Source organism: Xyrauchen texanus, chromosome 8 (assembly GCF_025860055.1).
Source record: "Xyrauchen texanus isolate HMW12.3.18 chromosome 8, RBS_HiC_50CHRs, whole genome shotgun sequence".
NCBI classification, from domain to species: Eukaryota; Metazoa; Chordata; class Actinopteri; order Cypriniformes; family Catostomidae; genus Xyrauchen; species Xyrauchen texanus.
The window spans coordinates 37,878,240-37,936,374 of record NC_068283.1 but is presented as its reverse complement, the minus strand read 5'-3'; the positions used below and the strand labels follow the sequence as shown (position 1 = coordinate 37,936,374).

The 58,135-nt window shown below is 36.9% G+C and overlaps 3 protein-coding genes across 3 annotated transcripts in view; 1 reads left to right on the top strand and 2 right to left on the bottom strand.

Annotated features, from left to right (window-relative positions):
- Positions 1-20,822, top strand: part of LOC127647490 (beta-1,4-mannosyl-glycoprotein 4-beta-N-acetylglucosaminyltransferase-like) — a 25,091-nt gene extending 4,269 nt beyond the window's left edge. Inside the window, exons 2-3 of the mRNA XM_052131756.1 lie at positions 17,372-17,597; positions 19,055-20,822. Coding sequence (XP_051987716.1) covers positions 17,372-17,597; positions 19,055-20,287 — 1,459 coding nt within the window. The 3' untranslated portion in view covers positions 20,288-20,822. The remainder of the gene's footprint in view (positions 1-17,371; positions 17,598-19,054) is intronic.
- A 3,122-nt stretch (positions 20,823-23,944) lies between these two features.
- On the bottom strand, positions 23,945-37,077 carry LOC127647496 (complement C1q tumor necrosis factor-related protein 6-like). Its single transcript, XM_052131765.1, has 3 exons — positions 36,959-37,077; positions 32,328-32,513; positions 23,945-25,981 (listed from the first exon to the last, which is right to left on the bottom strand). Exons 2-3 carry the CDS (start codon positions 32,503-32,505, stop codon positions 25,434-25,436), a joined length of 726 nt encoding a protein of 241 aa, XP_051987725.1. The 5' UTR covers positions 32,506-32,513; positions 36,959-37,077; the 3' UTR covers positions 23,945-25,433.
- A 5,312-nt stretch (positions 37,078-42,389) lies between these two features.
- LOC127647488 (interleukin-2 receptor subunit beta-like) lies at positions 42,390-57,429 on the bottom strand. Its single transcript, XM_052131753.1, has 10 exons — positions 57,324-57,429; positions 55,608-55,699; positions 55,342-55,450; positions 53,582-53,660; positions 53,387-53,474; positions 52,808-52,941; positions 52,452-52,656; positions 49,796-49,898; positions 49,276-49,360; positions 42,390-44,967 (listed from the first exon to the last, which is right to left on the bottom strand). The coding sequence occupies exons 2-10, from the start codon at positions 55,684-55,686 to the stop codon at positions 44,254-44,256; spliced, it is 1,596 nt and encodes a 531-aa protein (XP_051987713.1). The 5' UTR covers positions 55,687-55,699; positions 57,324-57,429; the 3' UTR covers positions 42,390-44,253.
- Between the last annotated feature and the right edge of the window lie 706 nt (positions 57,430-58,135).

Here is a 58,135-nt window from a genome sequence, read left to right as displayed (position 1 = left end):
CTGAGTACCCCTGATGTACAGTGAAAAATAAGTCATATTCCTCTTCTCACCCAAAACCGATTAGCTCAATTGGATAGAAGACACTGATTAAACCACCGGGATCGTATGGATTACTTTAATGCTGCCTTTATGTGCTTTTTGGAGCATCAAAGTTTCGGTCACCTACTGAGCTCAGATTCTTCTTAAATTCTTAACTTGTTTTCTGCAGAAGAAAGAAAGTCATCCACATCTGGGATGGCATGATGAGAGAATTTTTTTATTTTGGGTGAACTATACCTATAAGAAGAAAAATATTATTTTCCATGTCAGGAAACATGGAACTGCTTTACCCAGTGCAGTTTATAAAACACTGAACACCTGCAGTAATCCGAGGTCAAGTGCCTTACTCAGACACACAATAGTGATACGGTTCTCCATGATTCACTACTAGCTGGAATTCTAATTTGCAATTCAAAATGTTATATCTGAAACATTCATTGACGGAACTGCTTCTATCCATGCATCCATGATCATTCTCCCTTCGAAGTGCCCTTTGGAGGTGGATTTATCCCATTTGGAAAGTGGGGAATATCTGACAAAACTGCATGTTGAGGTGCAGTTTTGTGCCCCTCAACACAAAACATGTGCAGTAAGTGTTACTGACTGTCGCCAACGGATGTAGGTACATTTGTACCTGTTTGCTAATAACTCTACATTCCAGTGTGTTCATGTTGACTGATTTGAACTGAACAAAAATGTGTTGTTGGCCTCAAAGAAGTTGAGCTCCAGATCACACCTAACGATAACATGGACCAATGGCATTAGGAAGGTGTTTAGCAGCTGGCACGAATGCTGCGTTCCATTTGTCTCGGAAGTCGGAGCTCGGTACTCAGATCACATTTCACATTTCTGCTCGGTTTATAACATTAGGCAGTGCTGTTGTAACAACATTGACCATTGTTCTTGTAGCAGCAGTGACCATTGCTGTTGTTAGCAGCAGCGACCTAGCCAATTTTAGCTGTACTTGTTTATAAACAACACATTACCTGTAATTCATGCATAACAGGATCGTAGTAACATGCCTATAGGCAACGGTAATACAGCATTGTATATACAACTTACTAAATTGGACACAAAAAAGACAAAAGTGCTAAAAAAAACTTTAACCCACAGCATACTTACAGTCGATGCTCTTCGCAGCCATCTTGCTTTCTGAACTCGGGGTCCTCTGAGTTCGTCCGAGTTTCCGAGTAGGAATTCCGACATTGGGGGGCGTTCCATTTGTCAGTTCTGGAAAAAGAACTCGGAGCTCCGACTTCCGAGACAAATGTAATGCACGAGAAGGTTTCTGATAGTTTGTGCTGGCGAGCTGTTACGAACCACTAAAACGAACACAACAACACCTTCATTTGGCTTGATTTTGTTCAATATGACATCACACTTCGTTCTTCGATTTCATATGAAGGATGCCGGGGCCTTAAGTAACCACCTAAGAGCCACAGAGAACATCTTAGCAATGATCTAGCAACCGTATAGACCAACCACATAGCAACATGTTCGGAACTTCCAGAACACCCTAATAACTACATAACAACGTGCCAGGGGTGTAAAGTAATGAACTACAAATACTCAAGTTACTGTAATTAAGTAGTCTTTCCCAGGAATTGTACTTTAAGTAGTTTAAAATTTTTATACTTTTCCTTGAGTACATTTGAATGGCTGTAGCTGTACTTTTAATGTGCCATTTCCACACCGTCTGTGTTTGCCACTTCCCTGTCCTGATTGAATTTGTATCCATCAACATGATTGGCTAGGGAGAGTCTTGTGACTCCCATCAAATCAAATCACACGTAAAAAACTTGAACGGCAGCTGTAGATTTGGCGCCATTTTTTATGGACTTGGAGGATGCCTCAGGCACAGTTCAACACCTGAACAGTGAAAAAGACCAATTGCATGATCGTGTCATGTGAGTTTAACTTGCTCAAGCCTGATATCAGCATTAATCCTGCCTCTAATTTGAAGAAACATATCAAGGTAAATTTCATATTTCTTCTTACTATATTCTGTGTCTATAACGTAGCCTGTAATTTAGTTTTCTATCACTGAGATTATTGGGTTGATGTGAGAGATTCATGCGATGTTATCAACAGGGCTGGGTGATAAAACAATCTTGATGTTTATCGGAATAAAGAGAAAGAGTTGTCCTCGATATCGATGACAAACTTACGAGTCATTTTCTATATTTAACCTATTTTCTACATCTAGAACAGGGGTGTTCATTACATCGATCATGATAGCAAGACAACCACTGGTTGGTTGATCTAGATAAAATATAAAAGATTGACTTTTTATTTCCTGACGTCTGTAGCTGCGTGCTGTTTGATTGACAGGCGGCTTATGTTTGTGCGCTTATGCTGATATGCACCTGAACGATTTTAAAGAGATTATAAGGGAAAGGAGGAGGCAAGAATAATCAAATACACTTTATAATTCAGCCAATGCCCGTCTTGGTGAGGCATTATTGTAAACGCAGTCAGTTTGGTCTATAGTGAATTTAAAGAGTGGGCAAATGCGTATTTGCATCAAAATGTTGGACTTGAGGTGTAAATGTAAACGAATTGGGCACTGTTTAGTAGACTATATGTCATATGTCAAGGCCATTAATCAAACAACAATAACAAGGAAACCACTCACTACTTTTGGCTGAATAACTCTCATCATTTACTCACCCTCATGCCAACCCAGATGTGTATGACTTTCTTTCTTCACCAGAACACAAATTAAGATCATACACATCCGGGATGCCAAACGGGTGACTAAATGATGAGAGAATTTTCATTTTTATGTGAATTATTCCTTTGAAGCCCTATGTGGCCCCCTCAACCCCCCCCCTATTGTGACGTGCCAAGTGACCGTGCTTTTTTAATAGGGTCTTTTTTTGGCATTCCTTGCATCGTTTGAACATGTTTATGTGCAACAGTAAGTCTCTCTGTCGACATTAAGGGAAATTTAGACATTACACATAAACTGGTTTTAATGTTAACATTTCATACATTATGATATAAAATGGGGATCATTGTATTGAAAATAACTTTTTAATCTTTTAATATCTGTAATCATGTCGCCCTTTTTTGTTTATTTTTTCCATCAGATTAATGTAGTGTTTACAGTATCATAGATAAGTGATGTATTTTCAAAGTTGTCAGTCACAAACACCTATAAAATACCTATATTTTTTATTCTTTCTGGAAAACAGCCATAAAAGGGAATGGAAATTACGGTTAATTAATTGTGTGCTACATTTTTAAATTGCAGCATCGAGTAGATTGTTTATAAAGGGGGACAGCTTTCACAACTCGGTACTCAATACTCAATACTCATGAGTACTTTTAAATGAGCTACTCTTTTACTCTTTTTCAAACTACTCAAACAACATTTTTTAAGAAGTAACAGTACTTTTACTAGAGTATTATTTTTCAGTACTCTTTCCACCCCTGCAACGTGCTCAGCCACACACAACACCCTAGAATATGGTGGCAAGTTTTTCAATAGCAAGAACCATTCACGTGTCTTGGTAATCTTGGGAATGCTGCCTCTGACAACCACCACCTTCTAATTATTTTGTTCATTTCAATTTAGTGATATGACTATTTTCTGGAAGAATTTGACATGTGTATGTGTGTGTGTGTGTGTGTGGGTGTGAGAGAGAGAGACTATAATCCTTTTTCTCTGTTGAGTGCTACAGTATGGTAAAAGAGTTTGCTGGGGCACCTGTTTGTGGTTGTGTGTGTGTGTGAACAGAGAGCTTTTGTACATGCTGAGAAAACAAGTAGACATTTGAGAATTGGAAAAGGGGAGAGCCTTGTAGACAAAAGGAACCATGGGTGCCCTCTGCGGAAACACATTTGTAAACACACACACACACACACACACACACACACACACACACACACACACACACACACACACACACACACACACACACACACACACACATGCCACCTGGTCTCATAGAATCACATTACTATAGGTCTACCTGCAAAATTATTTTCATGTGGCTCATTGTACATATCACATTAGTTTCCTTGGTGAAATGAACAATAGAGGCAATACAACAATGACTTTTATTTACCTTCAAAACAAATGACGTGTAAAACGGTAGATTATTCCGCACACAATGCTATCTTATGACATCTAAACAGTTTCACTATAGCGCATGACTTGTAAGGCTAGAATTGTTGAAATTAATTAAAAACATTTAATGTGTTTTTCCTAATCACGATTAATGCATTTAATATAAATGTTAATATTGTTAATATATTCTGAGAAGGAACTAAAGGCATTTTGAGAGGAAAAGAAGTATATTTAGTCCAATTGAATCACTTTTGAAAACTGCGATTAATCTTAAATGGCGATTAAATACTTTTTAATCAACTGACAGCACTAATTTTAACGTTTACATCACATAACCAACTACACTTCAAGGCTTAGTCAAGCATGAAAAAGTTGCGTGGTAGCTCAGCTCATCTACTGTAACGCGAAGGACCACGGTTTGAGTCCGGAAAAGCATGTGATTTTACATGAGCCAACACTGTCATAGAAGCACCACAAAATGACGTGGTTGCTTCAGCAATTGCATTTTTCATCTCACATTTGCTTGTACAATACTATTGGTTAGGTTTAAGGTTGAGGGTAGTGAGGAAGGTTTAGTTGAGTGAAAACTCGATAGAGAATTAACCTTAACCTCATCAGTTTGGGAGAATATTTAACTCTCTTTCAGCACCACACAGTGGACATTTCACCTCGGAACTGCCGAGATACGTGTAATGAACTTATGGAGGCTTCATGCTATTCTCTGTGGCACAACTCACCATGCGCCCGACCGAAAGCGAGTACCACATTAAAGCAACCAAGAGGAGGATACCCAATGTGACTCTACCCTCCCTAGCAACCAGCCCATTTTGGTTGCTTAGGAGACCTGGCTGGAGTCACTCAGCATGCCCTGGATTCAAACTCGTGACTCCAGGGGTGGTAGCCAGTGTCAATACTCGCTGAGCTACCCAGTTGCCACTTGAGACTAAAATAGTGCAACAGCCAAAGACATCTGTCTGAATGTGCATAACCGTAACAGTGGCACTTTCAGAAGGATGAACTTAATAGATGCATTGAAGCAATACAGCCGTGGCCAAAAGTATTGACAGTGACATCAATTTTGTGTTTTGCAAAGTTTGCTGCTTCAGTATTTGTAGATTATTTTTTCACATGTTTCTATGGTATACTGGAAAACAATGATAAGCATTTCATATGTTTTAAAGGCTTTTATTGGCAAAAACATTCAATATATGCAAAGAGTCAATATTTACAGTGTTGACCCTTGTTCTTCATAACCTCTGCAATTTGCTCTGGAATGCTGAATATCAGATTCTGGGCCAAATCCTGACTGGTCATGATCCATACTTGCCTTATTAGTGCTCGGAGTTGATCACAATTTGTGGGCTTATGCTTGTCCACTCACCTTTTGAGGATTGACCACAGGTTCTCAATGGAATTAAGATACAGGGATCAAAATTTCAATGTAATGATCTCCGAGCCGCTTCATTATCACTCTTGCCTTGTGTCATGGTGCTCCATCATGCTGGAAAATGCACGGATCATCACCAAATTGCTCCTGGATCGTTGGGAGAAGTTGCTCTTGCAGGACCTTTTGATACCAATATTTATTCATGGCAGTGTTTTTGGGCAGGATTGTGAGAGGGCCCACTCCCTTGGATGAAAAGCAGGATGCTTCACTGTTAGCACGACACCGGACTCATGGTAGCGTTCACCTTTTCTTCTCCGGACTATTGATTTTCCAGATGTCCCAAACAGTCAGAAGGGGGCTTCAACAGAGTAAAATAACTTTGCACCAGTCTTCTGCTGTCCAATCCTTATACTTCCTGCAGAATTTCAGTCTGTCCTTGATGTTTTTCTTGGAGAAAAATGGCTTCTTTGCTTCCCTTCTTGACCCCAGGTCATTGCCCAAAAGTATTCGTCTCACTGTGGAGATTGCTGTGGGATGTCCTAAAGCCTACTTCACTGCAGTTGAACCTCTCTCCTTGAAGTTCTAGATGATCCGGTAAATGGTTCTTACAGGTGCAATATTCTTTGCAGCAATTTCCTTGCATGTGAGGCAATTTGGTTGCAAAGAGATGATGGCTGCACGTCTTTCTTTAGAGGTAACCATTGCAAACAAGAACACAATGATTGGAAGCTCTTCTTTCCTCCTTTTATAGCAATCAGTCTGCTCTTATAATCCACTCAGAATAATAAAGTGATTTCACCTGACTAGTACTCGTTCACACTTTCCCAGGTGCTGATATGATTAGTGAAATGATGTTAGCTGGTCATTTTGTGCCAGGGCCAAAAAACTGTGAAATTTGGGTTTTCGTGATAAAGTTAATTTTTTTGGCCAATGAAGCTTTTTGCAATTATTTAAAATGCATCTAATCACTCTGCACAATAATCTAGTAACAATGTGAATCAACATCACAACATCTGAAGCAGAAAACGCAACATTTATTTCACTGCCAATACTTTTGGCCACGGCTGTACACATGCCTCCCTTGAAAATGCCTCTCTAACAAACTTGTGAACACGATGGAGACCTGGAATCTTTCCAAATAATGATGCTGCTGTTTCACGCAACAGTTTCAAAATACAATGGCTGAAACTTAAATAGAACTAGCCAGAACAGGAATATTCTTGTGTTCCACCCCAGTGCTAAGTCTGAATCATTAACAGGTGAGATCATTTTTGTAGCTCGTTATCACATCTTTTTTTCTTACCCTTTTAGCTTTTTACAGTATACTTAAATAGTGATGCAGTGTGACAAATTAATTTTTAGGGAAAAAAATATTCCATTTAGTCTCACAATTAATAAGGTCATAAAACTGCATGCATAAGAAATGTAAAAGATTCAGAACAAATGGCTTAAAATAGTTTAAGAGCAAGTATGCAATGTCATTCAATAGGACACAGCTGTCACTGCTGTAAAGTGTCATAATAAATCACCAAACATATTCACTCTTTAATAAAAAATAAGGTTTGAACAACACCTTTGGGATCATTTATCAAGCCTGCACACACCAGAATGCATTAAATAGTTCTTCCGTATACAAAAGGATCATTCAGAACAGCAGACATGACATGTATTGAGTCACACCTTAACCAGCATCATTGTGTTGACCTAGAGATTTTTCATAGGTGGTGGCCTCAGGTGGATTATAACAAGGCCTTTAATTTAAAAAATATTAAGGCACAGGGCTACTCTTTTGCAAGATTACCAGAGAATCAGGCCATATGGGGCATGACAGACCATGACAAGCATGGGCAAGCACAGGTGATGATGTTATTGTGAATGTAACGGAGTGATAGTTCAGATTCTGCATGTTGATTTAATTAAGTGGCATATAATAACACTTAAAATCGCCTTTTCATGGTAGCAAATCCCTGTGAACCTGAATACAGCTGTAATTACCAGTGGCTGAATCATAGTCATTTCGATATATTCAGTACAACAACGCTTTTGCTGGTGTGATACTGCTTAATTCTGCCTTTAGAACTTTATAGCAACTATTAAAACTTCTATATGGCACTACAAATAAACAAAAGAACATGAGACATGTGCCTGAATACATTTTATTTCATGCAACTGTTATTACTGGATCAAGTATAAATACTGCACTTTAATGATGGGATTTTTTAATAGTAATTATGTATTCTGGTTTGTCCGGTTCCCGCCTCCTCCTTTCCATTTGATCTTTTGTTGAAACATCATAGTTACTAATATCCAAGGTCATTTTTCATTGTTAATTTGAAAAATAGTGAGCATGGGAAACATCATATAATAGACCTTTTATTTATCTAAATTCTAAAGTCTTCAGTCAAACCCAGAATATACCCTCAAATTGTTAATGATTAAAGAAAAACATCCATCATATGGTCTAAAAATGCCCCTGCACCAGGGTCAGAATTGAACAGGTGCTGTCACTCATAAAAAGCGACAAAAATACCTCAGCAATCCTAAATGTGCCCCTGTAATGAAATCCTCTGTGTTTCATTTGTTAATATATAATACATTTCTTAGATTTCTAGTCTAGGCCGAGGCACACTCCAAACAAATTAAGCCTATTTTTAAGATTTGGACATTTTAATTTTGATAACAAATTTCCACCAAATTAAATTAAATTGAGTAATCTTTAAAAAAATGTAATTATTAAAACAAACAGTATCAAAGTTTTTTTTTTTTTTTATGTAATATTTGTAATGATTACTCAATTGAATTTAATGGAAATTTGTTATAAAATTAAAATGTGTTAATTTTGAAAGTGTGTATATACAGTCCCGGTTCTACGGGGGTGCTTGAGTGTGCTAAGCACCCTCAAATGAACCTTAGAGCACCCTTAATTGCAGACCAGGGCAAACTACTGACCGCAGGTCGATTTATCATGAACTTTTTTAATTAGATCTTTAATTTATCTGGCTTTTGGACCTTTCGCGCATCCACAAGCTTTTAATATGCACAGGGTTGCCAGATAATATATGCAATACCCCAATCAGTGATTTATACGTGCACAAATTGGAAATATTTCGTCTAAATAGTTCATTTATGCAATCGGGAAACCATACATGAGAGTGCACACGCTTTCTCTCCGGAAAAAAAACAAACAAACAACAACTTAGCGCTCAATAGTGCATGGAGGGGACACGCGAGCAAACCCAAGTGAGAGAGGAATATATTTATTCTTTGTGCTATTTGTAAAATGCTGAAGTCCCTCGTTGTAGACATCTTAAATGTGAATTACTACTAGTCAAAATGCACAACAGATATCTGAAATTGGAGTTTTGACTAGTCAAAATATTATGCTCAAAGTAAAGTGTGATGCAGCCACTCCGTGTCCATTCGTGAGGCTGCGTGTGCCGTTTAGTGCCAAGATAACAAGCAGACATTTTCAGTGATAAACTTTAGTAAAAATGTTTGTTTTTTGTGTTATTTGTAAAATGCTGAATGCGAATGTTACCGTTGGCCGTAATCATTTATCAGTGTCATGCAGCCTGTTTTATTCAGTGGTGTGGTGAATGAGGTGCCAAACAACCCAATTGACGAGACCCACATCATGACCCATGAGTGTACACAAGTTTATAATATTCTGAGAATAAAACAAGTAAACAGGTCCACTATATGGCCAACGTTAAAATAAGCTTTTAGAATCTCTTTCCCGAATATTTTATTTGACTTTTAAACCAGACTCCTGATATAGAGTGTTGAACTGAATACTAAATGACCATTGCCTTGAAGTATGGTAAAATAATATTTAATAATAAATCATACATTTATTCAGTTTTACTAACACATGATGCAAACGCAGAATGGTCCCATCAGTACACATCAGAAAATTGTGCATCATTCATTGAGTGCATGTCTGGGCTTAAAAGATAAAACTATGCAGAAATGTTATCTTCTCCGTTCCATGTTTAATGGCTGATGTGTCCGCAGTACCAAAATAATTGCACACCCCTGCTCAATTGAATATATAAGACTAATACTGTAAATTGGCAAGCAGCTTTTCTTGAATACCAGCAAACACACACACAAATATCTAATGAATGCTAAAAATGCTGCATCAAAACGTATAACCGTGTATGTTTATGTAACGTGAATTTTGATGTCATTTTCGGCGACAGATCATGGGGGGAAAAAACCTGAAGCAATAAATGTTTTGTACATTAAAAAAATTACTTTTCTTTACATTGTTTAAGTAGCATTTAAACATGATTTCCATCCATCCATCCATCTTCAACCGCTTATCCGAAGTCGGGTCGCGGGGGCAGCTGCTCCAGCAGGGGGCCCCAAACTTCCCCATCCCGAGCCACATTAACCAGCTCTGACTGGGGGACCCCGAGGCGTTCCCAGGCCAGTGTGGAGATGTAATCTCTCCACCTAATCCTGGGTCTTCCCCGAGGCCTCCTCCAAGCTGGACGTGCCTGAAACACCTCCCTAGGGAGGCGGCCAGGAGGAATCCTTACCAGATGCCCAAACCACCTCAACTGACTCCTTTCGACGCAAAGGAGCAGTGGCTCTACTCCGAGCTCCTCACGGATGACTGAGCTCCTCACCCTATCTCTAAGGGAGACGCCCGGCACCCTTCTGAGGAAGCCCATTTCGGCCGCTTGTACTCGCGACCTAGTTCTTTCGGTCATGACCCAGCCTTCATGACCATAGGTGAGGGTAGGAACAAAAATTGACCGGTAGATCGAGAGCTTTGCCTCTGTTAAACAAATCAAGACTATCTTATATTGGTGACACTTTACAATAAGATTCCATACATTAACATTAGATAATGCATTGTGTATCATGAACTAACAGTGAACAATACATTTCTGATAGCATTTATATGTTGAAATTAACATTAATCAAGATTAATAAATGCTCAAAGTATTCTTTATGTTAACTAATGTTAAGTAATGTTAACAAATTGTGAAGCGTTGCTCTTATTTTAGTACTCTTTGTCTACATTATAGTTTTGCACTCTGTGGGCCCAAATATGCTGGACACATGCTGACTGCTTTTTTTATTTTTAGTTTGTTCTTCACTATCTGGTCCAACCCCTTTTAAATTAAATTATATTTTTGTAAAGCAATGCAGGCTCCATTTAGATTCGTCTAAAAAAATTATTTCAAGCATTTTAAGCTTGACTTTTTTTCTACACCAAACGGTTTTTGGAGAAGCATACTGAAGTCAAGTGCGTCCAAACGGTTAATGGTTTTTAAAGTCAGTGACGTGTTCCAACATGACAGATTGGCCGGATTATAGATAATCATGTAGAGCATGTTAAACCATGTTAAAAGTAATAAGTGGTAAGAAAAAAGAAAGACTGAGATCATAGGACAGATGATCAATTATTTACACACAGGTCATTGCGGCCCAGGGGCTGTTCCACACAGCCAAATCAAAGAGTTTCGTGTCACAGGACCTGAGGTCCCAACATCTGATGTTAATGTCATGGGTTCTTTTTTTGGTGTGCTCAAACACAGCATGTTAAACTCAATAAGCAACATTTAACTCAAACCTTTACCCTGACCTTCTCCACCCATATTCCATCTATTTCTCAGTATGTACTGTGCTTGAGTTCAGCCTTCAGACTCAGAGAGCTGAGCAATGATATCGATAATATAGTTTCTTTCTTTTCTTCCTTAACGCTGTAAAGCCTGACATATGAAAGAATTGTCTGATATAAATATATATATATATATATATATATATATATATATATATATATATATATATATTTTTTTTTTTTTATATTAAACTGTTTTTAGATCCATTGGACGAAGTATTAAAATAAAATTGTAAAAAAAAGAAGGTTTTTTTATGCATCACATTTGATCCTTTAAGATTTAGAGGTCATTATCCTCCTGAGGCCCCGCAATTAATTTTTGTAGAGGACATATTTTACATTTACATTTATGCATTTGGCAGATGCTTTTATCCAAAGTGACTTACAGTGCACTTATTACAGGGACAATCCCCCCGGAGCAACCTGGAGTTAAGTGCCTTGCTCAAGGACACAATGGTGGTGGCTGTGGGGTTTGAACCAGCATCCTTCTGATTACCAGATTACCAGTTATGTGCTTTAGACCACTACACCACCACCACTCCACCATTTTATTTAAGTTTTTCTCAGTGCATACATGCTTCAGTGGTATATCTTGTGTTATTAGCAGAGGACTCTCTGGTAGTGCCAGACGATGTAAAATTGACGTGGATATCGCAATGATTTTAATGTGCTTGTATTTGGCTATTAAGTTTAAGTGATTTAAATTCAGATAAACATGGTCTGTGTGTGATTCAGAACAAACCGGTGACACGCTGATCTGTGTGCACGCGCTTGGCAGTGCTCTCAGATCAGTTCACGTGCATTGTGAAATCATAGTAATGCAGATTCAATCATTCGTGCAATTCCAAACATTAGTAACCGCTGCAAGTCATTATACAAATCTACAAACGTGGCACAGAAAGACAGAAAAGGAGATTACAGCGTTTCAGGAAATGCAGAACATTGTGAACTGTCAAATACACGTTGCCTTTTCTGTGTCAAAATAAAAGCTCCTTGTGAAGTTGATGTAAATGCGACAGCACTTTTGATGTCAAAATAAAAGCCCCAGGTGAAGTTGAATTAATTCAGAATTATGTTATAATAATCAACCTGACGTGTCCCACAGTATACAACATCATACAAAGTCCAGTAAACATAAAAAGTTAAATCAATATTTGGAGTGACCAAAAACATTTGCCTTTAAACCAGCACCAATTCCTCTAGGTACACCTGGACACAGTTTTTCTTGGTTGTTGGCAGATAGGATCTTCCAAGCTTCTTGGAGAATTCATCACAGTTCTTCTATCTATTTCGGCTGTCTCAATGGCTTCTGTCTATTCATGTAATCTCAGACCGACACAATAATCAGTGGGGGTCTCTGTGGGGAACATGACATCTGTTGAAGTGCCTAAAACACAGCACAGTACTCTAAATGTATTGATAATAATAACAATAATATCTGGCGGCACAGTGGTTCAGTGGGTAAAAACTGACTCAAATGGGCCTTTCTGTGTGGAGTTTGCATGTTCTTCCCATGTTAACGTGGGTTTCCTCCGAGTGCTCCAGTTTCCCCCACAAGTCCAAAAACATGCAGGTTAAGTGAATTTGATACTCTAAATTGCCCCGTAGGTGTGAGTGAGAGTCCCCCAGCCACTGGGGGTTGCGTCAGGAAGGGCATCCGGCATAAAACCTGCGCTAAGTCAAATAGGCGGATCACGGATGGTCTGCTTTAGCAACCCCTAACGGGAGCAGGCGTAAAGTACACCTACTTTATGTAGGGCTACATTCTAACTAATATTTATCTTCCATCAGGCTCTTAATTATTGAATAAAACTTTTCCATTGAAGTTCATTAGAACTGAACATATTTGAGGAGAAAAACTCAGAGATTTATCCTTAATTCATGGGGTCCAGTCTTTAAAACCCTCTTGAAAAATCTCCTTTGTGCTTGCCCTTATAAAAATGTACCACAGTTCTTGGATAATATACAGAGTTTAACGGTGGTATTAGTAAGAACATGGTAATCACAGATAAAACAATGCTCCTCATTGCCAGATGAAATTCTGGTTTCTAAAAAACAAACGATGCAATTTGTAATGAAAAACTATACCCGTGTTGAAACTATAAGAAATAACTCCCATGAAAGTGACTTATTTTCCCCAAATATACAATATTTAATATATTTATAATAATAGTAACATTTATCCAATAAATATATGCAATATATCTGCCAAAACATCATCGTTTGTGCAGTTAGGGTTACTTATGGTGATGTGTGGATTGAAAAGCCTGTAGTTACAGGAATGGCACGGTGTTTTCCTGTGTACCTCGTCACTGCTGTTTATAATGTTGGGGATGTTTAATCTTGTTTCAACAAGCTTTGCTTTCCCGTATCTCGTGCTGTTTACCACAGGTTCATCAGGGCAGTGTGCGATTTAAATCGGGTAGTGTTGTGCGCAGCAGTAAATGCCAAATGTTACTGTAAAAAGAGTGGGGCAATTTTGTTGTTGCACGGGTTGGAAAAAAGGTCCACCTGGAAAGGTCCTAGTGCTCCAGATGTTCAGACCATCCCTGCTCATAATTGAGGTCAGATCTATTACCAACCTTTGATTTAAAGCAATGTTCCTGATTCAAAAAGTAAAAAAAAACCTCTGTCGTCAGAACTTGTTGCATGCTGTGGATCACAGAAAATAAATGTTGTATATAAAATAATCAGTTTTTACTAATTAAATAAAGCAATAATTGTAGTTATAGCGACACAATTCATGTAAACAATGCACTGCAATTAACATCAAATATGTTTTGAATGTATAGCCCCAGGATACAAGCTAGTTTTTAACCGCGAGTAGACACGATGAAATTAAAGATGACAATTAAGATTTCATCTAGCCCAAAACTAAATAAAAGAGGTTCACATGTTTTAATTGAACTGAGAGTGTGTTGGCCTTGCCCCAATTCTAATGCCCAGCAGTGTGTTTGTACCTGACTGTATGTGAATAGTTGGGAGGGATTTTACAATGAAACAGGATTTGTGTGTCTTTCACACATCTTTTACATTTATGCATTTGGCAGATGCTTTTATCCAAAGCAACTTACAGTGCACTTATTACAGGGACAATCCCCCCCGGAGCAACCTGGAGTTAAGTGCCTTGCTCAAGGACACAATGGTGGTGGCTGTGGGGTTCGAAATAGCAACCTTCTGATTAACAGTTATGTGCTTTAGCCCACTACGCCACCACCACTTTTAGGAGTGAGAGAGTGAAAAAAAGGAGATACAGTCGCATTAGACTTGCGTTAGTGTTTTGAAGAAGTACTGCATATCAAATAGAGATACAGAGAGAAAGAAAGAAAACGGATATAATGCATGTTCAAGTGCAAAGTCCATGAGGTAAGAAGATGTGAAGGGGAAGGTTGCTAGATGGTTAAGGGTCTTGTTTGCTAACTCAAAGTCTGTAGTTTCAGTTGAGATTACCATAAACTGCTCAATCACCATAAGGGTGAATCTCATAAATCCTGTCAAGAATGTGCCTGGGATCATATTTCAGCCCAAAATCAAAGGAAAAAGATAAAAATTACGTTTACATAATTGTAAATCAATTGTGAGAGTATTATTTTCATGACAATTAAAGGTGCACTCAGTAATTTTTTCCCCATTAAAAAAGTTTTACTCCTAATAAAATTAATTGTAATTTTGAAACGTATGAATAAAGTCATGATCACTCACATGAGATGAAGACTCTAGTCATAGATTCAGCAACCTTATAAAAACTGCTTTGTTCTACATGGGACAGGGGCCCCCTCATGGGGGCTGCCATTTTAGAATCAGCTGAATACTACTCGCTTAATCCCAGTTACTGCATTGTTATTGGACACTTTCACTCTTGGATTAAATGATGGGTGATTGTGAATTTCTACAATGGCATCTGTAACTGAAAACTATGGATTTTGAATGATGCTGCATCCACACCACTAGGTGTCACTGTAAAAGTCACTGTAAAGACAATAAAAAGTGCACCTTTACTACCAGCCTGATCTCGTGAAAATTACGTGACTGGTGAAATATTAACAAAATAATATTAAGTGCTTCCTTGCACGTATGTATTTCTGCATCTCCATCCAAATAGATGAGGTTTTTAAGGTTAACGCTGTGAGTTTTAAATTAACTAAACCTACCTCTCTACCCTAAACCTTAAACCTAAACCTTATAAAAAGTATCATATAAAAGCAAAACGTGACATGAACAAAAATTGCTCCAACTCGTACCCAGATCCTTGCATCGCAAGTGCAACACTATCAGCGTCGCTGCACTTTCCTGGTGAAATGAACATCAAAACACTTCCCTATAGTGCATGCCTTGTAAGGCGATACATTTTAACATTTGCATTAAAAAACTACATTTACAAGCTTGTTCAAACACGATGACATTGCGCCGTAGTACAAGGAGGCATGTAAAAACAACAAATCTCGTTTTCATTGCTCTGGTCTGGCAGGTCTGGTTTGCTGGTTTTAGTTGGGTTTTGGGCACAGGCTGAGAGTCCAGCAAAATAGAGCATTGCTGGGTTTCCCAAATGCATCACAAGCTTAAGTTGATTGTAGAGATCATTGGCTTCTGCTATCAACTTAGCCTATGATTCTTTTGGGAAATTAAGATTCAACTTTATTGTCATTGTGCAGAGTACAGGTACAGAGCCAATGAAATGCAGTTGTTTTTGCATATCCCAACTAAGCTGGGGTCAGAGCACAGGGTAAGCCATGAAACAGCACCCCTGTAGCAGATAGGGTCAAGGGCCTTGCTCAAGGGCCCAACAGTGGGATCTTGGCAGTGCTGGGGCTTGAACCCCAACCTTTCAGTCAGTAACCCAGAGTCTTAACTGCTGAACCACCACTGGCCCTGTCTAGTGCAATGCAGCCCAGCCTACTCTAAAGCATGTAAATATATAATCGTACACTAAATAATACAAACACTCCAACAACAGAAGAGTAAACATGGTTCAGAACGGACTAAGAGTGATCGCTAAGGTAAAGAGTAATGCATAGATTGAAGTAACATGTGGTTTTGTGTTAATGTTTGATGGATGTCAATTTACCCATCTCCATATTCAAAATCATTCCATGACTTGAAAGCAGCAATCCTTTCTGCCAGGTGGGACATCTAACATGTCAGAAAAATATAACTCTGCAGATATAGAGTACGTACAGTAAGTATTTTGACACTTGAGCCACACTTAATATACAAAATATCAAGTGGCATCTGCAAACAAATGATGCTAGGCAATTTCCCAGAACTAGGACTTCCCTTTCCTTGCAACTACTTTAACTGGTCCCAAGGTTGTTTTTAATTGTTGCTTAAAACACCATATTTTAACATATTTACACATGTAAGCTGTATTTTGCTTTTCCTCAACATGCTCCAACAATGGAGTCAGACAGAATAGCTTAATGGTGAGATTGCTTTTGCTGGTCTTTCTCATGGTTGCTAATGTCTCACCGCTCATTTATTTGTAGAGTGAGACACAAACACTCCAGTGTGGGAGACGAATATGATTAGGGACTAAATCATGTTAGTCAGTTAATATTGAACGCTCTTGAACAACACCCTGTGATCCGCTGCAAAAAGTGAGCATTGTGTGTCATCACATTTGCGTATCGCTATGCAGTCACATGGAAGGGTTTTATGGCCTTTTGTCCTTGTTATTATGAACTGAAAAGACACTCAGGAAGTGAAGTGTTGAATTGCATTTCAGACACGCTGAAGTTTGGGAATGATAGCATGTTAGCATGAACTGGATTTGCAGTGACAGTGGCACCAAAAAGTATTTGGACACTTTAAGACACGCTTAGCAATGTATGGATGTCACAGCTTAAGGTAACAAAATATCTAGATAATCTAGATAAATATCTAATATAAGATAAGCTTTCCATTGTAAGTGCCTCACCGTATCCTCTATTTTTGCATTTTTTATTTAATGAAAAGGAGGAAAGAGTCAAAAATATTTTTTGAAGGGGGTCGTCTGAAAGTCCAAACATTGTGCTAAGGGACTGTACTACACCTCACACACTTCATGCCTGAGTGTATAGTGTACAGTGTAAGTCCATAGTGTATAGTGCATTATTTAGGACACAGATATTGTATTTGGACAATACAATTGGAACTAATGTAGGCATACATTTTTACATTTAGATGAATTGAATAGTTTTGACTCTCTCAAACCAAAGTCCAATTCATTTAGAACTAACACAATTTTTTTCTGTTACAGGATGAGATTTAGGATGTATAAGCTCTTCCTGTTGTGCTTGGTAGGGGTGTATGTCATTTCCATTCTATATTATTACAAAGCCCTGCGCAATATTCCACTGCTTCAAGAGCTGTACTCCTCCTCTTCACACCTGAAGACACTGAAGTTGGTCAGAGATTTCTTCTGGAATGTGCCGGATACCAAATTCCAGTTGAATCATGACAATCGCAAACACGTCTATATTAAGGTAAAGCCAATGACAATGGGTCTAACAGTCTATCAGATGTCAGTTTTTAATGCTTACATGTATTTTAATTTTTTTTTTAGGTTTTGCATCTGACTCCAGTTTGTAAATAATGAAAATAATTATTAGCAGGTCTTGTTTGCTCAAGCTTAGGGTTAGGGATTTGAACAAACCCTAAAAGCACCAATTTACTTCTAGCGAAATCCAAGAGATAATGGGTGTGACCTCATTTAGATCAAAATCTGTCCAGAACGAAGGTGTTTTTGATTTTGTTGCGGTGGTTCGAAAGCGGTTGCCATTGCAAACTTTCAGGAACGCTTTGTGCCCACTGTTAAACGGCCTCTTACTGCCATTGGTCCACATCATCGGTGGGCGTGACCCAGTGTTTCACGCAATTTGAAGCCAACTTCTTTTTCCAATTAATTTCTTTACTCAGTCCAAATCAGTCTACATGAGTTTCTACCCCCTTATAAACTCATCTTTGCACTAGTATCAGTGTCTTTTTAAAAACAAGTATAAAAACCTTTTTCATGATTTTATGTGGATTCTTTTCTCATAATAAATTCAATCGCAGTTGGTAACCGGTGCATATTATGACCACGTACAGGGTGCTAGCTTTAGCATTAGCGCCATGAATGCTAAATGATAAATTACACATTATCTACCTCAAATATATTACTTTAAATCATCGAGTGGATAAAACAGCTTCTTTTAGTAATCTCGTATGTATTCTATCCATTGAATAAGACATGAAGGAATAGATAACACATTTTAATGTCACATTGGTTAATGGTGTGTTGACAGTACAGTGTGCGTCTCATATTTAAATGCTCCACTAAACGCCAAGGGGAGTGTCCAAATGTTCACAAGAAGTATAGCGTTGCTCAGCTGTTTCAACCTTCTTTCTAGCTCTGAGCGAAGAACGACGAAGATAGCAAACTAAGTAGTAATATTTTCGCCTATAACTCGTCCCACACATTTGTGCTATGGACATAAATGACACCTTATATCATGCGGTTTGTTGAGGAGAGGCGTGCTATTACGTCGCAATCAGACTTACGGTTTTCACCCAGTGGACAGTAAAATGGGCATAAAAAAATCCTATAGACTTAGGAGTGGGCTTTTTTGACTGAGGCCAGTATGCAACCACCCAGAAAACACTAGCATTGTGAATTGAGGAAGAGAGAAAATAAAAAAAGATTGCACAATTTTGGGTTGGGAAATAGGATCTCATTTACAGGCTGGTTTCAAAAGCCCGGGCTAACCTCTACAGTCTGTGCATCTCAGAGAACAGCTTTTTCTTGATTCATTCTGAACACACAAATCTTGGGTGATGCTTTTGTTATCATGTTATAAAAAGACCCATATTGCTGAGCATCATAGCTCAAGATAATTAGACTTAACCTTGAATGTAATTATTCCAAACAGAATTTATTATAAGCTTCTTTTGTTCCAAATAGGGCTTCCGTGAAAGAATTGACCTTCATGAAAGTACCTTTACCCTCCATGATGATTCCACACCCTTTTTCATCCAAACCAAATCTGGAGCAATGTGCTTCCAAAAGGGGACTAATATGTCTGACACTGTGTCTCAACGTGTGATACTGCAGCAGCAGCATCATCAACAAGATTCTATCAATGAAGGCAAGAAGGGGGTTAAGTGCGCCTGCCGCCAAGGCTGGCACGGACCTCATTGTGGAATACCTACAATCGTGCAACATTCAGATCTCTCAACCAAGTCAAAATTAATGCCCAGAAAAGTTCCACGGCGAGTCATCAATGCCATCAACATTAACCACGAGTTTGACCTTCTGCACGCTCGATTCCATGAACTTGCTGATGTTGTGGATGTGTTTTTTGTTTGCGAATCCAATTTTACCACATACGGTGACCCAAAACCTCTTTATTTCCTGCAGCTGATCCTCAATGGAACGTTCGATTACATTAAGCATAAGATCCTTTACATTTTTCTTGACCATTTTCCGAATGGTGGTCGTTCAAATGGCTGGATCGCCGATGATTATCTACGAACGTATTTGACAAAAAACGGAATGTCTCGCGTTAAGGGCTTGAAAGCGGATGATGTTTTCATTATAGACGATGCGGATGAAATTCCAGCACGAGAGGGAATCCTTTTCCTCAAACTCTACGATGGCTGGACTGAGCCAGTTGGGATCCACATGCGGAAATCTCTGTACGGATTTTACTGGAGGCAATTCGGAACGCTGAACATCTTGTCGGGTTGCACGGCAGCTATGCTCTTTAAGGTTTACAAGGGCGATGGAATTCTTCTTCGACGACGGTCGTATTACACAATGTCGGGATTCCGGGAGTATGAGAACTCTACAGGACGTGTTCTGGTACCGTGGGCCATCGGAAGCCCCGTTCACTATGGTGGATGGCACTGTTCCTGGTGTTTCAAACCAGAGGGGATTTATTACAAACTTATATCAGCCCAGAATGGAGACTTCCCACGTTGGGGTGATTACAAAGAAAAACTAAATCTAAGTTACATTCAAGAGTTAATACGAACTGGGGGTTGGTTTGATGGCTCAGTACCAGACTACCCACTAACAGACCCTAAAGAACGTATGTATGCTCCAAAATACCTACTGGACAACTATGAAAAATATGGATACTTGCTGAAGAACGTATACACAAAAGAGAAAGGTTATAATTTAAAGTTTAATTAAATAGGCACAACCACCTCAATGTCAAAGTTTAGCACAATGAGTTTTCCCTCATACTTCATCAAACCTCAGATCCCACTACTGAGAAAAGATAATTTTATAAATGAAAGTGAAAACTTGATGTGAAGCTAGAATATTTATTCCATATAAATGATGAGCACAAGGGGGCTGAAACATGGTCATGTGTTGAAGCCCAATAGACAGTAATTCAAGCAATGGCTTCCATCTTCGTAATGAAAGCATTAGACCTACAGAGAGTTTTATGGTCATATCGATACTGCGTTATTATTTACACATTGCTTTGATAGTCGATTTGCATTTGCAGTCATCATAAAACAATTTGTGTGTTGACACTTTGGTAAAACCAATTTGCAAAGATATGAAATGCAAATGAAAAGCCTCATCTTATTGGCTATCGTTCTGTGTATAGTTGACTAAAAATCATGTGCTTAGTTGCTTAAAATCAGGAGGGTGCCCATGGGAAGTCATGGGAAAACCTGAATCGATATGATTGATATAGATTTTGTCTATTTGTGTTCTGCTCTAAAATATTTAGTTAGCTTAATATTGCTTATTGAGTAAAGCTTGCTTGCAAAACCATAGTGATGTCCGATTTGTGAGCGAATCGTTCTGTTGAGTTGATTCTTTTCAATTCATTGTTTGAAGCTGTTTACAAACTGGTCTGAATTTCTTGATCAGTGAATCAGCCTTAATTTAAATTGTAAATGGTCTGCACTTATATAGCACCTATCTTACCTTAACGGTATTCAAAGCTCTTTACAATGTGTCTCATTCACACATTCATACACCAATGGCGGCAGAGCTGCCATGCAAGGTGCTAGCCTGCCATTGGGAGCAACTTGGAGTTCAGCGTCTTGCCCAAGGACACTTCGGCATGTGGAGTCATGGGGGCCAGGATTCGAACCACCAACCCTGCGATTAGTGGCCAACCCGCTCTATCAACTGAGCCACAGCCGCCTTTAATGAAGATTTATATAATAAATATCTAGCTGTTAAAAATGACTGGAAATATCATGTGTCATTTTTGAGCTGTCATGCTCATGGAAGACCTTGGATCGGTCTGCATGGGTCGTGTTCCCATCTCGTCCCCACTCTCATACCACATGATCTGCTGTCACTTTATTACTGTGTCTATCAATGATAAAGGCAAAATGCCCAAGATAGTAACAAAAAGAAAAAGAACTCTTATATTATCATTATATCTTATGATATTTTTACTGGTTCCAAAGGATAAAAACAGGACACAGATGTACTTTAGGAGTTTATAATGCTTCTGTGGTGGTGGCGTAGTGAGATAAAGCACATAACTGGTAATCAGAAGGTTGCTGGTTCGATCCCCACAGCCACCACCATTGTGTCCTTGAGTAATGCACTTAACTCCAGGTTGCTCCGGGGGGATTGTCCCTGTAATAAGGGCACTGTAAGTCGCTTTGGATAAAAGCGTCTGCCAAATGCATAAATGTAAATGTAGATCTACAGTAGACAACAATGAAATTGCTGCATTAAAGTCACTTTCATAGTTCTTCCAGATGTCTTCGGTCTCAAAGCTTTTAACATGGCCAGTCATGCTCTGTTGGCTCGTGATAATTTTATACTTTAAAACACTCTATTCTGGCAGCTGTATCTGTGTCTGTTGAACCCTAGAAACAGAATTCCTATCAGCCAAATGAGGAACTACATTTACAAGATCCTGACATGATGTCAACAGAATTATCTGCAACAGGAAAGAACACACAAAAATAGCCTCGTCTACCAGTGAACACAAATAATGAGAGTTTAGCCGTTTTTGTTTTCCAGGCTGGCAACACCACAACATTCAAACATTTAAGTTTAGGATTAAGATATTATATTCTGTAATATTGACTCCCCTTCTTGTTGTTCCAAACCCTGTTGCTGTCATTTTGTTCTGTGAAACACAACACACAAAAGAAGAAATCTTTGAAGAAATTGTTAAGCAGCTTTTGCCATAAAACATATTTGCTGTTGTTTGCTCTAAGAGGACCAAAAAACTGCAGAATGAGCAAAATTATTGAACTAATCCTTTCAATCCTGCATTATTAATGACACACAACAAATACGTGACAACTATGTGGTCTCCGCATCCACTTTCCATTGCTTTGTCGCCATCAATTAAGACCTCAAATACTGTGCTGTTTCAATATATGAGCTCTCGCGATAATTAACACTATTACCGTGTCCATAACCAGCTATGAGGTCACCGTAAAGTTTTCATATTAAATTAAGGCTGATTCACTGATCAAGAAATTCAGACCAGTTTGTAAACAGATTCAAACAATGAATTGAAAAGAATCAACTCAACAGAACGATTCGCTCACAAATCGGACATCACTATGGTTTTGCAAGCAAGCTTTACTCAATAAGCAATATTAAGCTAACTAAATATTTTAGAGCAGAACACAAATAGACAAAAATGTATCTCAATCATATCAGTTCGTGTTTTCCCATGAATGCAGTCTTTCAGAAGGTGGGTGGCTACTTTCTATGGGATTAGAAATAGACAATGCATCTGTTGAGCCGTTCAATTGCCGAAACCCTCTTAGGGGAGGAAAAGACCAAATTAAATCTGAGCTGTTCTGTTGGGTTCCACTCCCTATATGGCAATGAGGTGGGTAACCTTGTGTAACCTGTTCGAATCCTGCTCATATCATGCTGAGTTTTCTCAGATCATATCTGTACACTTGAATGCACTTGTCTGGGCAATAGGTAAAGGGAGAGGGCATAGTTACATCGCATGAACCACAGAGCCTGATACCAATGGTTCAATTTCAGATCAGTAGCCACCTGCTTGACAACCACTTAGCATACATTTATTTGAAGATAAAATACGTATTTGTCATTTTCAACTGCATTCGGGGTCATTAAATCAAAAGTTTTTCAATAAGTGATAAGATCGTATTTGGGGTGCAAAGCCTGCTGTTGCAGGGGTTAAAGGCCCTTTTGAGTGGGGGGAATGTTCAAAGCTCACACTGACTGATAATGAGTGGTGGTGGTGGCGTAGTGGGCTAAAGCACATAAATGGTAATCAGAAGGTCGCTGGTTCGATCCCCACAGCCACCATCATTGTGTCCTTGAGCAAGGCACTTAACTCCAGGTTGCTCTGGGGGGATTGTCCCTGTAATAAGTGCTTTGGATAAAAGCATCTGCCAAATGAAATAATGGAGATTATTTGCTTGTAGAATGATTAAGAGGTAATAAAATGTAAAATATGATTGAAATTAACAGTAAATGTTGCATACTTTTGTGAAGTGGATATTTTGAAAAAGCATCATCTTAATTTGTTACTCAAAATAGCATCTACGCTATCTCAAAAGTATTTGCATTATTTAACATATTTTGCCCTGTAACTAAAACCCCTATATCTCTCTATCACTATAACCCCTCTGGGGGCCTTTTACCCCAAGTGTAGGGTAAAAAGCCCCCTCACCACCTAAAAAAACCATTCCAAAACATCCTTCTGTTGTATTCTTTTTTTCTTCTTCACAAAATCTATGCTGCTATATCAATATTCAGTAAAAGTACTTTATACACTTTGTGACCAGAAAATAACAAAATTCCCTTAATGTGTGCCTTCAACCCCATACTGGTAATTTTGTAGTTGCGTTTATAAATGGAGTCACATTTGTGTCGAAATGTGCATTTATTGTTGTAAAATAATGACTTCTGTAAAATAAAATTTGAAATGCTTTCTTATCCTTCTCCAAGTCATTTCATTCAAGTTTTCTACATACATAAATCATAAAGTGAGTTAATCGATTCCTCTGTTCATCATAATAATATGCACCACTTCACCACTAGAGTGTGTGATAGCACCAGCATGTCCTCTGGTCATGAAATACATCATGTGATCATGTATTGCTATCCTCAAGTATGGATTTGGTTTCAGTTACCACCTGTTTATTTTTTCCAAATTGACACCAGTTGGATTAAACTTTTATTATGGCATTAAAAATCATTTAGAAAACACTGTTTGCTAGACATTTTATCAAGTACATCCATTGAAAACAACAAATATAGCTGTTCATTTTACACACCAAAATATTCACAATGGAAGTCAAGTATGTAACTTTTAGCACCTGTTAAAATGTGTTGAAAGTACAAACATTTAACATCAAGCACCTGATTTAATTAGCAACATCCAGATGTTTAGCGAGGTTTACTATTCGATTTGTATTTTTACTCAGCGTTATTTCTTTGTGCATTATCGTCTCAGAATCTTTCAATTCCCGAGAGTCAGATTCGGCGGCACAGACTGAAGCAGGGATTAAGACACTAAATGAAATTTCTGCTTTACTCAACAATTCTTTTAAGTCATGAATATAGGACGCAATCTGTCTGCTGTGGTTTGAAAATGTTGAATCTTGCTATCACTCCCTCTCTATGGATTGCTATCATCTTAGTCTCTCTCAAGTGGAGTCTTGCTTCTGAAAAAGGAAAGCCACATACATAAAAAGCCTCCCTTTGTCCTATAAACAGAACCAGACAACACACACAACACACACACACAACACACACACACACAACAAAACACACACACACACACACACACAAAACACACACACACAATACACACACAACACACACAAAAAACACACACACACAAAAAACACACACCACACACAAAACACACACACAACACACACACACACATACACAAAAACACACAAAACACACACAAACACACACACAGCAAGTACTTTTTATTTTTTTTATCAGGGACTGTAGCTATGCCAACAAACTCTCAACTGATTAAAAACAGACACATGGCTGATGTCCATATTGAGATACTGAGAGTAAAATGATTCTAGATATTGCTCTACAACTAATACTTGTTTTTTCTTCTAAACACTGTGGGCGCATTTTTTGGTACAGCAATATTAGGGGAGGGGGTGTTTAGGGGACTTTTTTGGAAACAGTAATTATGTTTGCAATTCCATTCACTGACACTAGTGGTACAGAAATGATACACTTCACCTTTAATTCCCTTTATGGCTTATTAGTCAGAGTCTTCTTGTCTGTAAAAGTTGCCCAACTGCTAAAGCATTTTTTGGCCTGTTTTCAAATATTACGTCACTAAATCGTCCCTTTCCTTCCTTTCTGCCGATGTTTCTCACTCAGATTCTGGTTTGATGAGGTATCCATTAAAGGTAATGTAAATATCCACATTGTCGCTGTATATGGCGTTCTCGCGCTCACGTTTGTAGAGGCGGATCCAAGCCTTATCGCCCTCCTGTAGAGGCAACATCACGCTCTGACTCTGCATGATGGAGCGGTCACTCGGCTGAGCATAAATGATCGCCTTCTCGCTCTCATTGTGCATGATGTGCAGGTACGTCTCCTTAAAGTTCCATGTGTGGATGTTTACATTGAAGAGGTAAATGCCCGGTATGTGGCAACGGAACTTCCCGGAAAACATGTCGAAGTGCTCAGGGGTGTTTACGAAGATGGTGTCGAAAATCAACGCCTGGTAGTTGTCAACACTGTGAAGAGACTTCCTTCGGCCCACAGAGAAAGCAGAGTGCTGGGACTTGCAGGCGTCACCCGGAGGCCCGGCTTGTCCCTTAGCTCCTTTGGGACCCTCATCCCCCTGTGGTCCCAGAGAACCCTCGAGCCCAGGCTTTCCAGGGGTTCCTCTTTCTCCACGGTCACCCTTGTCCCCTTGGGGAGAGAGATACTCAAATGTTAGATACTCAAAAAGTAATTCACTACAAATGACTAATTACTTATCTACAGTTGTAATCAGTTACTGATAGCTTAATTGGAAATGTAATCAGATTACTATTGACTTAGTTACTTTCAACTTTCAATCTACATCATTTGAAAAAAGTTTTACGTAGCTCGTTCTACGTATAGCGGCTCTTTCCTGGTGAAATGAACAATATAATGTAGGTGCTACATCAACAATGACTTTTAATATATTTTCACACAAATCACAAGTAAACTGGACTATGATTTCATATACACGTTTTTTTCGCCCTGTTCCTCACACAATACTATCTTGTGACATCAAATCTCTTTTACTGTAATGCATTATTTGTTGAGAAAGAAAGCATGCTCGTCAACACGTGATCCAAAAGGGTCATAGATGTACAACAAAATAACACGGTTGCTTCAGCAATTACTCTCTTCACCTCACATTAGCTTTTATGACACTATTGGTTAGGTCTAGGTTTGGGGTTTAGTTAGGGAGGTAAGTTTTGTTCATTTAAAACTCAACAGAGTTAACCCTTAAAACCTTTTCTGTTTGGGAGAATATTATACTCGCTTTTTAGCATCGCTGGGACATTTTCAGTGGACATTTCACCTTGAAACTGCCGCAATACGTGAAATGAACCAAGTAATTACATTTTGCAAAAAGTTTGCCACAGTCACGTAATTTTCATGAGATCAGGCTGGTTACTTTCTAAAAAACATATTTTTTACAGAAAAGTTTTGTTTTTCCACTCAAGGAATTCAAAATGATATCTGTTTCCTCCATTGACTTATTAGTCCTTAAGGGGGCGATAGAGTTTCCTTAAAATGTCTGTGCCAGTAAACAGAAAGTGTTTATTATTATTATTAGGTCACTGATTCTTTAGATAAGGACAACACACCTCCTTCATACAAAAGTGCTCTATGTTAAAAATCAAGAAATTAATAATAATAAAAACACTGAAGAGTTAAATGTAAAGGAAATATGAATACTCAGGGCATTTATTAAATATTTAAAAAAAATTTAATTTTTTTTTATATATATATATATATATTTTAAATGCATGCTCTATACTTGGAATCAAATGTAACTTAACCTGTCCTCAGCAAGAGGTCGCAATGTTAAACTGCTAAACAAAGTGTTTAAAAATGCAACAAATTCATAAATATAAATATCAAATGAAAGGTATCAAATCATAAATATTTTCCATCAAAGTTGTGTTCTCACTTCACCTCACATCCTGCTCATGGTGGATGCAACAATAAGACACGTGGTCTGGTAAGTTTAATATGTTTTATTTCATTTTATTTATGTGGTCACAGCTTCAACATATCAACTCCATCGTCCCATTATGATCATTTTAAATAAAAATAGAGGCAGCTGCAACTGAGGGAAAAAAACTAGACGGCTCCATTGTGCAACACATGGTTTAGATGAAAAATATACAATTTTGCCATGTCTCAGAATCTTCTGAATAGTTTGAAAACAGAGGAAAAATGTATAGAATGCTTTTTATCACTGAACACCTTAATTAGATGAAGACTTTCCATTCTTGCTGTGCTAATTAAAATAGCACGCTTTTTAGTGTGTCTGACAGAGTTGAGACAAATCACAGTATGATGTACAGTACTGTAAGTTATGAAGTGAATAAAGAGTTTTCCTAAAAACCTGTTTGCTAACATAGTTTGTTAGCTGATACCTTTATCTGTATATCAATTTCAGATTAATTTAATATAAAAAAGAAAATGTGCGAGTGCTGTCAGTCGATTAAATATTTTAATCGCAGATTTTTAAAGTGCTGAAATTTGACTCTGTATAATTGTCCTGTAAAAATGCCTTTTTTCCGTCTTAGGAAAGAAAACAAAACAATATGGTAACAATAATGCTTTTTTTTAACATTTTCCAAACAATAAAGATAGAAATGCACTAAAATAGCACCAATTTACATATATAATATTAAATGTTTCCCAAAGTGTAAGTGGGAGGTTTTCTAACCGAAAGAACGAGTCCCTATAGGTTGCACATTCATTGTAATGCACATTAAATCTCTTAAATCTCTTTAAATTTGGCTGGCAGACTGTGGCTATCCACTTTACTACAGCAATTGTGACAATTGTAACAAATCGATAAATGCATTAATTGTGATTAAGAAATATGAAGATGTTAAAAGTTTTAAATTAATAGCATGCATTATTCGTTCATTTTGACAGCTCCACTTCTTATTAATATTTACATTTATGCATTTGGCAGATGCAACCTTCTGATTACCAGTTATGTGCTTTAGCCCACTACACCACTGCCAATTGAACTGGACCTGGTTTCCCAATGACGACTGATCCTAGCGGTTAAGAGCATTTTCTATGAGCGATTTTATGAATGTTGCCCAAAACTGCACTTAACATGAACGAGCGAGGACGCCATTTAATTGCTACTTAAGAGAGACGCTGTCCGTGTTATGGTGCTGAAATGTGAATGTATAGTACTGCTCGTCGTTGTAACTATTATATTTGTGCGTAACTTTAAAATCATTTGTAATTGTACCTCTCTAATATTAGTTTACAAATATTTTCTTAAATATTCAACCTATTTAACTACATATTTAAATATTTTATACAATCATTTTGTGCAGAACAATGCTTCCATAATCAGGTGTGCATGTGTAATATTTCATTTTCACACATTTCTCTCAATATAAAAGCTTCTGAGATTTGTGAAGACAGCGGAGGTCCCGGGTATGATCCTGCTAATTACAAGCAGTCATTGAATATTACGAGGTTCACCATGTTATCATGTAGCACAAAATTAAGAGACGCTTAGATTTCAGTGACATTCACCAATATAGCATAGGTCAGCTCTTTACTCTTTACATTACCAAATTTGATAATGGTGACAGCAATGCTGCATGTGCGATGCTACACAACCAGGGATGGCGCCAGCGAATTTCGATTGCTGGTGCTGAAGAGGTGCTAAATCATTGACGGGAGAGCTGAGATTTGGTCACTAAATGTGCGCAAAACCCGGCATGGCCAAGTGATATTATTAATATCAGTTAACACGTGTTGACAACAGAAGTGAAATATCTACGCTGCAGCCTCAGTAAAACAGGCAACAAACTTTCAGGGGTCTTTTCAGCTTTTTACAGTACTGTCTCAAGCACAGATACAACAAAACAGTGTACCCTTATTGGGGGTCTGGGGACATGCTCCACCAGGAGGAACTTTTTCTAAACGTCTCCAAAGCATTTAATTCTGATGACTTTAGGAGCAGCATTTTTACCTTTTCACAAGTATACAGTATATCTCATGTAGTAATTAATGAAACTATGGGCTACAAAGCATTGATCAAAGACTACCTGCTGTGGCAGGACCATGGTATTGTGATGGTATCAGATGGTCATACTGCAGTGTATTTATGTACACCATGGTATTTACATACAGTAGTACTCCAATATACATGTCAAAATACTTTTTGATACCTGTTTGGTTGGGAAAATGGCTTTACATTGAGTTGTTTAAACGCTGCAGATGCAGGCATTGAATATCTCCATCACCGTATGAACGGGGAGAGCCTTAAACGGACACCTATGTCGCAAAATCGTTTGTGACTTCTCTTAAAAAACAGCCATTTTCATCATAGTAAAGTACCCATATTGTTCACTCCAATAGGATTGTTGAGTGTAAAACATGTTGAAGATTAGTGGACAGGCGGCCAATTCATTAAGTTATGTTCTGTTTCCTCACAAAAGCAGTTTATTATATTTGTCTTTTGTCTGCTCGCCATGAACCACCAGAAGAATTTCTATAGGACCGTTGCATTATGATTTTATTTGCAAACTTTGCAGGATCATCTTGGAAGAAGGGCTCTGGTTGTTATAAAGCAGGGTCTGGGGTTGCTAAGTGGGGGCTGCTCCACCATAACTGAGAAAGAGTTGTTGTGAGACATGCAGTTGGAGTGAGTGTGCTTAATAAAGCTTCAACAGTTAAGTTAACCTCCTCATCTGCTCTGTGTATCACGACAGTAAATATTGCACTTGATTGATTTCTGTTATATTTATTTCATTTCTGTTTTATGAAGTGAGAAACGCTCCAAACTAGACTAGCTGTCTGAACGATTCTGACCATTTTGCTAAACCACTTGACTTATTCTTTAAAGGCATTGACTCAAATGACTCAAATTGTAAATTGTGCATCACCAGTTCTGATTCTAAACAGGCGACAGAAATACGGGACACACATACAATCTTCATACAGAGGATAACCTGCTGGCTGTTACAAACATTTGCTGGGGGTGCGATGAACCGCACACTAGCCCCTCCCTAATGCCACCTCTGTACACAACTTGTAGTGCTGGCGAGAGCGCCTTTGGGTGAAGATAGGAAGTGGAGACAAGGATAATTAGCCGATATACAGTATACTGATAATTTTCATACAGTTATTGACATTTTTTCTTCTCTCTCTGATTTTAATTTATACAGTTGTCTGCATCAATCATGCCACCACGTTTCTGTTACCAACTAGTCCACACAAATAGCTTAATTTGTTTACTAATTCATCCATTTATATAGACAAGTGGCAGATTTAGGCATGGGCGACATGGGCAGTTGCCCAGGGCGGCATCTTGTGGGGGGTGGCACGAGGTTGTGGAACCTTTGGGGGCGTTCTCATTTAGAATCATCACCACCAGAACCGCTACTGATATAGACTATCTATTTTATGCATTTCATTATTATTATTAGACTTGTCTGTTAAAATAAAAATATACAAACTTAAGTATCCTGATAATAAAGTTTTAGCATAAAGTGTAGCTATAGGTATTTAAATGGTATCAGGTGTAATTTCACATTTGTCCTGCAGGTGTCTGCAGCAGTCACTGTGCTTATGGTGCTCTTAGCGCTGTACGATTACTCCAGAGCACTTACATTTATATTTATGCATTTGGCAGATGCTTTTATCCAAAGCGACTTACAGAGCCCTTATTACAGGGACAATCCCCCCCCCGAGCAACCTGGAGTTAAGTGCCTTGCTCAAGGACACAATGGTGGTGGCTGTGGGGTTTGAACCAGCGTCCTTCTGATTACCAGTTATGTGCTTAGACCACTACACCACCACCACTCCTTAAACCTATTTGAAGTACTACTCGTAAGATGGATTCTACAATCTACTTAGGCTTACGATACTTTTGGGAAACGAGAAAACTAACTGTATAAGGCAGTTTATGCTAGTGCCCCTTGTGGCAATGATCATAATGCAATACGGATGTGTTACACATCTCAGAATGCAACGATGTGTGAAATCAAGCTTGCACAGCTAGAAACATTTGTGTTTATATGATTATACCTGTATATAGTGATTGATTCAGGCCTTAATTTGATACCATATACAAGGTCAAAACAGAGATTTGTTTTTTTTTAACAACACAATGGGTGGTAAAGTTGATGGGTGACTTGTGCACAAACAATAAATATCCTTGGCAATACCTCATAGCTCAAATACTGTATGATCACTTTATTTGTATGCTGACACGAAATTGGCACTAACAATCAAAAATCTACCAAACCAAAATAAGGCTCAAAAACCTCAAATCACAGCTTCTAAAAAGGTCAAAATAAAGGAATGCTTTTAGGTCCACTTATCTACTTTTTTATTGCTATTTTTTTGTTGTTGCAGTAATTCTAACCTCAGCTCAAAAGAATTGCAGACTTAATTTTCATACATGCAACAAATGCATGCACACATGACAGCTACTCCTATGCGCAGGGCCGCCGCTGGCCAAATTGATGGGGGGTGAAAGAAAGTGCAAGCACGAGGCGATCGTCTGTGTTCCGTGACTGCTTCTGGGTCCTTTAATAATGTCTAGCATGCAAGTAAGGGTAGCCAGTGGAGTTCTGGTGAACCCCTAGGGAGTTGGTGTCCTACGCAGAATGCGTAATATGCATATAGGAAGCGGCAGAACTGCGTGTGCGAGGCACATAAAACTGGTCATACTGTTCCTGCCACATCAGCATCTTTCCTGCCAGGCTCGTCATGTCCTGTTCACTAAATTGGCCTCCAGTGGAGCAGAAATTCCAGAGCCAAGTATAGAGAGGTTAACTGAGGCTCACAAAGGGGAGGAAAGCAGCTGAAAACACACAATTCTAGCGTTCAGCCCAATGAGAGCCATGTTTCCCTGCAGAATCACTATTATGAATAGTTTGCACGAGATCCAGAGCACTAGAGCCAAAAGACAGACAGGCAGTAGATTGGGAAATTTGGAAAACTAAAAGCAGATGAAAATCAGTTATTCAGTCAATCAATGGAGACTTGTTTTGAGTACCTTTGAGAATGGTCATGTTGATGTATGTGCGGACTTCAGGCATTGCAGGCACGCTTTCGGTAAGGGTTCCAGCATCGCCTAGTCGTTGGAGGTTGTCACAGCATCGACGGCAGGGTGGTTGAGGTACAGATACTACCAGGTGAAGAAGTAAACAGGTAGGCAAGAGGGACCCAAACATGGTGGAACCTGAGAAAATAGTGAAATACACAAATTTTGCAAAGAACCCTGCTGAAATATACAGCTTAAACAAGCCAAAGATGGTTACCTGTTCTTAGTAGGTCTCCCAGCCTAGTCAGGTGAATCTGGTTTTAAAATGGTTTGGGCTCTTTTAAGATATTCAGGCTGGGAGATCAGCTGGCCGACCAGCTAAACTGCCTGAAGACCAGCTTAAACTGGTTTGAGCTGTTTCCCCCTCTTTGGAATGTTAGAAAACTTCATTTGTTATGGAATTTTCATATGCTTCCCTGATGAAAAGACCAGCATATATGTTTTGGGTGTTGGAACCCAGGATGGAATGCTGGTGTGCTTGTGTCCCCTCCAGACTTCTTAAAGGAAAAGTTCACCCAAAAACACCCTCGTGCCATCTTAGATGTGTATAACTTTCTTTCTTCTGCTGAACACAAAGGAAGATTTTTAGTATATTTCAGCCCTGTAGGATACAATGCAAGTGAATGGGTACCAAAATATTGCAGCACCAAAATCCACATAAGGGCAACACAAAAGTAATCCAGACGACTCTGGTGGTTAAATCCATATCTTCTGAAGCGTTATGATAGGGGTGATAGTGGGTGAGAAACAGATCAATATTTAAGTCCTTTTTTCTAACAATCTCCACTTTCACATTTTTCTTTTGTTTTTAGCGATTCACATTATTTGTGCATATCACCGCCTACTGGGCAGGGAGGAGACTTTATTTCCTAAAATTAATTAACTATTGATCTTTTTTCACCCACACCTATCATATCATGTCTGAACACAAGAATTTAACCGCCATATGGATTACTTTTATGCTCTCTTTATGTTGATTTTGGAGCTTCAAAATGTTGGCACCCATTCACCTGCATTGTATTAAATTGACCTTCAGAGTTGAAATATTCTTCTAAAAATCTTCATTTGTGTTCTGCATAAGAAAGAAAGTCATACACATCTGGGATGGCATGAGGGTGAGAAATCATGAGAGAATGTTTAATTTTGGGTGGACTATCCCTTTTAATATTGATCTGTTCTCACCCACACCTATCATATTTCTTCTGGAGACATGGATTAAACCACATATGGAGTACTTTCATGCTGCCTTTATGTAAAGTTTTTTAGCTTAAAATTTTGGTCACCATTCACTTGCATTGTATGGACCTACAGAGCTGAAATATTCTTCTAAAAATGTTAATTTGTGTCCTGCAGATGAAAGAATGTCATTCACATCTGGGATGGCATGAGGGTGAGTAAATGATGAGAGAATTACAATTTTTGGGTGAACTATCCCTTTAACCTGCTTCACAATTGACCAGCTTCACCAGTGAAAAACAAGCTAGAGCAGCAGTAAGCCTTCATAAACTAGCCTGAATCAGCATAGATAATAATAAGCTGGTATTTTCAGCACATTTGTAAAGTTTTCAGATGGCGGGAAGATTTTGATAAATGATGGATTCAAATTTTTGTGTTTTGTTCAAGTATATTAAGTCGCTCCCTACAATAAATTTCCACACAAAGTTATTCTTCAGTTAATGTGAGTGGGATGCATTAATGTTAGACTGTGTAGTTAAAAAATGGCATCATTAAGCTAGACTGGATTAAGGTATGAAATAATGGATTGAGAAAGGGAAAGAGAGACAGAAAAGAGTGGAATGTGGCCTGACAAATGTGAGCCCCTTCAGGACAGATTAATGTTTCTGTTGGTCTGAGTCTAACCAGCACACATGACTACAGAGTTCAATGTGTCTGTCTCTGCTCGACTCAATCCAGACACAATCCAGCTCTTATCTGCAAGAGGTCATCTGCTAATTCTCCCGAGTGATGAGCTGAAAATGCTTCCAACATCTTCAACCCAGCTGAAGTCACAATAAACAACAATACTGAACACTAAATTATTTAAGATTTAACTCTCAAACAGAATTACATCTATACTCTGCAAAGGCGGGACAGAAGGCACATCTGAATGGGCATATATATACCATGGAATGGACCATTTTCACAACAGTGACTGGAACTAACCAGTAGTGGGACAGTAGCTCTGCTATTTTGACAACTGGGTTGCTTTCCGACGAGTTTGAATTAATGAATGAATGTTACATTTATATAGCGCTTTTCTGACATTACACTCAAAGCGCTTTACAGAGTGAACAGGGGAATCTCCTCAACCACAATTGTCAAATTGTATTGTGAAAGCAACATTGGAGCCAAGCGAATAAACAAACATGTTCACCTAAACTGTCCTCTCTAACATGTAGCACTGGAAAATCAGAATAAGTTAAGTGAATCTATTCTTTTGGACAGTTCATGTAAATTAGCTGATTAAAATAAACGATTCACTAATATTTAGTGCTAGGAATTCCAATTCATTTGAGCAAGTCATGGTTCATGTTAATGAACAAGTTCACATAAATGATTCACCAATTCTTTGCCTTCTCTTTTGAAGTGAAATATTCAGCTAAAGCTGCTGTTTCACGCTATTTTTCGACTCAGTTATATAAAATAGAGTATTTTCTAGATTTATTTGTTTATATACTGTATAGTATACATGTTGTAACCCTGTGAAATGTCACCATAAATGCTGTAAATAGAAGTATCCCAATGGAAATTCCAAAAGGAATAGCAAAAAAACATAAAACAAGTTTCCCAAACACTCCAAAGGCCTCTTCCGGCTATGCCTGAAAACAGGTTCTGCTTTCTTCCTTTATCACTTAAAGAGATAGTTCACCTGAAAATTATAATTCTCTCTTTTATTAACCCTCATGCCATCCCAGATGTGTATAACTTTCTTTCTGCAGAACACAAATTAAGATTTTTAGATGAATATTTCAGCTCTGTAGGTCCTCATATTGCAAGTGAATGGTGGAAAAAGTTTTAAGCAATAAAATACACATAAAGGGAGCATAAAAGTAATCCATACGACTCCAGTGGTTAAATCCATGTGTTCAGACACGATACGATGAGAAACAGATCAATATTTAAGTCATTTTTGGTCATAAGTTCTCCTCCCTATCCAGTAGGGGGCGATATGCACGAAGAATCACCAAAAACAGAAGGAGAAAGTGAAAGTGAAGGAAAAAGGACTAAAATATTGATCTGTTTCTCACCCACACCCATCACATCACCTCAGAAGACACGGATTTAACCACCAGAGTCACCTGGAGTACTTTTGTGTCGCACTTATGTGGATTTTGGACCGTAGAAATGTTGGCACCCATTTACTTGCATTGTATGGACATACAAAGCTGAGAAATACTTCTAAAAATCTTTGTTTGAGTCCAGCAAATGAAAGAAAGTCATACACATCTGGGATGGCATGAGGGTGCGTAAATAATGGGAGAATTTTCATTTTAGGATGAGCTATCCCTTTAAAACTTGGGGTACATCTATTCCTTTAATAGACCAATACTTTTTACTCTTGATACTTAAGTACATTTGAAAGCAAGTATTTTTGTACTTTTACTCAAGTGGAAATTTAAAGGGAGTAATTTGACTTTTAATGGAGTAATATTTCATCTAGGTATATGTACTTTTACTCAACTAAAGTATTAGAGTACTTCATCAACAACAGGTCATTTAAAACAGGTTCCAGAGTCAAACGTGGTCTGACATGTCGAGACTCATAGGAAAATAAACGCTTTTAATAATGCCAGCATGAAAATGTTTAAAAGTCTAACCCAAAAGAGGGTCGCGGATCATTGTCTGCTGGGTCGCGAGATCTTTTCTGTCATGAGTACAAATGACCAATTAGAAGGATCGAACTGTACATTTGGGAAACAGTGTCCTCTATTGCCGAATCGGGTTAATATCTTCTGCTAATATTTTTCATTATTAAAATGTAATTAAATAAATCATTAAAATGATTTAATATACATATTTTGAAATTATGTACATTTCTTAATTTAGCCTTGACAAATAAACAAAAGTAAAAATAAAGACAAAACAAATAAAATAAATAGTTTTCCATCAAATCAATTATAATCTCTGATCTTTTAATACAATACCAAAATCATCTGTTGATTTTGAATAAAAAGCATATAAAGGAAGTGTGCCTTGCTATAAAGACAACGCTTTGCTTTAAAAGATGCCCTAAAGGCATGTGGTAACGATACATCAGCAGTAGATCTCAGCCGTGGCAAAGCACAAACGCTTTGCACGTGTTCTCCTCAGTCTCTGCAGTTTTACATCTGCCAACACCAGCAAGCTGTTAACTTGTGCTGTCAATCTTTAAACACAGCATGCGTCCTGCTAGAAAGCTCACAAAAGCCTCATGTGAACACGTAATGCACAGATTACCGTAATAAAGCTGCACAATCTGTTCTAAATGTCTCTGTAAACTCATACATTTATTAAAACATTTAGAAATGGATTAAGTCTGTCAGCTGCAGTTTCTGTATAACCCTTATGATGTACTGTATGTGTGTGTATGTAGCAGTACTTACAGTAGTTCTTGATGCTGGGCTTGCAGCTGCAGTTGGGTCAGAGAGCTGAGGAGAGAAAGATAGAGAAAGAGAAAAGGAAAATTCCTCAGTCAGCTTATTTTTCCCTCCCTCTTTCACTCACTCTCCCTCCCTTTCATTCTAATTCAGTCTCCCACTCCCTTTTCTTACATCCCATTCGCTAACACACAATGAGCCACCCAGTCAGGACAGACTTTTCCAATTTGATTTGTTGTGTAATACTTTTTAATCATGTCTATAATATCTATGACTTTCACATGGGATTTGTGGGTGGTTGCTAGGGTATTGTTGTTCGGTTACTATGGTGTTCTGAGCGTTTTTTAGCATGTTGCTTGGGTATTCTTGGTCATTTGTGGCTAAACGGTACCTTACTGTCCCAAGTCCAAACAACCCCCCCCCCCTTTCTGGTGCCCTCCTAGGGTAAGATGATGCCCCCTAGTGAGTTGGTGCCCTACGCAGACTGCGTATGCTGCTTATAGGGAGCAGCGGTACTGTTTTTCCTGCGATGATTGTGTAAATAACTCTTATAAATAACAACATTATTCTCCGTTGCTACTCTTCAGTTCATGATATTCCAGAGTTGTTGCTGTGTTTGTTTCCTTCACATTTAATTGTGACTGCAATAGTGTGGTTTACCTCTTACGTCAAACTCTGGGATTCCCCCAATGTATGAGCGCATATAAGCAAACGTGAGGGACCGTTGATATTTTACACTGGTGTGTGTAAATGGGTTTATAGTGTATGTGATTTTTCCCACTGTACTCCCAGAAATGTTATTATTTCCACTGTGTTGACTTGTTGTTGTATGAAGTTTTTGATATCCGGTTTGTTCACGCACATACGCAATTCTCAAAAACCTGTAACAATGTCACTTATGTGTTTACATAATCACAATAATCCACATTCTCCAGAAGAAACCTAGTTGTTTTAAACTGCTTTCTCTTAATCCCCAACAGCGTAAGGAAATAAGCGTTCCTGTTTACATCCAGCAAAAATCCTGGAATAAACCGTTTTCTTAAGTGCATGTAAATGTGGTACGTATTTGGCTTTTTTCACCAGTTTTATCATCTGCCAGGTGAAAAACTTAGGTATCATTCATGCAGTGGCGGAGCCAGGAATTTTTCATAGGGGTGGCCGGGCAGGGGCCAGCATTTACTCTGGGCTGGCACAAAAAACATAATTTTGCAAACAAACATGGCACTCATCCAACCTTAAAATAATTTTTAAAGTATTGTAGGTGCCCAAAATCACAATGATGTATAATGTACAATAGCTAGCCTACAATGACATTTTTATTAAAGTTCACCAGATAACTGTGTGTCATAATTTTACTCACCCTCAAGTTATTTAATCAAATAAAACTTAGGAAATTCACTTTGAAAACAGAATACATATTTCCCAATGCTGAAAAAAAAAAACAGTTTAAACAGGACCAGAAAATCATGTTCAAGATCACTTTATTTCTTTATTTTTTAATATTGTGCAAAAGATTGTGTATTTCAGTAATTCAAATTAAAAAGTTAAACTAATATATTTAATATATATAACTATACACATATGCATGATTATACTTTTCAGAGGGCCGACATTTCTGTATTTAAAATCCTTTTTTTTATTGATTTCATATAATATTATTCTAATTTTCTGATATTTTGAATTTGGGGTTTTTATCATCAAAATTATAATTTTTGCACGATATTCTAATTTTTCGAGTTTCACCTGTATAATCAAGGTATGTGTGATAGGTACTGTAGTTTACCTGGAGGTCCTATTGGGTCAGCGTGGTTACTGGTAGTTGGCTCCTCTTCATTCTTAAAGTTTGTCTCCTGAACTGTCTGAGAAAGTGCTAGAATACAAAAATCAGTCTCAGTTGGTTTTCATACACTTTAAACAGTTTTATATATTATTGATTTCTATATCACTTGTTGTATTCAAACATATATACCAGTAGAGTACTCAAGTGTGTGAGTGGAGGTATACCTAACATTTCTCTTGGGCTTGTGCTCTCTGGAGATTCTTCTCCCTCACTCTCTGGGTCAGTCTGTTCTTTCTCTCTTTCATCCTGCCTATTATTCTCCTGTGTCTTAGAGTCATTTGGCTGCTTCTTGCTACTCTTCCTGAAGAAGGATGCTATATCTGGTGCCTTTCTTTTCATTTTCCACACATTTCACTGACTGTCTGACATAAATACACCTGAGCAAAACATTTCAACATTAACATCATGTTTGAAAAAACAAACAAAAATGGAGGACTATTATTGAACAAAGATTAGAATGTTTTTGTTATACTGTATATAAAATCGACCTAAAACCTAGGCTAGTAATTATACTGGAATGTTGAATCACATTAAATGTCTCATGATAAAAACATAACTTAATAAATGTCCTTATATATTCAGAGATAACATGGAAATAGTTCTGAGCATCCAAGTCAAGTCAGCTAATATAAAGCCAACTGCTTCCTAACTGTTCACTTTGATACAAATTCACTGACACAAAGAGTTGAAAGGAACTAAAATAATAATTTATCTGATATTAATAACTCACGTGAATAGATGTGTTTGTGTGCTCAAACATGAGTTGATCCAGGCACCAAAACGAAGCTGCACCCCTCTTCACAGTCGAATGTTGGAAACGCGCGCTACGTAAACTCTCGCGATAGCACATTTGCCTCGCGATAGTTTAATGATTAAACTTTTTTTTTTTTTATTTTATGATTAAACTGTCGCGATAGTTTCGCAGTCTGAACGTAATAGTTTAGCCATTTTTGTCCTTTTGATCAATTTCTACGAAATTATTATTATTATTATTATTTATAATAGATCGGGGTGGCCGCGATTATTTCCATGGTGGCCGTGGCCACCCCTGGCCACCCCCTAGCTCCGCCCCTGCATTCATGTCTGTAGCACAAATGGTGCGCAACAAGCTTTGCTGTGAATTTTTATTCTTGGGTTAAAGAAAAAAACCTCAAATGAGTTATTCCAAGGTAATCTCAGTAATTAGGAGAATTATTTGTAATAAGAAAATGAATGGCCAATACTGCATGTAATGGTTTATGTTTAACACACATGAACCATTAAAAACATATTGTTATAAAAAGGACATATAGTGCATTTGAGGTTCTGCACGCACACATTGTAATACACATCCTTCTCAAAATACACATTCTCATCTGTTTTGCATTAGTACGTCTGGGCCATTGGTTACATTCCTGGTGGTACTTATGTAATAGCAATAATCTCATTCTCCCCATATGGAAAGAAAATTAAGGTCTGTCGTTGACCTTTGACAAAAGTTTGGTTTTGTCTCCTATTCAGCCCATGCTACATTCCCTCCATCTGTTCCCTTATTTTCCTTTCAGTATTTTCCTCTGCAGCTGTCTTTGCATGCATTATGATTCTCTGTCAACATGACTATTCATGGAAAAAAGGTATATAATAAAACTAATCTTTTCTTTTTTGAGGTCTAAGAAGCACTTTCAACAAAGGAATGTTTGATTTAGAAATTATAGTAATATGTAATCTAAAATGAAAATTCGGACATCATTTACACACCCTCATGTTCCAAACTCATATGACTTTCTTTTTCCTGTGGAACACATGATGAATTGTTCAGCAGAATGTACAAGCTGCTCCTTTCCATACATTGAAAGAATACAGTGACCACGAGCTGTCGAGCTCCAAAACATAATAAAAAGCACCATAGATGGACCCTTAAAGAAGTGCAGATGACATGTATGCTATAGAGTCTTCTGAAGTCTGAACTTTTTCATATTTGCCGAAAAACTTGCCTTCCGCTGCAGCTCTCAAATCTTGTTTAGACATTCACATATTCAAACTTTCCACAAGTTACACAAGAACCAATAAGACATCTTTAACATCCTTAGGGGAAGCCATCAAGGTTTGCACCCCCCAAATAAATAAATAAATAAATAAATAAATAAATGTAACGTGTACCTGTCACGTTGAGATGTGGTTTTGTTCATGTTTTGATTTCATGTCTTTTATTTTGAAATTTGTTCTCGTCCTTGTCTAGTCATGTGATTATCCTGTTCCCGCCATGTTTCATGTGTTTTGTTCTCATTGGTTCCTTTGTTAATTAGTCTTGTCTTGTTATTGGTTAATGTTTCATTGTCTTGTTTGGTTGTTAACAGTTCTAGTTTGTCATTGGTTTAGTTTTATAGTCTTATTATCTTGTTTATAGTTCTGTCTGTCTTGTTACCCATGTCATGTATTTAAGCCCTCATGTTTATGATTGTCCTTTTGTCTAGTATTGATGTTTGTAAGAGTAACTTGCAAAAGTTGTTTTTGTTCATGCTAGTCCAAGTTTATGTTTAGATCTCGTTTATTGTTAGGGTTTTTGGTTTTACGTTTATTTAAATAAACTGCACTTGGGTTCTTCACACCTTCATCATTGTCTTCATCCTTGCCAGCAACATAACAGTACCAGCATGCTAGTGAAGGAGACCAGAGGTCGTTAAATAGCTTTTGTGAGTAAACCGCTCATCACTAGTTGAACTGTTCGCTAATCTTCAGCATGTTTTACTTGTAATCAGAGTGAACTATCTGCAGTGACTGTGGTCTTCTCGAAACTGGAGATCCGAAGCATTTGAGCTTTTCTAATGACAAAGTTTGTCAAGATTAAATTACATTTTTCCTTCATGCTCTCGTTTCACGATTTTGGTGCATTTCCTTTAACTCATGTCCGACACGTAAATGCATATAAGTAATTATAATAAACTAATCCATAGAAAAATAAGTCACTGGTAGAATATCTACTGTAGGCCTAATCTTATTATTTTTAGTGACTTGTTATTGCAGAAATCATTATTTTTTTCTTTTGAATACATACAGAAAAAGGACTTCTGCCTCTAGAAGGGTGTAGTTCTGACATCCACCAGCAGGAGCTCTTTGCCCAAGTAAAGCCCATTGTACAAAGGTACCTCAGTTTTGTTCCTGGAAGGCAGCCACCCCCACCATTATCTTAACTATATGGAGCCTGTAAAGCAGAGTAGCCTGCCAGGAACATCATATAGCACCTTTCACCCATCAGGCAAAGGCCACCAGACAGGACAACCCAAATCACTCATTTGAAATGAGGACCAGTGTGGCAGGGACAATGATTACATCACATTCAAATAAAAAAAAAGCATGTCTGCCTGTCCATTTTTCTTTTTCTCCCTCGTTTCAGAGGACATGGCCCTGTTGAAGTTCACTAGGTTCATTTAACAGGCCTCACAGGGGAAATAAGCTTGAATTTGTCTGGTTACACAAGCTGCACTTAAAAGCAATAAACGGAAACGGGCTGGCACTTATAAATGTCAGACCACATACTACCTGCAATAACTCCACTCATTCAACATCGACGCACTCAACCCTTTTTTTGTAAACAGCTTGGCACTTGCACTTTTTGGGTTTTGTAATTTATTTTTAATATTTAAATTCGAACGATTACAGAAAATACACGTTTCAATAAAAAAAGTAAAATACAAAAAATAAGTCCAAATAATACAAAAAAGTGAATATATCACAGCATTACATGAATGATACTCTAAAAAGGTACAATCCTCAACTGTTATAAAATAATTACAAATAATGCCACTTCAATCCTTTGTATCTTATTTTAGAGGTCATATGAATCTCACAATATGGTAGAAATATAAAGGAGTGTTGTTGAGAGGTTTTTATTGTCCAATAACAGCCGTTTGCATTCATGAATTGTCCCCCTGAATTTAAAACTGTTATTCACATATTTATTAAGCAGCATTTATACCATGTTCATAACATTCAGTAGCTTTAAAGATTAAATAACAATAGCAGCAAAAAATTTAGCCAACTTTTTAAACTCTCTTAAAAAGAGAGATTGTACTGCCAAATCATTTTAGTCAATAATAATTTGAAAGATTATATATAAACTGTGATATAAAAGCAATATAAATGGTTAGTGGTGGCAATTTATTCAACAGATCATTAAAGTTATACAGGCTACAATGAATAATGGTAAAAAAACAAACTAAACATTTATAAATCGATAACGAAGACTTGGATACAAGGTGTTAAACTACAGACACACTTTCCTTCATACAGTGCGTTTGAACAAATTTCGAACACTTTAAAGTCAACGTGAATCGACAAATTGATTGGAAAGTGAAATTTAGGCTTTCCGTATAAGAATGAAGTCAGAGCTGAATGCAAGTGTGCCGCTGATTGTGGAGAGAATGGAAACAAGATGGCGACCAGGATGTAAGGCTTAAGGTTAAGTTCACGCTCCAGTGCATCTCGACATTTCCAAATCTTTCATTATTTGCTATTACAACTGTGCTGTAAATAAACATATTTATAGTAATAATAAAGGTACACTCATTAAGAAAGTGTAACTCTTAAAGACATGAATCATAATTATTTTAACATATGTATAAAATCATGAGTACTTACATGTAAATGAAGACCAGTCATATCGGTCACCTTATAAAATCTGGTTTATTCTACATGGAGAGGGTCCACACATGGGGGCTGCCATGTTAATATCACATGACCAGCCGAATACTGCTGGCTTAGTCTCAGTAATAGCCCTGTTAATGGACACTTCCACTCATGGATTAATTAATCATGGCTGAATGTGAATAGTGAATTTCTACAAAGGCATTGGGAACTGAAAACTTTTGATTTTGAATGACGCTATAACCATGCTACTAGGTGTCAGTGTAGCTCCAAGATGACCGAAACCAAAAAAACGTGACGTTAAATTGGCTCCAATTAACAAATAGGCCTTATGACATCATCTGAAAAGGAAGGTCGTCTCAAGAGGTGGAGCAACATATAACTTAATGAATAAACTTCAAATTAAATGTGGACAGTAAAATGAGGACCGTATTAAGCAATAAATACGGTCCGTTTTAATTTTATGTTGATTTAAAATGTAGCTTATAATGTCGCTATAGAATATAATCTTAGATCACGTCCACAAAAATATTTTTTCCGATTAAAATGCGTTGATTTTGCTACATTTACGCTGCTCATCCACACTGGAATGCCATTTTTTCTGCACCAAAAACTGAATCGTTTTCAATCGTTTTGAAAACGATTGCTAGTACAGCATATTTAAACAAACAAACATAATGTTAGGAAACATAAAACGCACTGTTGTGGACATGGCCTTAACATTCAAAGCTGTCAATGTAGCTCAAACAGCTTGCCAGGTGTTGGATTTATAAAATTTGTAGAGCTACATCCAATTAATGCACATAAACAATGGACGGAGACACAACAAGACCTGCACTCAAATGGATTTGTTGCTGAATTTCTGCATCTCTTTCAGGGTCAGATACCCACTAACACATGGCTCGATCATAGAGGAGGGTCTGACCACAGCGCCATCTGCAGGCTCAGAGGTTAAACTACAGCTAGGCGCTCTCACAATTTCAGGCCAGGGTGTGAAGACGGTAATGGGAGGAATCCTCTCTACGGGGCGAACTGAACCCAAGGAACCCTGTGACAATGAGATAATGTAGGAAACCAAATTATTTCCTTCAGTCACACAGGTCTCCGCATCATTGTTTTCTTCATCATCAGGGTCTTCCTCATAATGCTCCTCCATGCCAAATCCAGATTCTGGACTCAATGGCTCTTCAACATTATAACTTGGGTTTTTCAAACGTTCGTAAGAGCTGGATGACGAGAGAGCAGGGTTTGGGCCTTCAGCAGGGTGGTAGCTGAAATACACGGGACAGGTTTCTAGATACAAGGATCCCGAATGGGATTTGCTGTAGAAGTAGCCAATATTTGAGATACCGGACGAGGATGCATGGCTGGTTCCGCTGTTCTCGAGTCCAGAGTCTGCCTGATTGGAGTGAAGGAGCGTGGCTGTAGAGATCTGAGGATTGGAGTCCATCAAGGCCACATCCCATATGTCAGAGACCTCGATAGGTGAGATGTCATCATGAGACTGTGGGGTTAAATACGGCCCAACAGATTTCTGACAGCCTAGCCATTTCTGTGGACAGGCAAGAGGAAATGTTTGAGTGTGTGTGTGTTTTGGTTAGCTGTAAGAAAGAAATGAGTAAGCATTTACAAGAACTGCATGTTTCAACCACATCATTAAAAATGTGTATGTGTGAGAGAGGGTGTGTGTGTATGCAGCTAGCTACTTTGGGGACGAATTTGTCCCCCCAAGACAAAATCTCCATTTGAGGACATTCTCATTTGGACAAACAATTCATTAATAAAGTAAATAAATATATATTTTTTATTCTAAAAATGCAAAAAGGTTTTATTGAGGGGTAGTTAATAGTAATTATATAATTATTAATAATAATGAGCCATATATGAAATCAATAGAATCTATAGTATGTCCCCGTTTACACAGCGAAGTAAATGTTTACATTTAAAGCAGATATTTTTATCATGTTTAAATGAGGAAAATAACAAGCTATTTGTGGATATCATTGTGTGTGTGTGTGTGTGTGTGTGTGTGTGTGTGTGTGTGTGTGTGTGTGTGTTTGTACAGCCAACACTGTTTATTTCGCATAAGAAGACGAATACGTGAACCTGAGATAGTTATTTGTGTTAATTTCCATTCACTAATATGAGTCTGTGTGAATACACTACATAGAAAGTGAGAGAGATAACTGCATACTGTACTGATTAATTCTTCAATTCAATACTTTAATAGATGCTTTTATCAAGAGCATTTCCTGCATTTGTAAGGAGCAATATTGCAGGAAGTAGACATACTGTAGATCCTGGCTATGGGGAAAAAAAAAAAAAAAACTATATTGTAAATATTGCAATATTTACAGCACCCCACTACTAAATTTCTAGAATACAAATCTAGTTGTACTGAATCTAGAGAAGCTGCAGAAAATGATTATTATTATTTTATACTGTAGGAAGTGCCTTTGTGTGGAAGCCAGATCCTGCCTGGCATGAGGGTAAAAAAAAAAGCTAATTCTGACTTTAAATATTATAATTGTGAATATTTCTTCCATTGTAATTTCATTTCCTATTATTGTGAGTCTATATCTAGAAAAATAAATATTTATTGAAAAATAAAGTTGCAATTGCAAAAAATAGTCACAATTATGAGATATGAAGTCACTAAATGTGGATTGAGAGAAATAAAGTCGCAATTATGAGAAATAAAGTTGCAAATGCAAGATATAAAGTGACAATTGTGAAATATAAAGTGACAATTGCAAGATATAGCCGGAATTGTGAAATATAAAGTGACAATTGTGAAATATAAAGTGACAATTGCAAGATATAGTCGCAATTGTGAAATATAAAGTGACAATTTCAAGATATAGTCGCAATTGTGAAATATAAAGTGACAATTGCAAGATATAGTCGCAATTGTGAAATATAAAGTGACAATTTCAAGATATAGTCACAATTGTGAAATATAAAGTGACAATTGCAAGATATAGTCGCAATTGTGAAATATAAAGTGACAATTTCAAGATATAGTCGCAATTGTGAAATATAAAGTGACAATTGCAAGATATAGTCGCAATTGTGAAATATAAAGTGACAATTGTGAAATATAAAGTGACAATTGCAAGATATAGTCGCAATTGTGAAATATAAAGTGACAATTGTGAAATATAAAGTGACAATTGCAAGATATAGTCGCAATTGTGAAATATAAAGTGACAATTGTGAAATATAAAGTCGCAATTGTGAAATATAAAGTGACAATTGCAAGATATAGTCGCAATTGTGAAATATAAAGTGACAATTGTGAGATATAGTCACAATTGTGAAATATAAAGTGACAATTGCAAGATATAGTCGCAATTGTGAAATATAAAGTGACAATTGTGAAATATAAAGTCGCAATTGTGAAATATAAAGTGACAATTGCAAGATATAGTCGCAATTGTGAAATATAAAGTGACAATTGCAAGATATAAAGTGACAATTGCAAGATATAGTCGCAATTGTGAAATATAAAGTGACAATTGTGAAATATAGTCGCAATTGTGAAATATAAAGTGACAATTGTGAAATATAAAGTGACAATTGTGAAATATAAAGTCGCAATTGTGAAATATAAAGTGACAATTGCAAGATATAGTCGCAATTGTGAAATATAAAGTGGCAATTGTGAAATATAAAGTGACAATTGCAAGATATAAAGTGACAATTGCAAGATATAGTCGCAATTGTGAAATCTAAAGTGACAATTGTGAAATATAGTCGCAATTGTGAAATATAAAGTGACAATTGTGAAATATAAAGTGACAATTGTGAAATATAAAGTCGCAATTGTGAAATATAAAGTGACAATTGTGAAATATAAAGTGACAATTGTGAAATATAAAGTCGCAATTGTGAAATATAAAGTGACAATTGCAAGATATAGTCGCAATTGTGAAATATAAAGTGACAATTGCAAGATATAGTCGCAATTGTGAAATATAAAGTGGCAATTGTGAAATATAAAGTGACAATTGCAAGATATAGTCGCAATTGTGAAATATAAAGTGACAATTGTGAAATATAAAGTGACAATTGCAAGATATAGTGGCAATTGTGAAATATAAAGTGGCAATTGTGAAATATAAAGTGACAATTGTGAAATATAGTGACAATTGCAAGATATAGTCGCAATTGTGAAATATAAAGTGACAATTGCAAGATATAGTCGCAATTGTGAAATATAAAGTGACAATTGCAAGATATAGCCGCAATTGTGAAATATAAAGTGACAATTGCAAGATATAGTCGCAATTGTGAAATATAAAGTGACAATTGTGAAATATAAAGTCGCAATTGTGAAATATAAAGTGACAATTGCAAGATATAGTCGCAATTGTGAAATATAAAGTGACAATTGTGAAATATAAAGTGACAATTGCAAGATATAGTCGCAATTGTGAAATATAAAGTGACAATTGCAAGATATAGTCGGAAATTGTGAAATATAAAGTGACAATTGTGAAATATAAAGTGACAATTGCAAGATATAGTTGCAATTGTGAAATATAAAGTGACAATTGTGAAATATAAAGTGACAATTGCAAGATATAGTCGCAATTGTGAAATATAAAGTGACAATTGTGAAATATAAAGTGACAATTGCAAGATATAGTTGCAATTGTGAAATATAAAGTGACAATTGTGAAATATAAAGTGACAATTGCAAGATATAATGATGCAATTGGAAGATATAATGTTGCAATTGCAAAATATAAATTGACAATTGGGATATATTAAGTAGCAATTGTGAGAAACAGTTGCAATTGCAGGTCTAGATATAGTCACAATTACGACATAGTCGCAATTTGCAAGGTGTAAAGTGACAATTGAGAGATATAACATTGACAATTGAGAGATATAACGTTGACAATTGGGAGAAATAAAGTTGCAATGGCGAATTTAGATATAAAGTTGCAAATTGCCAGATATAAAGAGACAATTGGGATATATTAAGTAGCAGTTGCAAAATATAAAGTGACAATTGTGACAAACAGTTGCAATTTCTGGTCTAGACATAGTCGCAATTGTGAAATACAAAGTGACAATTGCAAGGTATAATGTCACAATTGCAAAATATAAATTGACAATTGGGATATATTAAGTAGCAATTATGAGAAACAGTTGCAATTGCAGGTCTAGATATAAAGTCGCAATTACAACATGAAGTCGCAATTTGCAAGGTATAAATTCGCAATTGCAATATAAAAAGTGACAACTGGAAGATATCAAGTCGCAACTGCAAGTCGGAATTAAGAAATATAAAGTGAGATATAAGGTTGCAATTGCAAAATATAAAGTGACAATTGAGAGATATTAAGTCGGGATTGCGAGAAATATAGTTGCAATTGCGAGTTTAAATATAAAGTGACAACTGGGAGATATGAAGTCGCAAATGTGAGAAATAAAGTCGCAACTGCAAGATATAGTTGCAATTGTGAAATCCAAAGTGACAATTGCAAGAAATAAAGTCGTAATTGCAAGACAAAGTCACAATTGCAAAATTTATAGTGACAATTGAGAGATATGAAGTTGTAATTGCAAAAAATGAAATTGCAATGTCAGATTTAGATATAAAGTTGCAAATGGCAAGGTATAAAGTCGCAATTGTAAAATAAAAATTGCAGCTGCAAGATATAAAGTGACAATTGGGAGATATAAAGTAGTGACTGCAAGAACTAAAGTTGCAATTGTGAGAAATAATAGAGATTTTATTTTCTTCTGTGCAGAATCAAGGCTCCATACCTATGTTTATGGTTTAATTAAGTGTAACATTTATTCTACCGTATACACAAACACATTGAAACTAGTGTGTAGAACTCACCTGGAAGTTTCCTCCATGAATGGTGTGTAGAGGCTGGAAGTATTTGGAGGGATCAGGAACATGTTGATGTTTTGGTTTTAATAGCCTGCATAAAAAAAGTATTGATATAAATAGTTTGATACAGCAGATGTAACTGATTCAAACAGTACAATGAATACCAACACTTACTTCAATGCACAAACAAATGCAAATACATTAGGTGGACACAAACGGATACCAACACATGCAGATACCTACACGGAAATCCTATAAATAGAAACATATACACCTACATACAGACACCCACAGACATGCATACAAGACGCTTTACATGAGCAGGATAACAAATAGGGGCTGAAACTTTGAAAAAGGTCACATTTTTGTTGTTTTTCAACAAAGGGTCAGTAAAATTTGTTTAACCTTCAGAAAATGTTGATTGTCAAACTAATTGTATGAGCTGTTTTAACCTCATTGTACTCTAAATAAGGTCTGCATTTTTGCAAGCTTGTAACCAAAGTTTAGTATTGAACATTATACTCACAAGCTGCTTTTATTGACCTTGTAGATAATCAAAGAAATGCCAGCAAGAACAAGTAAAACATGGAAGCCAATGATTAGAAATGTACGGATATCATCAGGCAGAGCTGAAAAAGAGAAAAACTGCTATCATATCCATACGTATATACATGTACTATATAAGTATATATCATATACATAATATAATGTTATAATCCAGAATATATATAGTTGTAAATCCTGAATATATAGTTATTAATCTGAATATATGTACAGTAAGTCTGAATATATCGTTATTAATCTGAATATATGTACAGTAAGTCTGAATATATCGTTATTAATCTGAATATATGTACAGTAAGTCTGAATATATTGTTAAAATTAGGAATATAAAGTAATTAATCCTAAATGTACTGCTAAATCTGAATATATAACTATAATAGTTATAAATCAGAATATATAGTTATAAATCTGAATATATGTAAATGTGAATATATGTACAGTAAGTCTGAATATATAACTATAATAGTTATTAATCTGAATATATGTACAGTAAGTCTGAATATATTCTTAAAATTATGAATATAAAGTAATTAATCCTAAATGTACTGCTAAATAAGAATATATAGTTATTAATCTGAATATATAACTATAATAGTTATAAATCTGAATATATAGTTATTAATCTGAATATATGTAAATCTGAATATATCGTTATTAATCTGAATATATGTAAATCTGAATATATGTAAATCAGAATATATAGTTATTATTCTGAATATATGTAAATCTGAATATATAGTTATTAATCTGAATATATGTAAATCTGAATATATGTAAATCTGAATATATAGTTATTAATCTGAATATATGTACAGTAAGTCTGAATATATTGTTAAAATTAGGAATATAAAGTAATTAATCCTAAATGTACTGCTAAATCTGAATATATAACTATAATAGTTATAAATCTGAATATATAGTTATAAATCTGAATATATAGTTACTAATCTGAATATAGTTACTAATCTGAATATATAACTATAATAGTTATAAATCTGAATATATAGTTATTAATCTGAATATATGTAAATCTGAATATATAGTTATTAATCTGAATATATGTAAATCTGAATATATAGTTATTAATCTGAATATATGTAAATCTGAATATATAGTTATTAATCTGAATATATGTACAGTAAGACTGAATATATTGTTAAAATTAGGAATATAAAGTAATTAATCCTAAATGTACTGCTAAATCTGAATATATAACTATAATAGTTATAAATCTGAATATATAGTTATAAATCTGAATATATAGTTACTAATCTGAATATAGTTACTAATCTGAATATATAACTATAATAGTTATAAATCTGAATATATAGTTATTAATCTGAATATATGTAAATCTGAATATATAGTTATTAATCTGAATATATGTAAATCTGAATATATCGTTATTAATCTGAATATATGTAAATCTGAATATATAGTTATTAATCTGAATATATGTAAATCTGAATATATATCAGATTATTAATCTGAATATATATGTAAATCTGAATATATAGTTATAAATCAGAATATATAGTTATTATTCTGAATATATGTAAATCTGAATATATAGTTATTAATCTGAATATATGTAAATCTGAATATATAGTTATTAATCTGAATATATGTACAGTAAGTCTGAATATATTGTTAAAATTAGGAATATAAAGTAATTAATCCTAAATATACTGCTAAATCTGAATATATAACTATAATAGTTATAAATCTGAATATATAGTTATAAATCTGAATATATAGTTATTAATCTGAATATATAACTATAATAGTTATAAATCTGAATATATAGTTATTAATCTGAATATATAACTATAATAGTTATAAATCTGAATATATAGTTATTAATCTGAATATATGTACAGTAAATCTGAATATATTGTTAAAATTAGGAATATAAAGTAATTAATCCTAAATGTACTGCTAAATCTGAATATATAACTATAATAGTTATAAATCAGAATATATAGTTATTAATCTGAATATATAACTATAATAGTTATAAATCAGAATATATAGTGATTAATCTGAATATATGTAAAGTAAGTCTGAATATATTGTTAAAATTAGGAATATAAAGTAATTAATCCTAAATATACTGCTAAATCTGAATATATAACTATAATAGTTATAAATCAGAATATATAGTTATAAATCTGAATATATGTAAATGTGAATATATGTACAGTAAGTCTGAATATATTGTTAAAATTAGGAATCTAAAGTAATTAATCATAAATATTCTGCTAAATCTGAATATATAACTATAATAGTTATAAATCAGAATATATAGTTATTAATCTGAATATATGTAAATCTGAATATATAGTTATTAATCTGAATATATAACTATAATAGTTATAAATCAGAATATATAGTCATAAATCAGAATATATAACTATAATAGTTATAAATCAGAATATATATTTGTGGATCCAAATATATTAATATTAATCGGAATAAATAGTTGTACATTTTCATATTTAAATATAAACAATATAACTATATAAACTAAATATAAAATTATACAACACCACCATAATATATCCAGCATATAGCCTACAAACACAGTGTTATATTATGAGGTTGGCAGGAGGTCCCACCTAGTGGTGGCATTTCTATCTTCCCAATCTCAGACCGCCAGGACACAACAGGGCTCCAGTCACTCCATTCCCCCTTAAAGCAACCTGTATCTATTGGTTCAACTGGCTTCACACGCACCCTGGCCTGGTACACTTTTCCTACAGTCAGTTCATTATTGTTCAGAACTACGGAACTTTCATGGGACACAAACTGAAGTCTTGCCAACTATAACACAGGAGCATGCACAAATATGCAATCATTGTTAGTAAAAACTGGTTATTTTTGCAATTTCATTTGGTGACACAAGTGGCGTAGAAATTAAACACTTTACCTATAAATAAAACTTCAAATTAATCAAACACAAATGCATGCTTACCTCCCAGCTTGTGTTTGCTTGTTTAAACTGTAGCTCAAATTCATATTGTTTAATGTCATTTGGAAAGTGAATGCCTCGACTCCACGTTATGTTGTCTCTGCTTACAGTTGGCTTTTCTGGTGGGTGCGTCTTAACTGTCAATGGAAAAAATATATATAAACCAAGATGAATAATGCTGATTTGTTAAAGTGATAAAACAAAAAGCATCTGGCTTCACAAAACACATAGTCTCCTCCGTTCTGCTGTATAGCAATTGCTATTGAATCTATGCACAATTATAGATTAAATCAGTAAATCTGTTTTCATCCTAAAAGTTGAAGTGTGTCATTTCAACTCCACTAATGTTACTAGACGGAATTGCAAAAAAACATAAACATTGTTTTCAAAGAGCTTTCCTGAATATTCCCCCATCTTCAATTGTTTTGCCAAAATTATAGTCCTGCTCCCAAACTCATGCGATTGGTTGAACCAATGTTGCTGTGTCTGGCTGGTCGGGATGCTCAAACAAACAGTGCAATGTTTTAAAAGCTTCAGTCTTTACACTTTTTGGGAAAATTCCAAAGTCAAAAAGCCACTTACTGTGTCGGCCAGGATGATAACGCATTTCAGTAATGAGAGATCCATTACAAAACACAATAAAATTGATCCTATCAGCAAAGAAAAAGTTCTGTGAGAAAGAGAGAGAGGTAAAGGAGAGGACACTTGTTGATAAAATGAGGATACTAGATGTCAACTTAGGTGAAAAGTATTAAAATCCTTCTATTTTCTGCTCACCACTTCCTCAAAGTTTACAGCACAACCTCTCGATAGATATGAATGACTCTTCAGTGGCACCAGCTCACATTTTGGCTTTCTATACACACACACACACACACAAATCACAAAATAAACCAAATTCAGATTCAAGACCACAATTTGTACGTTTATGTCCCTATCTGTCACTCACTCAATGTTGTGTCGATGTAGTGACACTAGAGGTCGCACTTGGGAGCCCCAAACACCTCAGATCTTTGAGAAAAGTCCAATGATAATTAGCGAGTGAAATTTGCATGCCACCCCAGACATACAGGTAAAGAAATAGCTGGCTCGCAACCACTCATTCAGATTTTTTCTTCGGAGCCGAGCGGTGATGTTCAGCGAGCTAAATTCCACTGCCGGTCCATTCACCTCTAAGAAGAGAATTGCTGTTGGATATACGGCGCAATTCAGTGGCTTTAGAGCTAAGAGAGTATATATTCCTGCAAAAGAGTATATTTGATAATGATAGCGTGCCTCACAAGTGAGCACGCGCAGTCTGTTTTGAACTGCTTGAAATCATTCTGGTGCAGGACAGCGATTCCACTGAAATACTTTCAGAGGCTCCTGGGGCATATGGCATCCTCGTCGGTGGTCAGGGCACTTGGGTTGATGCATATGAGACCGCTTCAGCACTGGCTTCAAACTCAAGTCCCGAGGTGGGCACACATCGTGTGCATCAAGTTAGGCTGGGATGCTGTGTGCAAAGCGCACGCAGCCGCTGCTACCAGGACAGGACTGTGTTGGCACATCAACTGCCTAGAGTTGCTGGCAGTACTGCTCGCCCTGCGGAGGCTATTGCTATGGATCCAGGGCAAGAACGTGTTTGTTTGGCTTATGTTCTCGTCACATGTCACAACTCGCCCGCCATCTCCTCCTCTGGCTACGGTCGCTAAGGTCACTGCGGGCCGCTCCCATCCTGAGCAGCCTCAATGCCACAGTGGACGCACTATCACGGCAGGTGGCACTCAGGTGAAAGTGGAGAATCCACCCCAGGTGGTCCAGCTAATTTGGAGTCGATTCGCCAAAGCACAGGTAGACCTGTTTTCTTCCCGGAAATCCTCCCACTGTCCGCACTGGTACTCCCTGAAGGGAGCTCCCCTCAGAACAGACTGGCTGGTCCCGGGGGCTGCGCAAATATGCGTTTCTTCAGTGAGCATAATTGCACAGATTCTGTGCAAGGTCAGGAAGGACGAGAAATAAGTACCCAGTACGTGTGTTAGCATGTCCTGCACTGGGGTTTGTGCTACACAGGTGCCAGTTATAATGTATCTTGCGTGGTACAGTCTCCCTATCGGTAGACCCGCATCTCCCATTCGCTGTGTTTGTACAGCTCCTCCCCTTTGAGGCAGGACCTACAGCCGCACCTCTTCCATGTGCCACTGTGAGCCCACGTGACGTATTTGCCACATGTTAACCTCCCCTTCAGGCAGGATGTGGTCTCCGCAGGGTCTTTTCTCCCTGAAAGAATAGGAAAGGAAAAGAACACCTTCCCCGATGCATATAATAAGCGTTAAAAGGCCCCAGCCAAAAAAGTACTCTGTGGAGAGAAAACATAGAGAGAAAAGGATGGCTGCCATGGCCTGCTCCCATACTAGATACGTCTCTCACATCGACACAACGTCGAGTGAATGAGAGATAGGGAACGTCTCGGTCCGTTCCCTGATGGAGGGAACGAAACATTGTGTCCCCATCATTCACAAAATTACACACATCTGATTTAAGAAGTTGTCACAAACCTCCCAAAGCCCCTGTTCCCCTCAAGCTCACATTGCTGGCCGGAGAAATCCGAGTCCCACCACACACAGGAAATGTTTGTCAAATAGTCATTCACACATGATAGACCCTCTGTTTAAGGTAAGATCACAAGACAAAGCAAAGTTAAAAGACAAAAGAAATCAAGTAAACATTTGTTTTGTATTTCATTCCTTGTAATTATAGGAATTGGGCATTAAACAAGTTTGCTTCTGGTAATTGCGCAACACAAATGCATATAAACACGTACCCATTTGCGTGTGACTGGACTGGGTGGTCCCATAAAGTAGTATGAAGATGAGGAGAGGGGTATAGCAGTAATGCTTCATCACTACTTGGATCCTGAGCACACAAGCACAACACAAAATTCCACAAAGTGCATCGTTTGTTTAACGGTATAGTTCACCCAATAATTAAAATTACGAGTTCATTTATTCACTGTCATGTCATTCCAAACCTATTTTGCAATGCAAAAACATATGTTTTTGAATACCCTGGCAATTTTACATACAGTGAACCTGAACTGAAACCCCCCCCCCCCCAAAAAACAAAAACAAAATGTGCCATAAAAATAGTCCATATGGCCATTGTATGATCAGGAAATAGCTCATGTCATGTCATGAAAAGACCAGCTTAGACATTCTGCCTAACATCTCCATTTGTTTTCCACAGAGGAAAAAACATAATTCAAGTTTGTAATGACAAGAAGGTTAGTCAGTGATGACCGAATTTATTTTTGGGTGAACTAACACTTTAAAAATATATATTTTTAACACCCACAGCTCAGTCTCAAAGCACCACACAATTGTGGTCAGCTTAATTTGTTGTTTATGATCAATATCTACGATCATATTTGGTATATTAATCAGCGGACTTGATACATGGTTATCCACTAATAGCAGGGGTGAGTGCGAGGTCAGGGGCCCGGGGCATCTCTTACAGAAACAAGCTCGGTATTCAACAACTTGTAAATTCACAAACTGTCACTATGGCGATAAAACTGAGAGCACAACCACAGATGCTGCGGGTTTTTTACCTGTGGCTGAAAGTATGATACAAACAGAAAAATGGCCTCTGTTATGTGGCTGTTAACCTAAGGGGATGTTGTCCAAAGGCAACTGTAAACTGCAAAACACACAAATTGAATTCCATTGCAAAATACTTGACACAATTTTTGTGCTTTAGATGTGTGAATATGACGTAAGCTACCTTTGATTCTTTTGCTGAGTTTGCCATTTTCACCAGCAATATGCCCCTCTTAGTGTGTGGGTAGTCAAAAATATTTCCACCCACAGAGAAAACAAAAAAACCCTCAGCTGTATCCGTAAGGACTTCTTATAAAACGGCACACACAAATATACTTACAGCACAGATGCCCCATCTGTCAATGTGATAAATAATGACCAGTGCCCGGGAATGTATTGCAAACACTGACCTTGCAGTTGCACTCTCACAAGTCTTTGATAAATGAATGCTGAGTAATTTGGATAGCAATTTGTAGCATGTTAGGATGACATACGATTCAAACCTCAACTTTTGATCTAAGTGATCACCGCAAACATCAGTTTCTCACTCTAAGTTTCACAAAATGCATCAGCATCTCCCATTCTTAATCCTAGGAGTGCATAAAGTTCAGTGTTTTCAACAGTTTGCACTTAGTTACCGTGCAACTTCTCACAAATTACTTTTCTGATTTCATATTTCACTGCTGGCTATAAATCTGCCCATATATTATCTACCATCACAAGTCAAGTTGCAATAAATGTACTGTACATATTCCAGATATTATTGAGTTACATGGTAAGAATAATATTTGTTGTCTTTCATGGAAAAAATACCAAAGTATTTAACAAATGTACCAAATTGGGTCAGTTGTTGTCATATACAGATTGATGCTCGAGGTCGACCCTGCTGAGATGATACAGGTCATTTAATGTGCAAATGTAAGACTGAAGAGTAGACTTACCCCTTTGCCTTCAGCTGTCTATCAAACAGCTGTCTGCGCAGGCACCATGGATGCTGAGGTCTGTCTCTCTACCTGACACTTACGGCCCTCTTTACCTCTCTCGTTCTGTCTGCTCCTCCCTTTCTGTCACTCACCCAACCTCTCGCTTTCTCTGTGTGACAACTGCACTTTTGTCTCCTCCACTCAGTGTGTGCATGTGTGTTTGTGCGCCTAACTGGGTAACCACAGTGTTTGCTGGTAGGATAGAGGTTGTGTTTAAAGAGAACGAAAAAGCTCAATCAAAAGGTCAGCAGCTTTTGAAGCTCAAGGAGAGGACCAGAAGAGAAAATGTGATAGTTTTTTCAAGTTTGAAGCAGAAAAACATTCTTGTATAGTCTATCTGAGAGTATACTCAGCGTGAAATGCATTTTGTTACAATTAAAAGTTTGATATAGAGGAAGCCGAAACTGTCACAAAGCAAGTATGTGGGTCAGAAAAGTTTGACTTTTCAGGTTCCAATTTCCAAGGAGAGTAGCCTCCTGGGCCTCACACTGCTTGTCACAGCGCATGAACTGCATTCAGAGCACACAAGTTTGATGAGGACCACATCCTGTTTTATACAAACATTTGATACCCACAGACTACACACAAATACATGCATACAAACAAAAGCATGCATGCAAATCCACTTACGCATACAAAAATGCTCTACTGAAGCCCAAGGAGAACCAAGATTTTAAGGAAAGTAAAAGAACTAAAGGAAGAGCCCTTATGAGAAATATGGATCTAATTAAAAATTTACCATTTATAACTCATGCAACATCCTCTGTGCA

Bases quoted from the DNA above. Each gene is read 5' to 3' on its own strand.
- LOC127647496 (XM_052131765.1), bottom strand. From the start codon at position 32,505: ATGTTTGGGTCCCTCTTGCCTACCTGTTTACTTCTTCACCTGGTAGTA. The intron at 25,982-32,327 runs GTACTCAAAACA...TCTCTCCCCAAG, and splicing joins CAACATGACCATTCTCAAAG to GGGACAAGGGTGACCGTGGA.
- LOC127647488 (XM_052131753.1), bottom strand. From the start codon at position 55,686: ATGAAGCATTACTGCTATACCCCTCTCCTCATCTTCATACTACTTTAT. The intron at 52,657-52,807 runs GTAAGCATGCAT...CCTGTGTTATAG, and splicing joins AAGCAAACACAAGCTGGGAG to TTGGCAAGACTTCAGTTTGT. The intron at 49,899-52,451 runs GTGGGACCTCCT...TCTCTTTTTCAG, and splicing joins GATAGAAATGCCACCACTAG to CTCTGCCTGATGATATCCGT.